General features: G+C 35.8%; 4 protein-coding genes and 2 pseudogenes across 17 annotated transcripts; 5 read left to right on the top strand and 1 right to left on the bottom strand.

Moving 5' to 3' along the window:
- Positions 1-8602: 8602 nt before the first annotated feature.
- On the top strand, positions 8603-17600 carry LOC109004015 (probable polyamine transporter At1g31830). 13 transcript variants are annotated; one of them, XM_035687402.1, is made up of 4 exons: positions 13835-14199; positions 14674-14791; positions 14864-15264; positions 15769-17600. In XM_035687402.1, exons 3-4 carry the CDS (start codon positions 15262-15264, stop codon positions 17224-17226), a joined length of 1461 nt encoding a protein of 486 aa, XP_035543295.1. In that variant the 5' UTR covers positions 13835-14199; positions 14674-14791; positions 14864-15261; the 3' UTR covers positions 17227-17600. The 13 variants fall into 13 exon arrangements, with proteins under 13 accessions (XP_018837936.1, XP_035543295.1, XP_018837939.1 ...); XM_018982394.2 differs by having other exon boundaries at positions 14611-14791; positions 14864-15223; XM_018982396.2 differs by having other exon boundaries at positions 14611-14791.
- A 1116-nt stretch (positions 17601-18716) lies between these two features.
- LOC109003950 lies at positions 18717-20399 on the top strand (annotated as a pseudogene).
- A 3927-nt stretch (positions 20400-24326) lies between these two features.
- LOC109003956 lies at positions 24327-27378 on the top strand. The gene is made up of 5 exons (XM_018982300.2): positions 24327-24701; positions 25780-25875; positions 25960-26008; positions 26446-26574; positions 27094-27378. Exons 1-4 carry the CDS (start codon positions 24360-24362, stop codon positions 26532-26534), a joined length of 576 nt encoding a protein of 191 aa, XP_018837845.1. The 5' UTR covers positions 24327-24359; the 3' UTR covers positions 26535-26574; positions 27094-27378.
- A 2548-nt stretch (positions 27379-29926) lies between these two features.
- LOC109004016 (ATP-dependent Clp protease proteolytic subunit 4, chloroplastic) lies at positions 29927-35160 on the top strand. Its single transcript, XM_018982400.2, has 2 exons — positions 29927-30512; positions 34509-35160. The coding sequence occupies exons 1-2, from the start codon at positions 30064-30066 to the stop codon at positions 34990-34992; spliced, it is 933 nt and encodes a 310-aa protein (XP_018837945.1). The 5' UTR covers positions 29927-30063; the 3' UTR covers positions 34993-35160.
- Positions 35161-41259: 6099 nt separating this feature from the next.
- LOC118347694 lies at positions 41260-54982 on the top strand (annotated as a pseudogene).
- Positions 54983-55446: 464 nt separating this feature from the next.
- On the bottom strand, positions 55447-69732 carry LOC109019932. Of its 2 annotated transcripts, none has more exons than XM_035687543.1 (5): positions 69293-69715; positions 67225-67352; positions 64886-65011; positions 64144-64271; positions 55447-55680 (listed from the first exon to the last, which is right to left on the bottom strand). In XM_035687543.1, the coding sequence occupies exons 1-5, from the start codon at positions 69495-69497 to the stop codon at positions 55566-55568; spliced, it is 702 nt and encodes a 233-aa protein (XP_035543436.1). In that variant the 5' UTR covers positions 69498-69715; the 3' UTR covers positions 55447-55565. The 2 variants fall into 2 exon arrangements, with proteins under 2 accessions (XP_035543436.1, XP_018857868.2); XM_019002323.2 differs by lacking the exon at positions 55447-55680 and adding an exon at positions 55829-56331 and having other exon boundaries at positions 69293-69732.
- Between the last annotated feature and the right edge of the window lie 2357 nt (positions 69733-72089).

Here is a 72089-nt window from a genome sequence, read left to right as displayed (position 1 = left end):
GGCTTGGTCCATGATTTCCTCCAACAAATCTGAAAAATGAGAAGCCGGTGAACTGAACCACTTCCATTGGGAAGTGAAGAAGCCTAAACATGTTTTTGCCTAGTAGAACTCGACTCGTTGGATGGCCCAATCTCACCATGAACAGGGCTACATGGTACATTTCGAGTGAGGTTTCTTACCCTTCTAGCTCAAAGGAGTCGAAGACCCTCTATTTTGCCCTCAAGATAGTGAAGGAGCACCCAAAAACTGGCAACCAAAATCTTGAGCATGATTAGGCGAAGCCACAAACCTATCAATATTGGCATGGTTGGAAGGACGTCAAACCAAGTGACACTCTCATTTTGTTCCACCCAAGCATAAACCAATCGTAAACGAGCCTCTTCCTGATTGGAAAGAATGATGGCAAAATCACAATCCTCCGTAACAAGACCTTGCACCGCACAAACATGGAATTCACGACGGGTAACCTCGCCAAAAGGGAATTCCCAACCACTTCTAGAAACAAAAAAGAATTTCCATGCCATTCCTTGGCATGAGAATAAAGGCGCTCTAAACGTGCCACTTTATAGCCGATATGAGATCGGAAGTTGCATAAACTTCCATCTATACACCTAACACCATGGGTATCGAGGAATTCCCTTGTTGTAAGGTCTGTATATTCCTCACCAAACCTATCTCCATGCAGCACAACGCGCCATCAAGATCCTTCAGGCGTTGAGAACAAGCTGCGGAGGAGTAAGTCCCAAAAAGCAAGTACATCGCGCACGAGGCAACAGAACAGAAGGTGAAACCCCATCAAGAACATAAGAGAGTATAGTGCCACTCGGGCTACAAAACCTTCATAATCGATTGCCCCACAACGAGATTCTAGCAACTCCAAGGTCACAGACTTAGGAATCCCGTACCGATTCCTCACAAAGTCTAAGTCATCTTAAGACGTTGTAGCTAACCACTAGTTCCCTTCAAAGTTGGGGGAACGGTGTGAGTCAGTTTCCCTAAGGGAAGTAGGAGAATTGCGAGGTCGAGAGGACCTAGCGCCACAAGCACCAGGTGGGAAATTTTGCGTGAAGCCATCGAGAAAGACGAGTCAGAGAATAAAGAAAGGGGAATCGAAAGCAAGAAGATAGAGGTTGGAAGAAGCACGATGACAGAGAACGAGTTAGTGTTAGAAAAGGAATGAAAAAGTGAAGGTGGCGATATGAAAAGGCAAATCAACTAGGGAACACAATGTCGTTTGAATATCCCCCAATAAAACAAAGAAACATGTTGCGTTCAACAAAAAGATAAAGAGGATGTAGATAGATCCTTCAGCCACTTGAAGAACACGAAGATGGGATGATACACGCCCTTGACATGGGGACGTGTGTCTAGTGACAACTACAAGTAAGTAAAAGACCCGGGTAATGAAGCGGTGGGAAGAAAAAGAAAAGTCCCATCACATTCTTGTGATGAAACTTCTTTGGGTAACTGGAAGGGCAAAAGTCATTCCTCGCTAGTGGGCCAACCCACACCTTAAAAGCACAGGGCGCAACAAAGCCCACTTGTCAGCACCAACACTGAAGAGCGCCCAAATATGCACATTAACAACAAACCTGACCAAGTGGCAAGCCCATGGATAAGGTCACATCCCAAATCTCCCCAAAATGACATAAAGGCCCTGATTTTCCTCTAGATAACCACCCCATATCAGATAATAGACAGTTCAAATAATAACGACCTCGGGCCTAACTTAAACCAAAGGATTGGGTTGTTACCCAAACCCTATCACTCTAGCCCATGCTCTATACATATTGAAGGGAACTCGCATTCAAGGTAAGAAAACCAAGTCCTTTAGTTCACAGAGAAACAATGTATACAATCTGACTGACTTAGGCATCAGAGGTGTTTTATACCCTTCAAGCCTTCTTTGATTCTTCTGATATAAGTTAGCTGTGGGAATTCGCCGGGGTGCAAAACACGTCCATAACAAACATAATTGCCAATGGTTGAAGCAAGATTTTTTGGGATAGCAGCTGCCTAAAACATTCAAGTAGCATGTACTGAGCAAAAGGAGAGCTACAAAACTGCAGGCTACTATATTTGTCACATCAAAAATTTGAAGAATCAATATACAATAGCACAGAACTGTTGAAAACACAGTTTCTCACTTAAAATTGCTATATTTTTGTATATATTTATAACGAGGAATTTAATACAGGATGTATAAACAGATGCAATGATCCAAAACGATTGAGAAATTCCAAAAAAGAGCCAAGATTTAACCAGCAACACATTTCAATCATTATAGCATCAGTCTCTATATCCAAGAAGCAATAACCACTTAAATGCACACTGACATAAAGAAATCATCTCACCTTTAGTTCTCCAAGATGAAATCCTTCGACAGCTTTAACTTTCCTATTATATTTTAACGTTTAAAGTTTGTCCGTGATCAATAGTTCATAGAAGCAATGTTTTGAATACCGTACCGGAAGCCATACAGGTCAAGGCACTGGAACAAAATATTTCGATACCGGTACCATTTCGTGTAAGATTTCGGAATAGTCGATATATGAATAAATTATATATAAAAATATATATATATATTATATTCCAAAATAATAGTCTATATATGAATAAATTATATATAAATACATATATATTATAAATAACCTAGTCTGAATTGGGGGTCAAAAAATAAGCTTGTAGTTTAAAAAACTGAAAAAGAAAAAATTGAAGGCCGAAATATCGGCCGGTACAAAACGTATATGGTACCTGTACTGGCCCAACAGCCGGTATGGCAAATATCGGCCGTACCGGCCGGTACGGTATGAGATCCAAAACAGTGCATAGAAGTCCAGCTATAGGCCTAGGAAAAATCTTCACAGCCTTCTTCTGTCGAGCTGGAGATTCAAATATTCCTCATGTCAGGAAAAAAAACAATGAAAGTACAATCCCCAAGAACAAAACAAATAATTACAGTCCAAAAAACAACAACAAGGGAAATCATCAAGCATGTAATGATTAGGCATGGAAATCCCCACTGGCACGGACATGTTATGCTTCAACATGGCCTGTCTCCAATTGGCAGGAAGCAAAAAACTCGTGCAAAATCATCAGGCATGAGGTGAGCATGATTATTTTGATGTAAAGGTCACTACACTCATTTCAGCAAAGAACACCTAAATGTTCTGTTTCCAACATTCACTAAACGAAAATGCTATAATTACAAATTCCTTAATCATGCATTTAAGATTTTAATGGAAAAATAGGCTTTCTTGGCGTACCCAGCTGCTCAAGATTTGTGGAGTGTATGTGATAGGAGACCTCAAAATTGCATGACTAAAAATGATGCTTTCTTTCATATTTGTGGCTGGGACCATCTAGTGGAGACAGAACAGGGTGGTGCATGGAGTAGATTTCATCCATCCTAACCAGGTGTTTTGAGCAGCTTCTTTGTATCTTCAACTAGCTGTCCAAATCTACACAAGCTAGTTTCTAGTCCATGATGTTAGTCATGTACACAGGGAAGCAAGCAATGCTGCTCAATTACTGGCAAAAAACGGGCCAAGTAATTTTATTATATTAGTAAGCATGTGTTTGAATTTAGATAAAAAAAAAAAAAAAGGCCCCTGTAACTTTAAATGTATTTAAATTTTATCAATAATGTGTTTGGAAGCATAGAAATGCAGGGAAAGAAAAAGGGCAAAAAACTTTTATATCTTGGATTTTTCAATGACCCGCCAACAAAACAAATCATATTCTCTTTTCATTTCCTCAGCTTTCTTAGTAACCAAACAACGCATAAGTTTAAGCAATGAATACCCAAGAAGAGAAGTCACATAATATGGCTTATATATAAGATCAACACAAAGGAGGCCCTAGGGTTTTGAAGGTCTGGCTATGGCACATAGATCCTATATTGGGTTTTGACAGTTCAAGTTTATTAGAATATGTGATCAAAATATCAAGTTTGTCACCAACACATGCACATCACAACAGACGCAAGTTCTGGAATAAGCACAATAGAGGAAAAGTTTGTTATTCTCTGTTGTACCATGTAACTGATTAATATTCCTTGAATCCTTTTGTAATGGTCTATAAATAGACCAATATTCTGAAATGAAAAGCAAGGAAAAATTTTCTTTATTCCCATCTTCTATCATGGTATCCAGAGCCCACGACTAACAGTCCCTCAGATCCATGGCCAACTCTCTTCCTTCTTCCCCTTCCCCTTCTCCTTCCATTACCTCTTCCTTTTCTCACATTGTTTCCACAAAACTCACCACAAAAAAATATCTTCTCTGGAAGGTCCAAACCTCAGCTTACCTAAGAGGTCAAGATCTCTTCGGCTATGTTGATGGCTCTTTGTCACCTCCGCACGTATTTCTCGCTGAAAACAAACCCAACCCAGACTATGCAACATTGAGGCGTACTAATAAGCTTGTTTTGAGTGTCCTTTTTCTTCCTTGTCTGAATCTATTCTTAGCCATGTTCTTTCTTCTACCACAGCCAGAGGTCTATGGAACACTCTTGCCTCAATGTTCTCATCTCATTCACAAGCTAAGGAATTTTAGGTTCGTTTTCAATTAACAAACCTCTCTCGTTGTGACCAAAACATTTATGATTACTTTGGCAAAGTCAGATTACTGGCTGATTCCCTTGCTGTAATGGGAACTGCTTTTTCTGATAAAGAGCTAGTAACCTATCTGTTGAATGGTCTAGGACCATCCCATGAGTCCTTTGTGACTTCCGTAACCACAAGAGCTGAACCTCTAACTTCCCAGGAATTATACCAACTTCTTCTCATCCATGAAAACCGTATGTCTCATAATGCTAAAACCATAACCTCTTCTCTTGAGTTATCTGCCAATTTCAGCTCAGAAAATAATTTTAGAGGCCATCCTCCTCAACAAGGTGCAACACAAGGACGTGGCAGAGGAAGGTACCCTTCCAATGGTCGTGAAGGTCGCAATGGTTCATATACCAACTCCTCACAGCAGTTTAATCAACATCGCCCTAACTGCCAAGTCTGCAACAAGTCAGGCCATGTGCTTTTCAGTGCCAACACCGCTTCAATCCAGGTGGAGATACCATTTGCATTTGGGATGGCACAGGTCTTCCAATCCACAACTTCAGTGATTCTTCTTTACCTACTTAATCTTCGTCATTCATTCTTAAAAATCTGCTTCATGCTCCATCTATCACAAAAAATCTCATCTCTATTCTTCGTTTTTGCATCGATAATCAATGCTTTTTCTAGTTTCACTCAACTCATTTCACTGTGAAGGACTCGCAGACGAAGCAAATCCTCCTCACAGGACCAACACGTGATGGTCTCTATGTTTTTCCTCACATTAGCTCCACATCAACTTCTGCTCACCGCAGCGAGAAAGCTTCCCTCTCTCAATGGCATCGCAGGATGGGTCACCCATCTCTTACACTTGTTTCCCGCATCTTGCACAACCAGTATTTGTCAAAACTCCCGAATGAAGACCCTTTCAAATGTCATGAATGTCCTTTAGCTAAATGTCACCAATTACCCTTTAACACTAGTCAGGCTGTTTACACCAAGCCTTTAGAATTAGTCTATTCAGATGTTTAGGGCCCAGCTCCCTATGTATCACGTTTGGGCTATAAATATTACATCTCCTTTGTTGATCATTTTACCTGTTTTACATGAATATTTCCCATTAAACTTAAATATGATGTTATTCATGTATTTTCCAACTTTTTGCCATTTATTGAAAGAATGTTCAACACTAAACTTATCTCCATCCAAACTGATGGAGGTGGTGAATTTAAACCCATCACCTCCATGTGTCAAAAACTTGGAATTAACCATCGTCTCTCCTGCCCCACATACACATCAACAAAATGGGCTTGTCGAAAGAAAGCACTGTCACATATTAGAGACTGAGCTTGCTCTCTTGGCCCAAGCTTCCCTCCTTTTCACATACTGGGCTGATGCTTTTGAAACTGCAGTCTACCTTATTAATCGGCTTCCATAAAAAACAATCAACAGTAAATCACCATTTTCCATGATTTACAACATTGAATCAGATTACAAATTCCTCAAAATTTTCGGTTGTCAATGTTGGCCCAACCTCAGACCATACCTTTCCAATAAATTCAAGTTTAGGTCCACTCCATGCCCTTTTCTGGGCTACAGCAACTCACACAAAGGATATAAATGTTTGGATCTCACCACACACAGACTTTATATCTCACATGATGTGCTCTTTGATGAAAATTTTTTCCCCTTGCTAACTCACGGCCCAACACCACTTCCATTTCCTCTCCAAATCAGACTTCCCTACCATTATTTCCACCTTCAATTTTAGGCCCAATTCCTACATCTCCACCAACACATTCTTCCTCATCTCCTTCGTCTACCTCACGTTCTTCCTCATTCGTCTACCTCACGTTCTTCCTCATTATCCACTTCGGCGTCTTCCTCAAATCCCAGCACATCAACTTCATCTCCTCCCATTCTTGTTCCTCCAAGAGCTCCAATCATCACCCATGCTCAAACCAACTCCTCCAGACCCAAAATTTTCAAAGATGGCACTGTGCCATATCCAACTCGTCAATGTTTCTCCATTGTTACTGTTACTGTTCCTGATGATCCCTTAAGCTACTCTATTGTAGCAAAATTCTCAGATTGGCGTGCAGCTATGGCCAAAGAGTATGAAGCTCTCTTGCAAAACAATACTGGGAAATTAGTTCCTCCAGTACCCTCCTCCAACATACTTAGGTGTCGATGGGTGTTCCGCACAAAATCAAACGCCGATGAATCCTTTGAAAGGAGAAAGGCAAGACTAGTTGCCAAAGGCTTTCATCAACAACTTGGCATCGACTACCATGAAACATTCAGCCCCGTTGTTAAGCCATCCACGATCCGTCTCATTTTGTCAATTGCTATCTCTCGAGAATGGCCCTTACGACAATTAGACATTGAGAATGCATTCTTGCATGGAATACTTACTAATGATGTTTTCATGCAGCAACCACAAGGTTTTGTGTGTTCAACTTATCCTACACATGTTTGCCAACTCAACAAAGCCATCTACGGTTTAAAGCAAGCACCATGGGCGTGGTTTGCTCAACTCAGCTCATGGCTCACTGAGTATGGTTTTCTTGCCTCTAAAGCCGATCCATCATTGTGTATACTTAGTCATGGTGATAAAAAAATTTACTTGCTTGTCTATGTCGATGGCATAGTAATCACGGCCTCTAAGTCCTCTGTTGTTGACAGCTTAATCCATGCCATAGGTACTGTCTTCCCAGTTCGAGACCTTGGAAAATTGTCTTTTTTTTCTGGGTTTGGAAATTGATTATACACCTGATGGTATATTGTTGTCACAAAGAAAGTATATCAAGAATTTACTCACACGTAGCAACATGATGCAAGCCAAGTTTATATCTTCTCCAATGGCCTCCTCACTGAAATTGTCCAAATTTGACAGCCCTGATTTTGATGACCCCACATTATACAGAAGTCTAGTTGGAGGTCTTCAATGCCTCTCCTTAACTAGACCAGATATATCCTATGCTGTGAAAACAAGATTTGTCAATTCATGCACTCACCAAAACTCACCCACTGGAGTGCACTAAAACGCATACTCAGATATCTTAAGGGTACAATAAATCATGGTCTGTTCTTTGCCTCCAAATCCAACTTCACTCTTCAAGCTTATTCTGATGCGGATTGGGGTGTTTGTCCGGATGATAGACGGTCCACAGGAGGCTTCTGTATTTTTCTTGGTAGGCACCTCATTTCTTGGAGCTCCAAGAAGCAGAAAACAGTGGCGAGGTCCTCTACTGAAGCTGAATACAAGTCTTTAGCATCCTCAGTAGCTGAACTCCTATGGCTTCAAACACTACTCAGAGAACTTGGTTTGCATTTGAATAATGCTCCCACATTCTGGTGTGACAATCTTGGAGCAACTTATCTTTGTGTTAATCCAGTGTATCACTCCAAACTAAACACATGGATATAGACTATCACTTCGTCAGGGATCGAGTTGCAGCCAACACACTCAAAATCTCATTTTGCAGCTCCAAGGATCAACTTGGAGATGTTCTTACAAAACCTTTAGTTGCTGAGAAATTCAATCATTTCAAGACAAATCTCAATGTAATTGACACCCCCCTTGGACTCGAGGGGGTGTATTAGAATATGTGATCAAAATATCAAGTCTGTCACCAACATATGCACATCACAGTAGAGGAAAAGTTCGTTATTCTCTGCTGTACCATGTAACTGATTAATATTCTTTGATTCCTTTTATAATGGTCTATAAATAGACCAACATTCTCTAATGAAAAGCAAGGAAGAATTTTCTTTATTCCCATCTTCTAACAAAGTTTATACAGCACCTTGATGTAAATGATTTGACATACATATATGTGCATGTATGCTATGTATAGAGTATAGTGTTTATCATCTTTCTATCTATACATACATATTTGCAATACACGCAAGCAATCATAACTTTAATTGACGAGGCGACAAAATTCTTTCTTTAATTGGTTCCCTTCAGTTTTATATATGATCTCTTTCACTCGTTTTCTCAATCGCAGCAGTCGGACGTTACCCCCCCCCCCCCCCCCTCTCTCTCTGTCTGATCTCTACGTACTTGTGTTATTGTTTAACAGAAAAAGGAGTGGGTAACCCAAACTAAGGCCATGCCAGCACCCGTGGCAGCTGTCGATGCCGGAGGAGTCTCAGTAGATCAACAAGCCGCCGGTGGTGCCGTCACAGTTGAGGCAGATCCGTCTCCGTCGCACACCAGTTCCAATGAGCCGGCTGCGAATGGCTCCGAGGACGATGGGCGGGTTAGTATCATTAATCCATCTCTCTCCCACACTCCTCTCAGTCTTGTTGCCTTGATTTCATATAAATATACATGTACATACATGAGTGTGTGGAAGGTTACACGTTCATCCTTTCTTTCTTTGTTTTCAGTTTTCAATCCTAATGGGTTTTGTTTATTCTTCCGAGTGCCGGTGAGTAGATAGATGAACACTGTCGGTTGAGGGTTAGGTTGGGATTCGAACGATTAATGCTTATACTCTACACAAGTGATCGTGCAGAAAATTCAACCAAGTTTCACGGTAAACTGGAATCCGTTGTGTGGTAACTTAAGTTTGACTTTGACGGGGGGATTTTGTACTCTAGAGATGGACATAAAAACAAATTAAAAAAATAAAAAAATAGATTCAGCGGAAATTTTAAGAAGATGAGATGAGGGGGTTTGCTCGGATTGGTTGAGAGATTCATTCGAGAAAAATTTAGTTTAGTCTAATTTTATATTAAACCTACCGTCAAAACACTCAATTTTTAAATTATTAAATTTATCTCAACTCAAAATATTATTACACGTAAAATTCATAACTTTTTCAATTCTACACTTCTTTACTAACCTATAATTTTTTTTAACTTTCCATAAATACGTATAAATTTATCTTAACATTCAAACACATTTAACTCATCTCAACTCATCTCAACTCATCATTACAACTTTTTCAAATCCCAATACAAAATATAATAAACAATTCAACTTTTTCAAATCCCAAAATAATAATAATATTAAAAAATAATATTCTAATAATATTTTATCATCTCAACTCAACTCAACTCAACTCACTTCAACATCCAAACACAATCTTAAACTTATCTTAGGTGGATCTCACAGAGTTCATTCCATCATCTTAACCCTACTATTCATAAAAAGTTCAATTCATCTCAACTCAACATCCAAACACAGCCTTAATGAAAGTTGAAAGTTGAATAAATATTATTAGAATATTATTTTTTAATATTATTATTATCTTGTGATTTGAAAAAAATGATTTTTTTATTATTATTATTGTCTCTCACTCCAGCACTGACTCAATGTTGGGAAAAAAATGAAATGAGAATTTAAAAAATTTGTATTAATGAGACGAGATGAGATGAAATATTTTCACTATCCAAACGTGACAGAGTGAAAAAGAAATAAATACATAAAAATTAATTCTACAGAATTTATAAATTCTTAAATGAATTTTTTAAAAGTATTAAATATGACTCGCTTTATGTATATTTTTTGAAGTCTTGACATTTGAACTCCACATACTTTTTAGAAGCTATATCATGCAACCTATTCACAATTTCATTATTCAAATATATATTAACTGATATATCAATTTTTATGTCAATTTATAAATATAGTTTTTTAAATAAAAAAGATAAAATGTATTTTACAATTATAAATTATTCAAATGAACTATTAGAATGGTGTTAAATAATTAAAAAATAATAATTTATATGTTATTTTCTTATTTTCAATTTTATCATCTTTAAAAAAGTTTCCAAGTGATTGATATAAAACAAAAAACAAAAAATAACCAAAATAACAAATTGAAGAATAATATTGCCTTAAGAAATTAATAAATACCAAATTTTCACATGCCTATAACGATAAGTGGGTGTGTTGAACGAGGTTGGAGGCTAGTTATTATTCTTTCTTCTTCTTATTATAATAATTATTATTTATTATAATTTATGAAGTATTATTATATCTATAAAATAATTACATAAAAATAATCTTACAAATTGATGTATTTTTATCTGATCTATTAGATCTATTTTATAATAAAAATAATTTTATAATATAACAAATCACATCATGTCACATCAGTTTATAAAATTATTTTTGTGTAATTATTTTATAATTAAAATATTTTTCTTATTTATTTAGAACGTGATTCTGTCTTCTTCTTATTAATATGTATTTATTTTCCCGGGATAAGAGAATGGGCAAAGTCTACCGACTGCATTCATCCACTATTTTTGTTGGATCACAACCACGTGCACGTGCTTATCTTGTTGACAACTATGTTCTTCACTTTTGTCGTGTCATTTCTTTATTATATATATATATGTATATATATATATATATATATATATATATAATATATTTAAAAAAAAAGGATTTTAGTGCCAAACACAGATCAATAATAATTTCTTTATTTAGGTTGTCTCTCTCTTCTTGGATGAAATTGAATATATTCTTCTCTGAGTTGTGGCTACTTTTGCCCATTAGGACAAGGAATAATGGATATTGAGTCATGTGGGTAGATCATAACTTTTATTTTTAAAAAAGTGGTTAAATTTAGAGTCCATATATAATTTTTTTAAATAAATTCTAACTTTTTATTCAAAATGAGTACACGAGACTTGCATATATTAAAATTGTATCTAGTTATTCATAACGTAGAATATCTTTAACATTACTATAAAAAAAACAAAGAAAATGGATTTTTCTCTTTCGATAGTTTTCATGAATTATCTCTTTCCTTTATGCTGCGAAGAAAAGAAACACATGTAAATTTTATAATTCATGAATTAAGATTAATCGCAGATTTTTCCATTATTCAAATAAGGCTTTGAATTCGATGCTATTTATGTGTGTGTGACCCAAATTAACTCCAAATTAAGACCCTTGTGAAAGTGTTGGCAGGCAAATCATTCTGCAACACTTTTGATGTATGATATTTGTAGTTTTAAGGTGTACAAATATTATGTGCTTATATTAAAAAAAATAGATAAATATGAAATTCACTTAAAATTTTTTTAATTGTTGGATCCTATAATTTTTTAAAGAGAGTATACGGGGCTTGTACACCCTATAATTTTATCTAGCATTACTCAACACTTTTATACCAAGTATTATTTTTTCCACATTTTCAAGATAAAAATATTATGGTTTAATCAAATATATGAGAGATCTATAGAAATAAAAGCTCTTTACCTTGATAACCAAGTAATTTATTTTTCTTTTAATAATTTGATAATTGAGTGTTAAAACAAAAAATTGGGTATGTTTGGATATCATGAATGATTGAGAATTGTGAGAATTTTCTTGAAAATAGGTTTTGAAAAATAAGAGGGAAAAAATTAAATAAAATATGTTTTAAAACAAATATTGTAGTGAATTTTGTGAAAGTGAATAAATATAATTTAAAAGTTGTTTAAATATTATTTTTTAATATTATTTTTGTTTGAAGTTTATGAAGATTGTATTGAAATTGGTAAAAATTATATTGAATTTTGTTCTTGAGTAATAATTAGGTAATAATTAAGTGAAAAGTTTAAAATTTGAAATAAAAAAATATTTTTATTTGAGTGATTTCTAGGAGTTATAGAAATTTTGAAGAGAAATTATATTTGTAGTTATTGAATGCGCAAGTGCTGCGCACTCTTTTGAAAAAAAAAAGGTAAGATGAGATCCATATGAAAAAATTAATTTTTTAATAATGGATTCACTATTTTTCTAAAAGAGTACACGGTGGTTGCACAATTCATGGCTGTATTTAGCATAGCTTTAAAAATCTTGAAAATTGTAGTGTTACCTAAACATGCCTAAATTTTATGAGATTATAGGCTCGTTTGGTTCCTTGACTGCACTTAGTTTAGCTGAGTTTGGTTTAGATTTAGACATTTTTTAATATCCAACACTTAACTCTCAAATCAGTAAACTCATCTCAACTCAAAAATTCTTTACATGTGAGACATACAATATTTTTCAATTCAACACCTCTTTACATGTGAGACCTACAATCTTTTTTAATTTCTCATTAATATATCTAAACTCATTTAACATCCAAACATATCTAAACTCCTCTTAGATAGGTCTTACAAAATTCATTTTACCATCTTAACTCACTATTATTTATAGAGAATTCAATTCAGTTCAACATCTAAATACAGCCTAAACGACCATGAACAAAATCAACAAAAAATTAAATAACAAGCTTCTAGAGGATTGAAATATTTTATTTCATGGTATAAGAAACAAAATGCAATAAAAAGTAGGGGTGTCAAATCGTGTTAACGGGTCGTGTCAAGGTATGTACATTATACTTAATGGGTCAACACGAACACGACCCGTTAAGGATTTCGTGTCAAAATTTTAAACTCGAACACAACACGGTAAGATAACGGGTTGACACGATACGACCCGTTATGACTTGTTAATGAATAAGAAATAAATTGACACGATGCGACACGACACGACCCGTTCCGTTTCAACCCGTTTATATTAATAGGTTGAACTGACACGATACGACACGACACGACCTGTTTGACTTAATTAATTTTATATAAATATTTAAATATAAATAATATCTATAAAAAATATGAAACTAACTACAAGTCTAAAATTACAATCCAAACAAATATGACCCACACAATTGGTAATAATATTCGTTATTAAAATTATGTCTTAAATATAATAAACAAAACATACAATGTAAATATATTAATGTTACAATCTCAAATATATTAAAAAATTAAAAACACAGATCTAAACAAATTTAAAACTTGAAAAAGGAAGTGGAGCGTCTTTGCCCTTTAGGTCTAAGGGTATAAAGGTAAATTTAATTTTCTTAACGGGTCATAACATGTTGACCTGTTAGTGACCCGTTAAGCAATCGTGTCTTAACGGATCAACTCGTTTTGACCCGAACTCGTTAAGGCTAAATCTTAACCCGCTTTTATCGTGTCGTGTTCGTATTGGGTTAACGGGTCGTATCACATATTATCACCCCTAATAAAAAGTCCCTAGAACAAAAATCATCAACTAAAAAATAAAAATAAAAATAAAAATAAAAGAGTTATAAAGTCTACCTTATTTAAATAGTTTAATCGGTAAGATGTGACGGTGAAACTCTGTCGATAAAGAAGCCTTTCCTTTATTTTCAGAGGAGAATTTGGCAGCAACATTGGATGGTTTTGCTTTATTTACTGTTTAGGAAAGAGAATACCTTATTATTAATAACTCACAAATAGCAGTCCTCCAATAGTTGATTGCCATGTAGGCTTCCCAACTTAATTTCAGTGTGACCGTACATCTGCCGATTCAAAATTCATCCCCTCACAATCAACCCCACCAAATCCTCCCCCCCGCCTCTCGCAACCAACGCAAACCCTTCTCCCCCCTCTTGCAATTGACGGCAGACCCTCACGCCGGCATTTTCCGGCCCTTGCGAGTTGGGAATAGGTGGAGATCGACGAAGGTGCAACTGGGTTTGACGACGACGGATCCCGCGAGAGGCACACCAGCGCTGGAGACAACGACGGCGAGAAAATGGAGATGAGCTGAGCATTGCTAATCTTAGAAAACGGCAGTGATATGCTTCCCTTTAACAATAGACAAAATGCAGTCGGAGGTGTTATTGCATATCTGAGCTTTTTTTTTTGGTATGAAAATAATTATATGTGTGTTACGATGGTGCTGGGTGCTATCGGTGGTGGTGTTAGGAGGTGCTTGGTTGTTTCATGGTGCAACCATTTTTTTTTTTATGGCAAGGGGTGGTGGCGCACGGTGGGGCTTTGGGGGTGGGTTAATGGAGGTTCTCTCTATGTATGTGTGTGTTTGCCGTGGCTTCCAAATTTGCATTTTCCTTATTGGTTAATTCTTTTATGCTGCATCCGATCTGTCTTCAAACCGATTCACAAGCCTTTTGAATATGCATATTTTTGTTTTGTTTTGTTTTCTTGTTTCTAAAGTTGAGTTTTTTGTGCATTTTGTTTAGTAATTTTTTTCTCAGTGTTGTGGGTTCTCGGAATTCTAATTGTAGGGAAAATCATTTCTGATTGTAGCTGAGCAAAAGATATGAGCCATAGATGTTTGTTGTGTTTAGGAGAATTTGGAACACAAAAGAATTTGGCAATGAGTTTGCTCTTGGTCGGCGGTGCAAAGAAACGGAAGAGATGAAAGGGAGGGGCAGCAGGGAGATGAGTTTCGAAAGGGAGGGGCTGGTAGTGGCCTAGCTCTTTTCTATTGTGTGTGATTTATCTATTCTTACTTTTATGTGATTTTTAACGTGGCAGCTCATCAAAGGAGGGCTGACACTCTTCAAAAAACAGCCCGATCGCTTAGAAGCGGGACTGTTTAGGAAATGGTTTCCTTCGCTTAAAAGTCTTTTTTGCACTAAACTGGTACGAGAAAGTAGAAACAGCCACGTCCAAGAAAGAACAAGTTTCAATTGCCACGCACCCCAAAAAAAAGTAGAAATAACAAACCAAATGTAAGTGCGACTGTCGTGGCTCGAGCAGTCTCAAAATCTGTGTTGTTGCCCACCTGTTGCTCCCGCACCTCTCTCTCTCTCTCTCTCTCTCGCTGAGTGGAAGCTGAGGTGTAGAAACACGATCGGAGCTTTGGCTTCAAGTTCCGATTCTGCAATGGCGGAGGTTATCTATTCGACCCTATAAGGAATTGCATTTCTTTCATGGTTTGTACGATATCTCATCTCTTCTATTGTCTCGCATCAAAATCTTCCCCTAAATTTAGCCTCTAATTGCTTAAAAATACCTACCCTATTGTTAAATGTTAGTCCTTTTGAGAACCCTTTCTCTTCCATTCACTATTCGGTGTTTTGGTTATATAATTGTATCTCCTTTGCTCTATTTTTTTTTTAATTTCAAATTTGCGAGTGACCCATCTCTTTTCTGATGCCTTCTTGTGTTTTATGTATGTGTCGTTAATTACTATGTACGATTCATTTACGGTGGTTATATTTACATCCTGAAGCCCATTTGCTATGTTGTTGCGATGCTCGTATATGTATTTACTTTGACAATTACTTCATAGCCTTGTGCTTAAATTTCTCTACTTTATTTTTCACTTGTGTAATTATGCCTAGTTTTTGCTTTATTTTCTCTCTTTTTTGTTTCCAAGTTTGTATTATTGAGGGAAAACCCAGTTTTTATCTAATGAGAATGTGAATGGAATGCAGAAGTTGAGGAACACAGCAAATAGGCAAGCTTCTGCTGCAATGGGAGGGTTTAGTGATGATGAATACGTGTCAGTTGGGGAAGTACCTCTTCCTAGGGCAGATAACTTCAAGAGAGTTTCAATGCTGCCCCTTGTCTTCATCATATTCTATGAGGTTTCTGGGGGACCGTTTGGGGTCGAGGATGCTGTTGGTGCTGCCGGTCCTCTTCTTGCCCTTCTCGGGTTCTTGGTCTTTCCGTTCATATGGAGTATTCCTGAAGCATTACTAACTGCGGAGATGGGTACCATGTTTCCTGAGAATGGTGGTTATGTGGTTTGGGTTTCAGCTGCATTGGGTCCTTACTGGGGGTTTCAGCAAGGTTGGATGAAATGGCTAAGTGGAGTTATTGATAATGCTCTGTACCCGGTTCTATTCCTTGACTATTTGAAGTCCGCAATCCCAGCTTTAGAAGGTGGTTTACCGAGAGTCCTAGCTGTGATAGCTTTGACCGTTGTTCTCACTTACATGAACTATAGGGGTCTAACCATTGTGGGATGGGTTGCTGTTCTTTTAGGGATTTTCTCACTTCTTCCTTTCGTAGTCATGGGACTTGTGGCAATTCCAAAGTTGGAGCCTTCCAGATGGTTTGAGGTAAATCTACAAGATGTGGATTGGAATTTGTATTTGAACACTCTGTTTTGGAACCTAAATTATTGGGACTCAATAAGCACGCTTGCTGGCGAGGTGGACAACCCAAAAAGAACTCTTCCAAAGGCTCTGTTTTATGCTTTGATATTGGTAGTTCTTGGGTATTTCTTCCCTCTTTTAACTGGTACCGGGGCTGTTTCAGTCAACCGTGGGCTGTGGACTGATGGGTATTTCTCGGATATTGCAAAAATTATTGGGGGAGTTTGGTTGAGATGGTGGGTCCAAGGAGCTGCAGCAATGTCAAATATGGGGATGTTTGTAGCTGAGATGAGTAGTGACTCTTTCCAACTTCTAGGAATGGCAGAACGGGGGATGCTGCCTGAATTCTTTGGCAAGAGGTCTCGACATGGAACTCCTCTTATAGGGATTATATTCTCAGCTTCTGGTGTGCTTTTGCTATCCTGGCTGAGCTTCCAAGAGATTGTAGCTGCAGAGAATTTCTTGTACTGCTTTGGAATGATTTTGGAGTTCATAGCATTTGTATGGTTACGGATAAAACACCCCAACGCATCTCGACCTTACAAGATACCCGTGGGAACAGTTGGAGCCATTCTTATGTGCATTCCTCCAACCATATTGATTTGTGCTGTATTGGCACTTTCTACACTCAAAGTATTTCTTATAAGTATGGTTGCTGTGGTGATTGGCCTTGTGATGCAGCCCTGTCTCAGGTATGTGGAGAAGAAGAGATGGATCAAGTTCTCCATTAGTTCTGACCTCCAAGATCTTCATGCTAATAATCAGAACAACAATGTTTCCTTACTAGATTAACGCACTCCGATTTAAATATATGCCAGACAATTTTCCACTCTGATGGTTCTGAACTGTCTGGAAGACAAGAAGTTCTTAAACCCCAATGCTCAAGTTGGCTACAAGAATGCAAATGCTGCTTTCTACCAAATTTACTCATTTGCCTAGTTTCTGTTCTTAGCTATATGTAGTTACTAGCTTTTGATCATCATCTTTGTTTTTTAGACTGGTTATAGATGGGATCATTCAAAGCTCAGACATTGGTGAATGTGTAAGGACAATGTAAATTTGGTTTCGGTAAATTTCTATGTTGTGCCTTCTCTAATTAGTTCATGACTTTCATTACTGAGATACTCATGTAATGTAATGAATGAGGGACTGTGGTTCTGGCAATATCCGAGGCAAGCTATTCCATGCTAGAGGAGCATCCTTATTTTCTAGTCTATATGTTTGTAATTGGCTTCAAGTTAAACTTTTAGTTAAATTCATATAACATTTGACCTTCTTCATGGAAATGCCCGCAACTATCATTTCTCTTGTTGAATTAGCTTTCAAACATGCCACAGGCTACAAATGTGGCGTCCCATCACCATTTTTCTCACATAGCATGTGAAAAGGATCACTAGATACGGCATGTAAAATAATTACTACATGATTAATTAATTTTAATCCTTTTTAGGTTTGATTTTCACTCTTTTTTTCACTCCCCAAAAAAAAAAAGAAAACAAAGAACAATGAACAGTTAAAAAATAACAATAATAATAACAAAAAATATATTATCTATATAAGACACAACAAAAATTAAAATTCAAAGACAGAAAAGCAAAAGAAATAAAACCAAAAATTTAAAATAATAAGAACTAATGACTAGTTTAAAATATTAAAGATTCACTTATCAAAATACATTATAAGATTTCAGTTCATGCTATTTTTTTAGCATTTTTTGGTAAACTTTTTACACTCTTTTATGATAAAAGTTTTATCTTATTTTACATTTTTGTCAAATTTTCTACCTTAAATGTATGTTCTTTTAGATAATATTTTTTTCCATCATTTTTACCAACACTTTTGAGTAAATTTATAATTTTTTAAATTCAATTAAATCCAATTTCACAACCTTCTTTTATGGAGAGCCTTTAATGATAACCTTAGTTGCCACTCTTGACCTGAGCCTTTTGAAGTTTTGAGCCATCCTCAGGTCAAGAGTGGCATTGCCAAGCCAAGGTGTGTTAGTCAAATAAATTCAGTCTATTTATTTGTTGAAGTACCTATTCAGGGTGGTTTGCCAGATGGCCATCAAGAAGGGGAGGTTTGAATACAAAAAGGTTTTTAACTCATCTCATCTCATAAAAGTCTCCGTAGTGGTTTTCATGGACGGACTTGTTTCCATAGCATTGCAAAAACCTCCTGAGATCTCTCAAAACAAAATTTATAGCATGGAAGTGCTGGCTTCAATTGTTGGTGAAGCAGTGGTAGCAATATGAAGGCCTCTCTTTGGCTCTGCCTATTCTATGATCAAGAGGATAGTCAAATTTCGATCATACCTTGATGTCTTGGAAAAGAAGAAGAAATCCCTCATGGATCTCAGAGAAAATGTCAAAACTGAAATGGAATCAGCTGAGAGAGAAGGACAAGTGCTAAGCACTCAAGTCATTGAGTGGCTTAATGAGGTAGAAAAGCTTCATCTTGAAGTTAATCAGTTTCAAGAAGTAAAGCTTTCTCGGCATTCCGTAAATTGTAGGGAACGGTATAGGATAAGCAGGGAAGTGGCAGGACAGCATAAACGGATAGAATGGCTCCTAAAAGCTGGAAGTTCCCATATTGGTGCTGTGGTTGTCAACCATTCAGTTCCCAGAGCAGTGGAGCATATTCCTGGACCTTCAATTCAAGATGAAACAACGGCATCAAAAACATTAGCAAAAACTGTGACTCTATTGTCTAACCCTGGAGTCCGAAGGATTGGTATTTGGGGAATGGGAGGAATAGGCAAGACCACTCTGGTGAGAAATTTGAACAATAAGCTCAAGGGAACTTCAATGCAGCCTTTTGGCATCGTCATATGGACAACTGTTTCCAAGAATTTGGACAAAAAAAAGGTCCAGACACAAATAGCCGAGAGATTGAATTTGGAGGCAGGAAAGGGAGAGAGCATAGAGAGATTGGCTGGTCGAATTTATCAAAGAGTCGAGATTGAGGACAATTTTCTACTCATTCTAGATGATGTTTGGGAGAAATTGACTTGGACAATTGGGAATCCGCTGCTTGAAGTTCATACGGGTTGTAAGATCATGCTGACTTCTCGATGTCGGGATGTTTGTAGGGACATGATGATAGATGAAGAAGTTAAAGTGGATGTTTTAAATGATGATGAAGGTTTGCAATTGTTTATTTGAAATGCAGGCAAAGTTGTTAGTTTAGAAAACATTAGGCCATTTGCAGAAGCAATTGCTAGAGAATGTTGTGGGTTGCCTTTGGCCATCATCACCATGGGAACTGCTATGAGAGGAAAGACAATGGTCAAGCTGTGGAAGCATGCTTTAAATGAGTTGCAAAAGTCAGTGCCTTGTACAGGAGGCGTTGAAGACAGGCTCATTAAGCCTTTGAAAGTGGAGTTACGACTCATTAGAAGGTAAAAACATAAAACCTTGTTTCCTGAGGACTTCTCAATTGAAATAAGCGAACTAGTAAGGTGCTGGCTGGCAGAAGGTTTGATAGATGAACATGAAAACAATGGGTATTCAGTCCATAGAGGAATTGTTTTGATTGAATATGCATAATGTTGTTCGTGATGTTGCTATATGGATTGCATCATCGTCTGAGGATGGGCATAAATCCCTTGTTGGTTCAGGGATTGGCTTGAGGGAGATTTCTGCAGTTGAGCTATCAAATTCTCTCAGAAGAGTTTCTTTTATGAATAACAAGATAACAAGACTACCTTATTGTGTTATAGAATGTATAGAGGCTTCAACTTTGCTACTACAAGGTAATCTTCCCCTTGATCGAATTCCTGCAAGGGTTTGAACTTTGAAGCACTCAGGGTCCTGAATATAAGTGGAAGCCGCATCCAGTCATTGCCTCTTTCTCTACTTCAGCTTGGTGACCTCCGTGCTCTTCTTTTAAGGGATTGCTTCTATCTTGAAGAATTACCCCCACTGGAAGGGCTTAGTAGACTTCCAAGTGCTTGATCTCATTGCCACTCGTATCAGAGAATTGCCTAGAGGTATGGAAAATTTATGCAACTTAAGGCAACTAAACTTATCCCGCACACACTATCTAGAAACCATTCAAGCTGGAATTATATCCAAGCTGTTTTGTTTAGAGATTCTGGATATGACATTGAGTGGTTACCATTTGAGTGTACTTCTATATTGATAATTCTATATTAATTAATTTATATTAATAAATTAATTAATATAATACTATATCAAATCCCGGTAGGTAAGAAGATAAAATTTTAAATTATGTATTTTATTTTCGTGAAATACCTGTTATTTTTTATTCTACCGCTACAAGATCAACAATTCTATGAGCTTGGACTTCAGTTGCTGACATAAAAACATCTCTTTCCATGTCTTCAGATACAACCCATAAAGGTTTGTCTGTTCTTTGTACATAAACCCTTGTGATGGTTTTGCGTAACTTCAACAGTTCTTCTGCTTCCTATATAAATTCTTCCGTTTGTGTATCATAAAAAGAACTAGCAGGTTGATGGATCATTACCCTGATTATATAACATAAAAAATAGTTCTTCTATTTTGAAGATAAATCAAAGAGAACAAATCAAATAAAGAATAATAAATACTACGAGAAACAAGATAGAATTGAACAACTGTACAGACATTTTTATCTTTTGCACATTGCATACGGCTCTACAATGGAATTCACTTTTCCCTCCCATCAAAGAAACAGAAAATATAGGATCTATGATACTAGACCCAGATCGGTAAATAATTCAATAATCATCATTCCCTTTATTTTGGAGTAGTTAAAAAATACTATGAAGTCTCCGTTGCTTTAAATTTATATAGATATTTATTTAGTCTTTTATTCAACAATCCCAAAGTTTTTTTTTTTTTAAATATTCTTTCATAACATAATTAGTCTTCTGGGAGGAAAACAAAAAAAGTTTGTGACGCTGCAATAGGCTTCCGATAGATCATATAAAATCGGAAATGCCCCTTATCTCATACTACTCTTTCGATATATAATCGAATGGTTTTTTTTTTTTTTTCATATCGAATTCAAAATGCCATGCTATTATTACTTAATAACTTAGTCTTGTTTGGTTATTAAACTCATATGAGTTTAACTCAATTCAGTTTAATTTTAAGTTAAGTTTAATATTTAAACATCCAAATTTTAAATTCTTAAACTTATCTCAACTCAAAACTTCTTTACATATGAAACCTACAATCATTTTCAATTCAATAATTTTTTACACGTAAGATTCATAACTTTTTTCAATTTATCATAAATACATTAAAACTCATCTTAATATCCAAATACATTTAAAACTCATCTTAAGTAGATCTTACATAACTCATTCTACTGTCTCAACTTATTACTATTTATAAAAAATTTAACTCAGGTCAACTCAGGTCAACATCCAAACGCAATCTAAATTTACAACAAACGGATCCTTATCATTGTGAAATTTCAATAAATAAGGTGTGATTTTGATCAAGGGTATACTTCCAAAAATATTTTGGGATGCTATCCATTGCACAATTGTATACGTGCATCGATTCTGAGAACAATGTATTTTTACCACCTCCCAGCTGTCAAATTTCTCCAGCATTAATATTGTGTCTCTGATAATATTTTCTGCAACCCATTCATGATTTCCTTGAAGCTCTTTTAAGACTGAGATAGTTCTCTGGAAGTCTCCCTCAATTATGATATTCTTTTAAGTTCTTGGATTGGGCTTCTAGTTCTCCTATATATGCAGCCATGACTTGTCCTTGGTATGAATTACAGCTCCCTGAGTGCTCAATTTGTCCACTCTGTGATCTGCATATAGAAGCAGAGGTCTACCATTCGAGCTGACTGCAACATTAAATGTAATAGAATATTTTCCTAGAAGAGGTGGAGACCATCTGGTTTTCTGTTCAGTTCTTTCCATTCCCAAGCATTACAATGATCCCTATATTACTATATTTCTTTGTTTAATCCTTCATCTAGCTTTATTTCTTTTACGAAATCTTCATTTCTTGTCAATCATAATGCGCCTTAAATTATTTTTAATAGTTGTGAGCCATTTTCATTGAGTTCTTAACTTCTTTATTAGTTTAATCGTTGTTTTTGGTATATGGAGAGAATTATTTGAAAATCCCAAACCCATTTTCTACCTTTTGTTTTTAGTCGAGTTTATAAAAAAAAAAAAAGATTTTCAGTCGAGTTTATAAGTAACAAAAACAAATCACTTCAAAAAGGAAAATTTATTTTTTTGCACAAATAAACTAGCACCGTTTTTATAATTTGCATTTTAAAATAATCAAAGCGGTCAATCTACATCATAAATTATTTAGTTTTGAAAATTTAGATCCAAGTTAAGATTTATGAAAGTATAATATAATAATTGAGTAATTCTATTCATAATTTATTTTAATATTATCCTCTCATCATTATATGATGCGGTATTAAATAATTGAAAACTATTTATTATATTTCATTTATAAATTTATCATTTAATGTCGCGTCAAGAAATGTTTAGTGGATGATGATAAATAGATTTTTTTTCATAATAGTTTAAAGTATTTTTTTAAAAAAATGATTTGTATGGTCTCTTTGTAAAAAATTGGATTCCACATTAAAAAGTATATAAAAAAATTATTTATTTTAATTGAATCTACCTTTTTACAAAAATATAAAAATAAAGAATGTACCGAAAACTTATTTATTTAGAAATTGCATATGATATTATAATTTCTTTTAAAACTTTCTTTTTGTTCCATTATTATTCAACTTGAATTAGATTCCGTACACAAGTCAATGAAAATCAATTAACCAATTATTTCCTCTTTCTCGAGAAATGTTGGTTGGTGCCCTCAATCCCCCTTTTAAAAAAAGAAATATTATTAGAAGCAGTCATTCTTTAGAGAAGTCATTTTTACACATGTTATGTGGCATCATTTAAATTACATATCTTTTAAATTTGAAATTAGAGAGAGATGAGAGAGAGTGGAGATGAAAGAAAGAACGAGATGAAATGAGAGAGACTGAGATGAGACAGAGCAGAGATGAGAGAGAGACCAAAATGAGAGAGAGAGCAAAGATGAGAGAGAGACCGAGATGAAAGAGAGAGCGGAAATGAGAAAGAGATCGAGATGAGAGAGAGACTGATATGATAGAGAGAGAGCAGAGATGAGAGAGAGATGATGAGAGAGACGACGAAAGAGAGACGATGAGAGAGAGAGATCGAGATGAGAGAAAGAGAACCGAGTTGAGAGAGAGAGAGACGATGATGGATGAGAGAGAGAGTCGAGGAGAGAGAAAGAGTTATGAGAGAGACGATGATGAGAGAGAAAGACACTGATGAGAGAGAGAGTTGATGAGAGAGAGTTGACGAGAGAGACAATGGAGAGAGAGATGAGAAGCCGTCAGCATTTTGCACAAAAAAAAAAACAAAAGGATGAGAAGTAACCACGTAATGTGTGCAATGTGTACACAGCTACAGTGGCTGCTCTCTAGCACTATTCTTAAAAAAAAAAAGTCTTCGCATTCACCACTGTGAAGCATTAGCCAGTTTGCACACCTTATGTGGTACCCATCACATGTTATTTCCATCACACGATCTTTTCACTCATTTAAAATTTCAGATGAAATTTTATTTGAGATGATGAGAGAGACAAGATGAGAGAGAGAGTTGATGAAAGAGATAATTGTCGATAAGAGAGATAAAAGAGAGAGCTGATGAGAGAGCGGATGAGAGAGATGATTGTGAGTTTGGAATAATAAAAATAAAGAAAGAAAAAGATAAGGGATTGCCAGGTGTGCAAAATTGGAAATACAAATTGCACAGCTGATCCCTATCGAAACTCTTAAAAAAATAAAAATAAACCATAATTTCGTCCAAAATTGGAAATACAAATACCCGCCACTACACATTCCGTGATACAAAAAACGCTGCTCCAACAATTTTAAGCACAGAAAATATGAGAAAGAGAGAGACGAAGAAGAAAGAGGGTCGCAAGTCCTCGGTGACGGAGCTTCTGGAAACGCCTTTGCCAATGCCGACTTCTTCTTCTCCTCCTCCTCCAAACGAGTCTCCGAAATCGGCTTTCTTCATGACCAAGAAGAAGAATACGGCCTCGGCCTCGAAGTTCGACGAGGACACGTTGCTGCCTACTCCTCTGAAAGCCTTAAGCAGCATCTCCGATCTCAAGGACCTCGCCTCTTCACGCCTCGACCATCTCAAGCGCCACATCGACCACTCACACTCCGAGATCCTCAAGGACCTCGACGCTTCCCAGTCTCGCCTCCACAAGCGCTTCAAGGTCTCTCTCTCTCTCTCGCCCAGTGTTAAAAGATTGTTCTGAAACCTGAAATAATTTTCTCTACTTTTCTTTCTTTCGTTTTATGAGCTTCCAAACGGATTAATCTAAAAATTCATATATCTAAAGGAATAGCAGGATATCCGATGATTCCTGATTTTAAGACATTGAATTAGCTCACCGATGAGTGCTTCGACAAAAATCTCGCTAGCTCTCCAACGTAATTATGGTTTTACTAAGTTTGAATTCTTGGATTTTGGAATTTTCAATTTGATCTTATGCTTTTACTATTTCTCAAGCTTACACTAGTTCTTGCGTAAATAATCTTACGAAGCTACCACACAAAATACAATATATAATTTAATTTTTTTAAATCTTAAAATAAAAATTATATTATAATAATTTTTTATTTAAATTTCATCTCATCTCGTCTCTCTAACGAGACCGATCTTTTCTCTTAAAAACTGTTTTACAGCTTCTCACACACGGTAACCTATAACCAAAGAGTTGAGTTGTGTGGCTTGAGAGTTTAAGGGAATGTTTACAATACCGAAGTTAGTAATAATAACAAAGGATCTCTCTCTCCAAAGAATCATATAGGATTCATAATCATACCTGTATGAGATAAATAGAGCTCAAGATGTTTATTGTGGATACGTAATAACTATCTCACTTGTTATTTGAAATTCAAGCATTCGAGATAGGGCTTAGGTTATCTTTAGATGAATCAATAGCCCTTTCATCCCGAAGTTCTAGGGCGGTCAGATTAAGCTTTTAAGACAATGTATGATTTTACTTGTTATCAAAATAGTTTCTAAATTCGAACTCTACAATTTATTTATTTAATTAAATATTTCCCGCTTTTAGACAATTAGTGATTTTACACTTTAGCCCCTTCGTTGCTCTAAATATTTGTAACTTTGTTAAATTTTCATCTTGTCTGTTTTAGTTACCTGGTTTAGACGAGGAGCTCCTTTGCACAATACTTGATCAACTTCTGAAAGCTGCTACCTGCACAAAAACCATGTTAGCAAAGCCTTTCCCGCTAATTATTTCTCTGTTTCTCATTCTAATTCCATAGATTCAGACTCAAGCATGCCAACAAGTGATGGATGAAGCAGAGAAGGAATATAAGAAGATGTTTGAACGGATCAGTGAAAGCCGGGAAGCAATGAAGGTATTTCCTCAATCACAAACACTAGCTGATTTTTTCTTATGCCTTTCAGTTGTTCAACAAGTGTGACTAATGATCCCTTTTCAGGCTTCATATGCAGAGTTCATGGCAGATGCACAGGCCAGTGCAACTCGTGGTATGTTGTTATGACTCTGTTTTTAAGAAAACGTTGGAACTTTGCTCATTGCATATGCCTTAATGACTAGTGGATTTTGAGTACATGATGCTTTGCAACTAATAGGGACCTTAATCCAGAATTGCATAATAGCTCATGACACATTTACAAATCCCAAATCTCCAGGCTGGATCTATTCCCCTATGTATGACGGTTTGCACATTTGCAGGAGGTCATGTTTGCGCATGCATGTGTCAGCTGTAAATAAAATCTAAATGGGTTTTTGTATGCATCATCCAGCTCCATCAGCACATGTTGATGGGTGATGAAATAATAAATATCAAGCATGGTGATCTTGTATATACTAACAAGGGTTACCCACTAATTTTGTGTCAGCAGCTAATAAACCTTAATCTCATCCCTTTTGGATATCTTTTGTTTACATTTAAACTTTTCAGCGTGCAAAACATCCATTACCGAGCTTTCACAATCCTGTGAGAAATCAATGGATGCTCTCCGGAGCCGTTTTGGGATTCCGTCCACTTAGACATCGCTTGTCCATGCCACTCAGTAACAAGAGTTCTTAGGTGAGTGTTTTATGCTCGACTTCTTTCATTATTGGTGTCTTCTTGTCTTTGGTACCGGGCATGCAGTAAATTTTTATCCATGACTCAGTGCTTGAATTAGTAGCTCTCCTCCGTAGGTTTTCTATTTAAAAATGTATCAACAAATTTTTTTTTATGGTCTTCCAAATTAAGTTGCATCCATTTTAAGTAAGACTACAGCATTTATAAACTGGAGAAGATTGAAAATCGACAAGAAAAAAAACAAAATACATTTTGAAAATACTTATTGGCCAAACTTTTGTGTAAAGGAGAGAGAATAATTCTCAGCAAAAACCCCTGATTTCACTAACATGGCTCTGGATTCAGTAAGTAGCTAGACTTCTTATTGCGACAAGGACATCTTGCTCTTACTTTGTCCGGGAGTTGAATTTCTGATTGGTTGATATAATTTAACAAAAAGTGGCATAAAATTAAATAACTTCTCTAACCTGTTGGCAAATCAAATTTTGATTAATTCTTCTTATGAATTGTGTCATCTAGGTGTCCATAGTTGAAAAGAAAAACAGTATGGATTCTGGAGGATCGATTACGAGTAGCAGATCAGGTGTGATAAGTAAACTACTACTGTTGCATGAACACTTGATGTTCCACTTCATAGTGACAAATGTATTTCTTTCTTCCTATCAAAATGATAAGCAATGGGCAGCATTGAATACATATTGAATACCTTAAAATGTGGCCAGTACAGAAAATGAGGCCATTCCTGCATAAATGACAAATTACTGACAGTTATAGATCAATGGTGCCATTGTTGAGATTTCACTACCTGAAATGCTCTTATGGCTCTTGAACAAAAGATAAAAGTTGCTTACAAGTAAAATGATTGTCTAGAATCTCTTGAAAAAATCCGCATAGCATATTCAATAATTAGCATTGAGTAGGAATTTGCTATTAGGATCGCATTACAGACGGGTAAGACAATTTTATACTAGCAATGTCAAATGCAGTTGAGCATTAGTAAACCTGTTACACTTTAGCCAAAATTTGACTAGAAAACTCTATTTTTCAATTGAGCTAGACACTTTTCAACATCACTAAATAACAAACTCTGTAAATCTATATTTATTCCATTTAGGCCTGTTCATTCAAGCTGGATAAAAACCTGGCTGGCAATTCGGGTTCCGGCCCGGTTTTGAAACACGTTCCGGTTCAGGTATACTAAGTTTCCCGAGTTGGAATCTGGATGAACAATCATATTTCCATATAAATATTTATTTTCATTCTTTCTTTACAATTTTTATTTTTATGGTAGTTGGAAAATCAATTTAAGCTAATCATTTAAAAAACGGATGCACATAAAAAATATGATAATTTTTAACAAATATATTTTTAATTCAACACAACTACTTATAAATGTACTCGGCTTTAATTTGAATTGGGTTGAATAGAATGAAATGCATATATACTTGAGAAGTTAACAGCATAACATATAGTACTTGGCAGATATACACCAACTAAATGTAATATGATAATTTTTCCATTGATTTGTTGTTCTCTAATAACAACAGAACATATAGTACTTAGAGAGCTCCAGTTCTACCTAGGAGAGCTTAGAAAGACACGAAAGAAATCAAATAAGCAAAAAAAATTGAATGGCTAACGTATTTGGCTCAACAGATTTGACCCCGGAAATAGCTCTAGATATTTTTACTGTTCATTTAACTAGTTTTTGCCGAGCTCACTTCGAATGCTCAATATACAAGTTTTGCATATTCTATTTAAAAAAAATATTAGATTTATTATTAAAAAAATAGTTTTCACGTGTAAATCTTATATTTATCTATTTTTTTAAAAAATATATATATACGAATTTGCACACATTACAACTTCTCATTGTATAATTAATGCACTCGTGATCTTCTGGGAAAGTAAACATAAATAAAGCTAGCTCCTGCCGAAGAGTACGGCATATTTTGACTACTAAGCTGTTACAAGCATAAAATTATTGGGTATTTGAAAATTAAAAAATCTACTCAATCTCTTACTATTCACACAACCTCCACACTCCACATTATTTTTAATTTTTATTATTATTTTTTTTATTAAATATTTATTATATGAATAATGAATAAAAAATTTGAAATAATTTAAAAAGAATAAACTCAACAAAAATATTAAAAAAAATATTAAAAATTTAAAAAATTTAAAAAAATGTGAAGTGTGGAGTGTGGTGGAGGTTGTGTAGCAAAACTCTTTGAAAATATCAAGGTCAAGGCCCTTTTTATATTTAGTTTTATTTTTTATATTTTATATTCTAAGGTTTTTTTTTAAACTCATTTTAAATTTAATTTTCAATTAATTTGCCAATATTTTTAATAGTTAATTAGCGAGAGAAATGAATTGCTCCGAATTGAAGTAATAAAAAAAATAGTTAATTATATTTTGATTCCTTAAACTTTCACTCAATTCACAATGTGCCTTTAAAATTACTAATTATATCAAAGTAGACCCTCAAATTTTCAAAACCTTTCAATCCCGCCCTTTATGTCTATCAGCAGCGTTAAATCTAACGAAAATTTATTATACGTGTTGTTCATGTGCATAACATTCACTATAAAGATGTAATTTTCATTTGATTCATTATCATTCACCATATAAAATATAAAATAATATATTATATCAGTTAATAATAAATCACAAATCATTAAATATTTTTTTTATTAATTTATATATTGTTAATGAATATCAAATAATTTTATTGTGTACATAGATTATTCAAACTTACTTGCAACTTAGGTATAAAATAATTTTATATATGGTTAATGATTAATGATTTATTATTAATTGATAACCTATATTATTTTATATTTTATATGCTCAATAATAATAAATTAAATAAAAATCACATCTTTGTACTAAATTTTCATTAAATTTAACATTGTTGATAGACAAAAAAAATGAATTGAAAAGTTTTGAAAGTTTAAGAGTTCACTTTGATGTAATTAGTAATTTCAGAGACACATCATTAATTGAGTAAAAGTTTAAAAAGATAAAGTATAATTAACTCTAAAAAAAATTAAAACTAGAATACAAAAGATCAATATTTTTGGAAGGCAACATATAAAAATTATTTTAATATTTCAATCCTAAAAGAAATGAGTATAACTATCCATTTTTCTTTTTTAAGATTATAACTACACAATTTTTTAAGAGAGTTTTGTTACAGTTGTTTTTATATATTTTTTTCATATTCTATTAATATATTGATTAAAATAATTATTTTATATTAAAAAATAATATTTATTTATATTAATAGTGTGCATAAAAAATATGTTAAAATATTATAAATAAAATTTTTATTTTTTAATAAGACACGTCGACTCATTTTCTCCAGCGAGAGGTCATCGGCAATTCTAGTCGACGTCGCTTGTTGCTCACCCAAGTCCAAACTCCTTCCTTTCTTGAATTGCTTGGCGTTTCAACTCTCTTCCCTAGGAATTGGACCACGCCATGGATTTGCTTTCAGTCTCGTCCTCTTCTTCATCCTCTTCTCTATGCCCTCACTTCTTCTCTCGCTCCAAATCCCCCCACCATCTCTCTTCATTCAAGATCCAAATACCCTCCACCCCCGCTTGCCATCCCAGAACCTCCGTTCACAACTCTCTCCACACCTTCTCTCCCAAACCCCTCAAATCCCTAGCCTTCGAATCTCAGCAACGAGAAAGAAGCTGTGTTACTTTCGAACTCTCCGCTGGGCCTCCGCAGACCCCGGGGACCGCCATAAGAGGCTCCGAAGCCGACGCCATGGGGCTTTTGCTCAAGGAGAGGATTGTGTTCTTGGGGAGCAGCATCGATGACTTCGTGGCTGACACCATTATCAGTCAGTTGCTGCTCTTGGATGCTCAGGACCACACCAAGGATATCCGTCTTTTTATCAATTCCCCTGGCGGAGCTTTGAGGTAAAGATTATTTTCTTTCATTTTCCTTTTGAGTGGCAGAGAAAAGATAGTGGAAAGGAAACAAGTCATAGTTAAAGTCAATGATGATGAGGTAGACTATTTCCTAGAGACTTGTACGAGCTAAGGATGCTCTTGTTCTTTTTAGAACATGAACACCCCCAAGTTTCCAGGAAAAACACTGTGGCATGACCGCGTAAGCTTAGTAATCCGGAGTTGTAGTATCTCTTGGTGCGGGAAATATACGAGTTGCCTATGTAGTATACCCAAACAATTGGTTATGTTGGAATTACATATTTGAACTGTCAAACTCTCTTTGCTGGTTTATGAACTAAATATTCCTTTAGCATGTGGAGGCATCAATTGTATCATTGCTGACAGGGGTGTTGGGTTTTTGGAGGGCATATAGTTGATCGAGTTGTATTAACCCTGCACTTATCATATGTTCTTTCTACGGAAAATGTCTGTAACTCATTTGTCAACTATGTATGCATGAAAAGTGCAAAACAAATGGGAAAAATATTCATGGAAGACAATAAGATGAAAAAATGGATATTAAGGATTAGTCTTGTGAAAATATCAATATATCTGCCAAGCACACACCCCCCCCCCCCCCCAAAAAAAAAAAAAAAAGAGAGAAAAGTAACTTTGGCCTTTGGCTTTGCTCCAATAGCTCTTTATTAATTGGAGTAGCTACCTCACATCCAGATTGAACTTTATCCTTCCACCTCAATGAATTTTGATCTAAGTAAAACTAATTTTAGCCACCTCATCCCTAATAGAAGTGGACCAATCAAATTAAAAGAATCAATTCTTCTAACATTTCTTATTTGGAAGCTGGGAGAAACGTAAACCAGACACCATAAAGCTAAAATGCAAAAAAAGGAACACACTTTTACACACTAATTTGACCAAGAGGAAGCATTCTTCTGCATGTAGTATTTATTTTACTTCGAGAAAACATGAAACAATCAGCAACATTTTTTCTTGATGATACAAAATGAACGGGAAATTTCAATAGTATTGTAGGTTTATTTAGAAGCCTCATAAAGCTGGCCTCAATAGGAAGGATATTGTCTACTATGTCTAGTTCACGCACAAAAAAAAGCACCACTCTACATGCCATTTTGTTACACGGGCTTGGATTCTAAAACTTCAATAATATAATGTAATACCCAAGTTTTAGTATGAGAGAGTGGTGAAGGATAAGTTATTATCCTTTATAATAAGACACCACAATGCTTGGAAATGAGAAGTTCTTGTATAATGATTTCAAGAAGTTTCAATTGTAATCTTAACTAGTTCTTTGGATTAAGTATAAAAAAACTAGTTGCCCAAACGTGGATTGAGTCTTCCTTGGTTGTTACAAGTGGTGTCAGAGCCAATCTCAGCCAGAAAATGGGAGACTTGAGAGTCCTGCCACATATGATTAATTACTTGACAAGAACAACAGGGGTTTAAAGGGAGGAGATTATAATGACTCAAGGAAGGTCCAAGCCACATCCAAACCTACTTCAAAATGACTTGTCAAAGTTACAATTGGAGCCCTTTAGAATCATTATAAAGGGCTTAAACTTTTCCTTGCCAAACAATATAGGATTCAATTCACCACCTTCCTATACAAATAATCCGGGGTAATTATAATCTCCCCCTTTAAATTTCCAATGTTCTCGTTGGGCCAAGTCCATCATAGGTGGCATCAAGTCCCACACTTCTTGTTGGGATTGGTTCTGATGCCATTTGCAATGACCTGAAAGTCCCAATATAACGCCTCAATGGAAGACCCCAACATCATTGCCTATACTCCAAAAAAACTAGTCAATGATACAATTAGAGTCCCATTAAAACCTTATAAAGAGCAATAACTTCTCATTCCCAAACAATGTGGGATCTCATACACCATCTACTCTTATTTTTATTATTTGGGATATCACAATCTATCCCTCTTAAATTCTCGACGTCCTCCTCGGGCCAGTCCGTCGTAAGTGGCACGACTCAAGTCTCACATTTCTGGTTGGGATAAGCTTTGATACCACTTGTAACGCCCTAGTGGAAGGCCCTAATCATATGGCCTATACTCCAAAAGAACTAGTCAATGATACAATTGGAGCCCCATTGAGAGCAAGAACTTCTCCTTCCCAAACAATGTAGGATCTCATACCCCACCTACTCTTATCCTTATAATATGGGGTATCACACCCAAGCTACATTTAAGCCCATATCTTAAAAGAACTAGTCTAGGTTACAATTAGAGCCTCTTGGAAATTATTATAAAGAGCTTGAATTTCTTCCTCCCAAGCAATATGGGATCTCATTCACCACTTTCTCATACACAAACACATAGTCTAGGGTATTACAGAGTTTGTAATACCTTAGGGTGGTGTGAAATCCTATATTGCTTGGAAAGTAGAAGTTCTTGTCCTTTACAAGGATTTCAAGGAGTTCCAACTGTAACCTTAACTAATTTTCTCTGGCTTGCGTTAAATCTAAATATTTTTCAATAGAGTGATTGATCGCATCTATTACCATCGTCATGACATGTTGCTATAGTTAGATGCAATGGGAATTGGATTTGGGAAAACCATGTATAAAGTGGCCTCTTTTTCTGGTAACTTTCTAGAGCTATCCGTTAGAATGCAGCCTAGTGGTTAAAGGTTAGGCTTAGTATGAAATGTAGACTCAGACATCCTAATTTGATTCCACATCAAACAAGATGATATTTGTGGTTTTGAAAGGCTGAATAGTCAAAGTGTATTAGAGCCCAATGATAGTTTTTTTTTTTGGCAATTTGGTATGTAACCTTTTGAACCTTCTTCTTTTTATTATAATGCTTTGATATGTTATTTCTTCGCAATCTCTTTAATTTTTAGAAACTTGCAGCCTCTCGCCTCCAAACCAGATCTGACCGACTTTGATTTTCAGCATTGACTTTTTCAGAGAAACCAATGCAAAAAAGTGTGTTCTACATATATTCCTTTCCTTCAATGATCGCAAACCGTCCTTCACCTACCTATCACCTTATCAGGCAGCCCTTATATTCTTTCTCTTATCTGCCATGGCCAAGGAAAATCAGACGCATTGCTGAACATAAAGGCAACCTCAATTTGAAAATTATTGAGGCCCAGTGCTTGCCCAATAGGTCTTTGGCCCAAATCACCTCCATTGATGCTTTGCAGCATTCGTCATGTGCTACACATCACTGCCAACTCTCATAATCCTGTCTGGAACAAGCACCTCAAGATTCCCCTGGCCCACTGGGTCTCCCAAGTCCCTTGTGGAGTTCTACATGGAGGACAAGGACTTCGTATGTGCCAATATTGTTGGTGTCACCTTGGTCTCGGCTGAATCACATCATAGTTGACACTTTTGGTTCCCATTGATCGGCTGGTATTGGAAGCCACCATCTGCATCGAGATGAGGTTCACAAAATGAGAGGATGATATGCTGTACTAGTACCGCATGTTGCCCATCCAAACCATTTTGGCATTTGAAATGGTTACTTGCCACCTGTATGAAAAGCACGGGCGCATCCCTCAGCAATAGTGTCCACAGTGAGGTCACATACTTCCTCTCCTCCCCCTCCCAACCGATCCTCCCCACCAACACCTCTCACCATTCATGATGTGGAAGGGGGTGTAAATTGGACAGAAAGTGTGAAGAGTGGTGTTAATTCTTATATATTGTAAGCACCTGCAGTGGCACAGTGGTGATACATGATGTCTGGAATTGGCTTGTGTTATATTCTATTCTCTTTTCTTTTTTCCCCCATTGGAATTCGAAAATACCATGTTAATGCTTTGCTAATTGGTGCACTGAAGTCAAAACATTCATTTAATGTCACCAAACACTCAATCAATCATTAACCTAGAAAAGTATGATTTCCGTACTGGAATTGCAACTCTGGTGCCATCTTGTTTGTTAGATTAATTGGATTCTTGGGTCCCCCTACTTTGCTTTTTTCTACTGGCTCATTTCTTTGTCTGTTGTTATTTGTATCAGTGCGACGATGGCCATCTATGATGTCGTAAAGCTTGTGAGGGCTGATGTTTCCACAGTTGCACTTGGCATTGCTGCATCCACGGCTTCCATAATCCTTGGTGGTGGCACTAAAGGCAAGCGTCTGGCTATGCCCAATACACGGATTATGATTCATCAACCTCTTGGAGGTGCTAGTGGCCAAGCAATTGATGTGGAAATTCAAGCAAAAGAAGTCATGCATAATAAGAATAATGTCACAAGAATTATTTCAGAATCCACTGGTCGCTCATTCGAACAAGTCCAAAAAGATATTGATAGGGATCGATACATGTCCCCTATAGAAGCTGTTGAATATGGAATAATCGATGGAGTTATCGATAGGGATAGCATTATTCCTCTAATGCCTGTGCCAGAAAGGGTGAAACCGAGAATGAATTATGAGGAAATTAGTAAAGATCCAATGAAGTTCTTGACACCTGATGTTCCAGACGATGAGATATACTAACTTTGGGTTTATGTTACAATTATAATACTTTGACAGCTGTTCTTTTTAATTGCTATTTGTCTAGAACTTCATGTAAGTTGGTGTTCTTTACAGTTAGATTCTGCCACTATACTGAGGGAATCTTGTCGATTTTCAAACTATTTTGAGTGATTTGCTTTAGTTTTTAACCATATAAGAAAGCCTCATAAACAACTCGAGGTTTTTTGGTTTGGGGACTTCGCCCCCATGCGACTTGCTTCGGTAACCGCTACTTTTTTGGGTAAATTTTACTGGATGAGATTGCAACAGTAGGTGTGAATTTACAAGAGAGAAATAGGGTGGTAGGGTCCCCTTGTTCGAGTAGATGATCCGGGGCAGGTCGGCCCCTACAATAGAGCAGGATTATCCAACAAACACAGTTCATAGCACCCATTAGAAGGAGGATTTGGATTCGGGTCTTTTCGTTGCTAATTTGAATAATGATATATCCACAATTCTTTTTTAACTTATTTACAACTGGCCCATATGATAATGTCATTTTATTAAACAAATATATAATTTTTTAAAATGTTGAGTTTCCCTAAATTTCAAAATTACACAAAATCGCTTTCTATTTGATATAGAGTTATAAAAAGAGTTTTGAAAAAAATTGTTTATGAGGTTAAATCTTGTAATTGAAGCTTTGTATAAAGAAAGAAAGGCATAGAGAAGTAACATCTTTGTGTGAGGCTAAGTACAAGAGTTATGGTTCTCTTTTCCTTTGGTGGATGTTGCCAAGGTTGTGTGAATCAATGTTTTGAATACCGTACCGGTTAAGACACTGGAATGAAATATTTCGGTACTGATACTGATACCGTTTTGTATACCGTTTTGGGATAGTCGATGTATGAATAAATTATATATAGATATATATATAAATTATATTCTAAAATAATAGTTTATATATAAATAAATTATATATAAATACATATATATATGTAAATTATAAATAGTCTAGTCTGAATTGAGAGTAAAAAAATAAGTTTGTAGTTTGAAAAAATAAAAAAAAAAATTAAAAGCCGAAATTGAGGTCAGTACGGTCTATATTTAGACCGGTATGAAACGTATATAGTACATATACCAGCCTAGCAGCCGATATGACAAATATCGGTCGTACTAACCGGTACGGTATGAGATTAAAAATAATGGTGTGAATACCTTTTTTAGCCTATTTTTTAAAGTATTGTTTATGCTTTTGGTTGCATGCATGCAAGGTGTACAGACTACAGATACTATATATATAAACTCAACCAAGTACCCAAAATCAAGAATAGCTATTTTGGTTAATTTCCAACATATTTTTCTCTCATAATTTTCTTCCACACATTTGTAGGGCTAATCTTTTTTGAAGGAGTGATACTAGTTACAGTCCTAGCTAGTAGCTAGGGTGTGCAATTCATACGCATTTCTTTTAAAAAAAATAGAATTTACTATTAAAAAAATAAATTTTTAATGTAAGTCATATTTACCTACTTTTCAAAGGGAGTGCCTGGAATTTATATATTATAATACTGCAAAAATCATTTATCTTTGATATAGATTGTGCGTGGGTCAAGGATATCATCATGTAGAGATCTAACTTGTTATTAAACTATGTTTGATTACCTAATGGCTTAGCTATAGGGTCAATGCATGCATTCCTTATGTGAATATTGTGCCACTAATTATATAATAATTTGTTGACAAATGATCATATAATCTCCTTGAAATACATATATATGAGGTATCTAAGTGGTGTAACCGTTAAAAATCCATACTTTAAGTAGCTGCATCTGTTGTTCTACTTTTTTTTAACACTAAGAATGTCATTTTTGTTCATTTTTCATTGAGAAATAATTTAGCCACAAAAAGATCTTATAAAAATAAATTTATAAATTAACGTGACTTGATGTGATACGTAAAATTGAAAAACTACTTTTATTGTAAAATAAATATAACGTATCATATAAAATCATATCAATTTATAAATTTTTTTTTTTTTTAAATTTATTTATAGCTGTAACGCTTCTTTTTTTCGTTTATGTAGAACAAGGGGTATGGTGACTTGATTCCAGAACATTGATCTTAAAAGAGAGATGGGTGGATGCGTGTGATCTGTTTGGTGTATACGGAATAAGTCAATCGAGCCCATCTAAGGATCTAGGTCGAGTAATCATTTGAGTTCGGCTACTTATAAGTTAGTGTTTAAACATACTAGTAGTTATTGTGAGATCTATGTAATTTCTTAATTAAGTCAATGAACGAACTTACAAATACATTTTTTTTCGATATTTGTGGGAATGAGAGACTGATTAGACACACCTGAAAAACTAATCAAGACCAATAATGTCGATAATCTTGTTACTAGGAAAAAAAACATGTGTAGTATTAATAATTGAATTAATTGAAAAATTAATATATGGGTTTTTACATGATATCTCACTTTCCAATTTTCATAAAATTGATATTTAAACTTTAAGAAATTTGCAATTAGGTACTTTTGTTAATTTTTCTGTTAGAAAAATAACAGCATAATTATCACATGACATCACACGTCACGTGTCAACCAATAAAAAATTGATACATGGCATCCCGTTAATTTTCTAACGAAAGATCGATGGGTAACTGTTTGTTAGTTTCTTAAAGTTTAAATATTAATTTAGCAAAACTTAAAAGAGTAATGATACTCACATAGGGGTGTAAGGAGTTTGGTCCGGATCAGGAAAACTGATTGGACCAAATGGTTCAGTCCGGTCTGATCCAGACAGAAATTGAGACCCGTTGGTCTCGATCCATCCGAAGTAAGATTTTCGATTTTTGGTCTAATCCTAGGGTGGGGTTTTTCCACTTCGGACCAGACTAGACCAACCAAATATACATATACATATTTTAAAATATTTTTTTTATATATTATTTTATATAATAATTGTATAAATAATTATATAATTTTCATCTAACTTATCACCATTAACAATATAAAATGTTAAATATGTAATTACAAATATTCTGTCAATTACTAATGTATGATATCAATTAATTAACCAATCACCAATTTACTATTAACTAATTACTAACTTCTACATCTATGATCTAATTAAAGTTATTAGAAAATTTTTTTGTTAAATACCTAAGTTGCAAGTGAGTATAAAACATGTATGGTCAATGACAATTATTTATTAATAATATACAAAATGTAAAAAGTTTAATATAGTTCATTATGCATTAACTATCATAATAAATTTACATACTCTAAATTAGCAACAAATTAGTAATTAACATTATAAATATTGGGACAACATGGATAATATGAATATGTTGTATTTGGGGCTTATTTTTTATCCTCAGTATAAGATGCGATATCTTGACTTTTCATTGGAATCAATATATGTCCATGATCCAACAAAAGCGGTTGATTTGAGTTGAAAGGTAGAAAATGCTTTCACCCACATGTATGATGCATACGTTGAAAATGAAGAAGGAAGTAGTTCTGGTCAATAACAGCAGTGCACAAGTCCTCCATGTGAAGATGTACATCCTACAGTTGGTAGCTTGAGGATAGGAAGGCACAAAGATTGGCTCTATTTAAGCAATGGTTACAATCGGAAAACTCTTTGTAAAGCAAATCAGAGATTGATAGTTACCTAACTGAAAGTTATGAGGAACAAGATGCGAGTTTTATATTCTAAATTGGTGAAAGGTTAATTCAGTTAAATATCACGTACTTTCAAAAGTTGCATGCGATGTTCTTGCAATAACGGTATCTACAGTGGCCTCTAAATTTACATTTAGCATGACGGGTCATATACTTGATCCTTTTCGAACTAGTTTATCTTCGATGATGTAGAGGGCCTCATTTGTGCATAAAATTGACTTCGCTCTTCTTCTAATCCAATTAGCCTTAGGGCTTTAATGAATGAGGTGGAGGTTTTGAGAAGCAGCTGGATATGGGTATGTAACAAATTTATTTCTTTTTATATATTTTAATGATTTATTGATTTATATTTTATGTTAATTTATATAATTTGTTTTGTTTTATCTTTTATGTATAGAATTTGTTGGGGAGGTTAAAAATTCTATGCAGACGTTGAATATAATGTCTACATCCAATGTAGATGAATGAGCAGAGAATAATATACTACTATACTAGCTATTTTCGTTAGCATAAAACAAAATTTTAAACTAAGACATTTCTTATTTGTTTGCTATGTTTTTGCAGTAAAGACTAAAGTTGTTGAAACTTCGAGTTTTGGACTTGGAGACTGTTGTGGCACTTATTATTATTGTTGTTGTTGTTGTTGTTGTTGTTGTTAAGTCATTTGTAACATCACTTTATAAGTAGGTGAGTTATGGCCAGATGCAAGGATTGTAAATTGTAATAATTTTTATGTCTCATTTACTTTACATTTTTTGGTTTTTTAATTTTTTTTCTTTTATTTGGAGTTTGGATTATTAGAGATTTTTTAAAATTTCTTTTTCTTTATTTTCTGTTAAATTTTATTAGTATGATTGATAACCTTTTTTGGATGGATATGGATAATTTTTATTTTTTTATTTTTTCTATATTTTTCTTTTATGAGTTTGGATATTATTGACATATTGCATATTTTTCAAGTCTTTTTTCCTATTTGTTGTATGTTAATAATAATTTAGGTTGAAAATGAGATAAAAAGTCAAGACTTAAGCCAAAATGAGTCGAATGTGAAAAAACTAGCACATTTGATAATGGTCAGATTGATTAGACCGGACCGAGAGTCAATGGTCTAATTTGGTCCGTATGTGAATTATGTCCGGTTAAGGTGGGAAAATCCTGGCCCAAAGGGGTTCGGTCTGGTCCCAAAAATCCTCTAGGGACCAATCGGACCGGATCGAATTCACCCCTACACACAAAACATCTCACAATACATATTTTAAAATGAGAGTATTTTTGTAAAGTGATGTTATGTTATTTTTATAAGATATTTTATAAAAATACCCTTATTTTAAAACATGATTGTGTAATATATTGTGAGAAGTGACATGTGTTTATCATTTTTCTTCCTCTTAATCTTAATTTGACAAAATATGTACATTAAAAAAAAGTCGTGTATTTATCATTTTGTCAAATATTTTAGGCTTTGATTGTGCCGCTATAACTCCAATGCATGATTTCCTGTCTCGTTTGTTTTCACAATTCCTTTCAACTCATATCATCTCATATCATCTAATCATTATAACTTTTTTAAATTCTAACACAAAATAAAATAAATAATTTAAAATTTTTAAATTCTAAAATAAAAATAATATTAAAAATATATTTTAATAATATTTTATTCAACTTTTAATTTTAATCTCTGACTCATCTCAAAACAAACGTTTATATATGTAGTGCATGATATTCGTAAACGATAAGCCCCTAGACCATGAAAGGTTGAAAGCGCTGTCTCAACAGCTACAATTTTTAAATACCAAAAACTGGTCCTTTTCATGGGGCGCTTGCTTGCCGACCAACTACTCCACCTCAGGTAAAGCCTCAATTTCTTTACATTTGTTTTATTATATGTTCTTCCGTCATGAATCGAACCTTTCCGCATGATCTTAATTGATCAATTCCCATTATTTTTTTCAGCCGCGTAAGATTTGATTTACCGCAGAGTTATCATTAGATTTATATTTTGGATTATCTAGGCCAACGTTTATATAGGAGGCTAAAGCAATACAATAACTTGAATACAATTTTAAATTTTTAATAAATTGTATATATCTATATACAATATATTTATTTGTATATATATATAAATATAAAAAAAATATTTTTTTTATATATGTGGAGTAGAGCGGGGGGCGGAGCGGGGCAGGACAGGGCCCGCTGTGGTCATCCCACCTCCGCTAGGCCTTCTCCATGCGGGGCAGGTTGGACAGGGCCCCACTGCCCACCCCTAATGGGCGGCGAGAAGGGAAAGGGTTCTTGAGAGAGAAGGGAAATTGGGAAAGTGTTTTGTTTCGATGACTCGTGAGGTCAAGAGACTTGAGAGAGAAGCCCAGAAGGGAAAGATGAAAGAGGAAAGCATCAATCATTTTTTTTTAAATGACCCAGTTATCCGTAACCGGGTCACAAAACTGGATCCAGATTCATCTCACCTGCCTAGGTGTAATCCAGGTAGATAACCATCCGGATTTTCGAGTTCCAGACCTGACCAGAAAAAAACCGGTGCAGTTGCACACCCTTAGTTACGTATAGCTCTAATAGGGTTTATCATTGTCATGACATTATAGCCAACAATATCTTTGATCATGTGCAAAGTACGTAGTCATTTAAACGAAATACCAAAAACTTTTCAAGAAGCATCTCATGTCCAAGTTAAGGATTCAGTGATTTTAGAAGCAGTTGAAGAATCCATAGATCTTGACTTGGAAGGTTTTGTAAACCCCACGAAACTAATCCATCCCAGAGTCTCTCAAGAACCTTCTCGGAGTGAATCTTCTACTACTGCACCAGTAGTTTCAGTTGGGTTTGATGCATGTGATGGTCCTAGTAATACAAGTCAGACTCTAAGCACTTGTGAGAGCTAAAGGAAACAAGTTGGAAATGGCAGGAGTTCAGAAAATGGAACTAGGTATATAGTCCACATGATGATGAATATGCATAAGTTGATTTAAACAATTTCTAGCCATCCTATCATCATCATTATCCTTTAGCATCCTAGACTCTTTGTTCTGAAATCTTTTTATTCATACTGGTAGGTATTTTTTTCCCTTAATTATGATGGAATTTATTAGCTTGGTCATTTATAAATGCCATCATTGCTGTCATTTGTCAAAATTGTGAAAGGGGAGGTGGGGGATTGGGTAATTTCACTGTTTTTACCATGTGACTTCCTGGCACTTGTTCCACAGTAAATGAGAATTTTGTGTAGGTCCAAATCAGATTATGCTATGCTTGTAGTTAGGGAATATTGATGCACTTTTGACATCATTTTTTAGAGTTTTATGAAGAAAAAATTTCTTTTCTAGGGTGCACTCGGATATCCCATAAAGTTGAACCAGTCAATTTGAAGGAAATAGTACATGCTGAATTATTCAGCCATTATCAATGGTGAAGCTCAATATGAATGTGGAGAATTTCAGTAAAACATAGTTGAGATTTAATATCGTGCAAAATTCAATTACACCAACACATAATATTCATTTCTTTTCTCTTGTTGCCATGGAAGAACTATACTTTCAGATGCTTCAGGTATGTGTTTTGGTGTAAATGCGGAAATCAGAGAAAAGGAGAATTGACACTTTGAAAGAAGATCGAAAGGCATGTACTTATTCATGTAAAAGTGTGTGAAGTATTTGCTTAAAAATGTGGGGAAATTTCTAACCAGGTTTTAGTTTTCTTTGTTCTTTTTTTCTGGGCATATTATGTAGAGGGGAGTCTTGTCCGATATGGATCTACGATATCAGCGGTTTCAGGTGATCTACTATGTTTGAAAATAGGTCTTCAAATTTTATGATTCACTCAGCAATCCAAAACATCGGTGGACCTGTATCTATACGTAAAATGATTAAATGAAATGCAGTTCTATGGTCGAAAATGGAGTAGAGGATGAGGTCGTGGGTCTACTGGGCGCATGGCGTAGCTTACCATTGGAAAAAGAAAAAGAAAAAGAAAGACAAAAGGAAAGTATTGGTGGGTTGTGAATTTGATCTGTTTCTTGTTGAAATTTAAACCCACGAGTTTCTGTCGGAAATAAAAACTATTTTTTGTTTGGTTCCCTTTATACCTAAAAACCAAAATTAGGATAGCCGTCAAGGAGATGGATTTAGCTCAGACAATGCCTTACTAACGTGATTGCAACATTTCATCTTTGCATGTTTGTTTTACTCGTGTGTCATAGCACATCTAAATTTCTTTTTCCTTTTCAACTGCAACACTTACAACAGAATTGCTAATGCGTATACTTGAGGGAAAACTTCAGAAACCCAGCGCGACATATTTTGACAAGTTGTCTGCAAAATCTAATTGAGATGTTTGCCAGAGAAATAAAGTGTGCATGTGTGCCACGCACGTTTGACTCTCATTATTTGCATTTGTGAGAACTTTGTCTTTTCATCACTATGCTTATTTTGACACTTCCACTATACGGAGATTTTCCATTTCACAAATGTGGTCGTGTAACAATTATGCAATCATATCATCTCTAACAAACAGAAGTTGTGCAGTGGACCAGGAAGAAGATTCTACGACAAAGCGTAGGGTGGAGGGCCTCATTTGTTTTTACAATTCCTCTCATCTCATCTCATTATTATAATTTTTTCAAATTCTCGCATAAAATAAAATAAATAATTCAATTTTTTCAAATCTCAAAACAAAAATAATATTAAAATATATATTTTAACAATATTTTATTCAACTTTTAATTTTAATCTCAACTCATCTCATTTGTGAAAACAAACTAGACGTATTTTATCCCAAATACTGTGTATCTCATGTAAGAAGCATATATACTTGAAATTAACAAGACACAAGTAAAAGCGCACAGGTACACATTAAGGAAGTGCAACCTTTATTCATTCCACTGTATGTCTAGAGCATTAGCTTGATTTCATTTACTTCTGGTGAGTTAAATTTGTAAAGAAAGAAAGTATTGCATATTAGCTACATATAATTAATGGCAATTCTGGGGTCTTGAATGTCCCTTTCAGATTTCTATTGTAAAGCACTGATTTTATACTTGTCATTATAGGCTTATTTGTGACCCTATCATTCTCTGTGGGCAATTTTTCACGTTTTGTCACCCATAGGCACTAGAACATAATAGGTCAAAGACACATGGTGAAATTGTTTTACATGCCATGCTACATGGCCCATTGATTTTTTAAATTTGATTATTATGTTCCTGCATAAATGGAGCCAAAAGATGTGGTTAAAAAAGTAACTAGAAAATAAAAACCATAAAGCTAAGGCTGTTGGGCTATCTAATGGTTAAAACAATATCAGTTGTCACACTACGTAGCAGTGCATTTCTGTTATGATTTTGCTTGGTCTTTTCGTAAGTTGTTTACTTTTGAATCAAACTGTTTTTCATGACTATCAAACAATTATCACATGTATTCACTACTTGCAGTTACAATCTATAATTTAGTGGGTGGGTACTCCAGATATGTCAAGCATTACGCAAGTGTGAGCAAAATTCCACATCGCTTATGTACTAGGTGTGGAACCAGACAATATATGTCATTTAGAGGTTCTAAGTGTGACTAGAAATTGAGTTTCACATTGATGTGACTAGCGCATTCCTGGATCATAAATGTCGTTTGAGTCTAGTAACGTTACAGGTGCACAACACACACCCCAATAGTGACTAGGTTTTTGGGATATCGTGCTGATGTTGCTAGTTCTTCCTTTGATTGACTGAATATATTAAAACTGTGTGGCATATGGGTATTATGGTACAAAGAGGTCCTTATGAGGGTGTCATGAATTTGAGTGAGGATGGTTGTCATATCCGAATTATGTGGATTGCGAAAGGAGTTGCATGTCCCATGTTGGATGTGTGGTGTAACCGTGCTATAGAAGTGAATTTGGAAGGTTTAACTATGGCTTGTCCTTTCAGAAATCCTGCAGAGGTGGCTAATCCAATAATGGAGTTGTGAGATCGTGTCATCTTTTCTCAAAACTTTCTACTTTAGTTCAAGAGACATTCAATTAAGGGTAGACTAATAATTGAGCATTGAAATAATAAGTTTCAAAACGGAAAACTTGTAGATTGAAAGTGAATCTTGTAAAATTAGAAATGGTTCCGGTAGGCGCCATGAAAAATATTTGGAGTCTGGTAAGCATTTTGGGTTTTAAGGTTGCTTCCTTACCCATGAAATACCTTGGCCTTCCTTTGGGAGCTGCTTATAAGTTGAAGGCTATTTGGGATGCGTGTTAGAGAAGATTGAGAGAAAGTTGACAGGTTGGAAAATGGTCTACTTGTCAAAAGGGGCAGAATTAACTTAAGCCTCGTTTGATTACGAAGTTCAGATGAGATGAGATGAGATGAGATGGGATGTTTTGTTGAAAGCTGAATAAAATATTGTTATAATATTATTTTTTAATATTATTTTTGTTTTAGAATTTGAAAAAATTGAATTGTTTATTATATTTGATATGAGAGTTTGAAAAAATTGTAATGATTAGATGAGATGAGATAGCTTGATTTTGTGTAACCAAACCAGCCATTAACCTAAAGCATACTCTCTAACCACCCAACATATTTTCTATCCATATTTCCCTTACTTGCATGGGTAGCAGATTGTATTATAAGATCTTCTATGCTTTCCCATAGGGAGGAATTGGGGATGAAGTCATGTTCAATCTTGTTAAATGGGACAAGGTTTTCTCCACAATCTTGTGGAGAATTGGGGGTTCGTAAGTTGTGATGGTATTACCAAGAGGAGAAGCCTTTGTGGAGGGTTGTTGTTGACTCCAAGTGTGGGAGCGGTAGGGGTGATAGTGTTCTATTGAAGTTAAGGATGCGCATGGAGTGGGGTTGTAAAAAAATATTAGAAATGGATGGAGGTGTTTTACAAATTTTAGATTTAAGGTAGCTGAGGGCTCTTGTGTTTTTTTGGCTTGATGCTTGGTGTGGCAATAGGGTCCTCAAGATTGCATTTCCCATCCCCACCCTCTTTCAGATTGCACGTGATAAGGAGGCTTCAATGGCAAATATGATCGACAGCATATTGTTTGTTCTCTTAGAGCGGCTCAGGATTGGCAATTAGGAGCCATTACAGAATTTTTCTGCTTGTTGTATGCTACGAAAATTGATAATGTTGTGGTGGATTGGATGATATGGATTCTTGGACTAGGAAAACCGCAACCCTTTTCCTTGGAAGTGTATTTGGTGGTGTAAGGTACCCCCAAGGTAGCTTTCTTTGGCTGGACTGCCTCCCATTGGAAACTCCTTACCATTGATATTGTGAGAAAACGTGGGCTTATTGTCATTGATAGGTGTTATATGTGAAATGGGAAATCGTGGATCAATTACTATTACATTTTGAGGTGGCCAGTATATTATGGGATGACATCTTCAACATGACCGAATTAGCATGGGTAATGCCCAAAAGGGTGGTAGATCTTCTTGCATGTTGGAGAGGCCTTCTTGGTAAACCCCAAATTGCCGCTTTGTAGAAAACGATCCCCCTATCTCTTATCTGGCGTCGTTGGATGGTTGGTGCTTTGAAGATCAGGAATGTTCCTTGAACGAGCTAAAGAGATCCTTCTTTAACACGTTATTTTTTTGGGCTACTGTCATTGATTTCAATGGGGCTAGTTTTCATGATTTCCTTGTATCCATTCCTAACTTGTGCTAGGTGTTCTCGTGTACTTGCGCTACACCTACTTTTGTCTATCAATAAAGTTCTATTTTACCTATAAAAAAAACTTACATATCTCTTTATGATCACTACTCGATTGCTGTCACTATTCTCTAATTTCAAGCATGCGAGAAGATTTGATTGAATTCAAAGAAAGACCTTGTGTTGGCAACATGAGAAGATAGAATTGTCTGTTTTTGCTACAGCTAGAAAATGCTGGTTCATTATGAATTTCTCATTGATGTAGAATGGCGGAGGCAAATGAAAGGAATTTGACACCAGCAATTCCATCAGACATGCAATCTGTCTTGAAGCAATGTGAAAACCTTGATAAGGAAGTGCGGTCACTCAAACTTAAACCAGTCTTTCATGAATAGGTAACAAGAAGAAAACAACATTAATTCCTAGCACTCGGGATATCGTATACTCGTAATCTAATGTTCAAGACTGTACTGCTTCGTTATTCATTGTGAACTTCTTTGGTGATTTTGATCAACATGCCAAGTATCTTACAACTACAGTGCTTCAATTGTTACTTTCAGCATCTCTTAAGACCAAGTAGATTACCCTTTTGAATGAGAAACTTGTACAGTCATTGTTGCCTACAGAAGGCATGTTTTGGTAAAGATATAGAGTCTAAAATCTTGAATTCTTATTTCAATTATACTAAATGAAGTCAAACAGACACAATCTAGAGTTAAGTAAATTCTTCTTACCCATTCAAAATGACAAAATTGCTGCTGTCATAGGTACATGAGTGTGAAACATTTAAATTTTATTCACTATGCATATCTATAATCCATTGATGTAGATGATGAAAGAATCAAAGTAACCAGAGATTCTGTTCTGGCGTATTACATATTTCAAAATGGAACTAGGTATATAGTCCACATGATGATGAATATGCATAAGTTGATTAAAACAGTTTCTAGCCATCCTATCATCATCATTATCCTTCAGCATCCTAGACTCTTTGTTCTAAAATCTTTTTATTCATATTGGTAGGTATTTTTTCCCTTAATTATGATGGAATTTATTAGCTCGGTCATTTATAAATGCCATAATTGCTGTCATTTGTCAAAATTGTGAAAGGGGAGGTGGGGGATTGGGTAATTTCACTGTTTTTGCCATGTGACTTCCTGGCACTTGTTTCACGGTAAATGAGAATTTTGTGTAGGTCCAAATCAGATTATGAACACATTATGCTATGCTTATAGTTAGGGAATGCTGATGCACTTTTGACATTATTTTTGAGAGTTTTATGAAGAAAACATTTATTTTCTAGGGTGCACTCGGATATCCCATAAGGTTGAACCAGTCAATTTGAAGGAAAGAGTACATGCTGAATTATTCAACCATTATCAATGGTGAAGCTCAATATGAATGTGGAGAATTTCAGTAAAACATAGTTGAGATTTAATATCGTGCAAAATTCAATTACACCAACACATAATATTATTTTCTTTTCTCTTGTCGCCATGGAAGAACTATACTTTCAGATGCTTCAGGTATGTGTTCTGGTGTAAATGCAGAAATCAGAGAAAAGGATAATTGACACTTTGAAAGAAGTTCGAAAGGCATGTACTTATTCATGTAATAGTGTGTGAAGTATTTGCTTAAAAATGTGGAGAAATTTCTAATCAGGTTTTAGTTTTCTTTGTTCTTTTTTTCTGGGCATATTATTTAGAGGGGGAGTCTTGTTCGATATGGATCTGCGACATCAGCAGTTTCAGGTGATCTACTATGTTTGAAATCAGGTCTTCCAATTTTATGATTCGCTCAGCAAATGTAATGAGGACATGAAAGTTTAATTCTTCAAAGCCTATTTAAGTTCATCCAAAACATCAGTAACCTGTATCTATACGTAAAATGATTAAATGAAATGTAGTTCTATGGTGGAAAATGGAGTAGAGGATGAGATCGTGGGTCTACCGGGCGCATGGCATAGCTTACCATTGGAAAAAAGAAAAAGAAAAATAAGACAGAAGGAAAGTATTGGAGGGTTGTGAATTTGATCTGTTTCTTGTTGAAATTTAAACCCATGAGTTTCTGCCGGAAATAAAAAAATATTTTTTGTCTGGTTCCCTTTATGCCTAAAAACCAAAATTAGGATAGCCATCAGGGAGATGGATTTAGCTCAGACAATGCCTCACTAACGTGATTGCAACGTTTCGTCTTTGCATGTTTGTTTTACTCATGTGTCATAGCATATCTAAATTTCATTTTCCTTTTCAACTGAAACACTTGCAATAGAATTGCTAATGTGTATACTTGAGGGAAAACTTCAGACACCTTACACGGCATATTTTGACAAGTTGTCTGCAAAATCTAATTGAGATGTTTGAGAAATAAAGCATGCATGTGTGCCACGCACCTTTGACTCTCATTATTTGCATTTGTGGGAACTTTGTCTTTTCATCACTATGCTTATTTTGACACTTCCACTATACGGAGATTTTCCATTTCACAGATGTGGTCGTGTAACAATTATGCAATCATATCATCTCTAACAAACAGAAGTTGTGCAGTGGACCAGGAAAAAGATTCTACAACAAAGCGTAGGGTGGAGGGTCTGGTTTGTTTTCACAATTCCTCTTATCTCATCTTATCATTATATTTTTCTCAAATTCTCACATAAAATAAAATAAATAATTCAATTTTTTCAAATTCAAAAACAAAAATAATATTAAAAAAATATATTCTAACAATATTTTATTTAACTTTTAACTTTAATCTCAACTCATCTCATTTGTGAAAACAAACTAGACGAGTTTTATCCCAAATATTGTGTATCTCATGTAAGAAGCATACTTGAAATTAACAAGACACAAGTAAAAGTGCACACGTACACATTAAGGAAGTGCAGCCTTTATTCATTCCACTGTATGTCTGGGAGCATTAGCTTGATTTCATTTACTTCTGGTGAGTTAAATTTGTTATGAAAGAAAGTATTACATATTAGCTACATATAATTAATGGCAATTCTGGGGTCTTGAATGTCCCTTTCAGGTTTCTATTATAAAACACTGATTTTATACTTGTCATTATAGGCTTATTTGTGACCCTACCATTCTCTCTGGGCAATTTTTCACGCTTTGTCACCCATAGGCACTAGAACATAATAGGTCAAAGACACATGGTGAATCAAACTATTTTTCATGACTATCAAACAATTATCACCTGTATTCACTACTTGCAGTTACAATCTATAATTTAGTGGGTGGGTACTCCAGATTGTCAAGCATTACGCAAGTGTGAGCAAAATTTCAAATCGCTTATGTACTAGGTGGAACCAAACAATATATGTCATTTGGAGGTTCTAACTAGAAATTTTGAGTTTCACATTGATGTGACTAGCGCATTCCTGGATCATAAATGTCGTTTGAGTCTAGTAACGTTACAGGTGCACAACACACGCCCCAATAGTGACTAGGTTTTTGGGATATCGTGCTGATGTTGCTAGTTCTTCCTTTGATTGACTGAAAATATCAAAACTATGTGGCATCTGGGTATTATGGTACAAAGAGGTCCTGGTGAGGGTGTCATGAATTTGAGTGAGGTTGGTTGTCATATCCGAATTATGTGGATTGCGAAAGGAGTTGCATGTCCCATGTTGGATGTGTGGTGTAATTGTGCTATAGAAGTGACTTTGGAAGGTTTAACTATGACTTGTCCTTTTAGAAATCCTGCAGAGGTGGGTAATCCAATAATGGAGTCATCTTTTCTCAAAACTTTCTACTTTAGTTCAAGAGACATTCAATTAAGGGTAGACTAATAATTGAGCATTGAAATAATAAGTTTCAAAACGGAAAACTTGTAGATTGAAAGCGAATCTTGTAAAGTCAGAAATGGTTCCGATAGGCGCCATGAGAAATATTTGGAGTCTGGTAAGCATTTTGGGTTGTAAGGTTGCTTCCTTACCCATGAAATACCTTGGCCTTCCTTTTGGGGGTTATTTGGAATGCGTGTTAGAGAAGATTGAGAGAAGGTTGACAGGTTGGAAAATGGTCTACTTGTCTAAAGGGGGCATAATTAACTTAAGCCTCGTTTAGTTACACAGTACAGATAAGATGAGATTGGATGTTTTGTTAAAAGTTGAATAAAATATTGTTATAATATTATTTTTTAATATTATTTTTGTTTTGTAATTTGAAAAAGTTGAATTGTTTATTATATTTGGTATGAGAGTTTGGAAAAGTTGTAATGATTATATGAAATGAGATAGTTTGATTTTGTGTAACCAAACCAGCCATTAACCTAAAGCATACTTTCTAACCTCCCAACATATTTTCTATCCATATTTCCCTTACTTGCATGGGTAGTAGATTGTATTATAAGATCTTCTATGCTTTCCTATAGGAAGGAATTGGGGATGAAGTCAAGTTCCATATTGTTAAATGGGACAAGGTTTTCTCCACAATCTTGTGGAGAATTGGGAGTTCATAAGTTGTGGCGGTATCACCAGGAGGAGGAGGCTTTGTGGAGGGTTGTTGTTGACTCCAAGTGTGGGAGCGGTAGGGGTGATAGTGTTCTATTGAAGTTAAGGATGCGCATGGAGTGGGATTGTGAAAAAATATTAGAAATGGATGTGGGTGTTTTACAGATATTTTAGATTTAAGGTAGCTGAGGGCTCTAGTGTTTTTTTAGCATGATGCTTGGTGTGGCAATAGGGCCCTCAAGATCGCATTCCCCTCCCTCTTTCGGATTGCACGTGATAAGGAGGCTTCAATGGCAAATATGATCGACAACAAACTGTTTGTTCTCTTAGAACGGCTCAGGATTGGCAATTAGGAGCCATTACTTTTCTGCTTGTTGTATGCTACGAACATTGATAATGTTGTGGTGGATTGGATGATATGGATTCTTGTACGAACATTGATATGGATTCTTGGACAAGGAAAACCGCAACCCTTTTCCTTGGAAGTGTAAGGTACCCCCAATGTAGCTTTCTTTGGCTGGATTGCCTCCCATTGGAAACACCTTATCATTGATATTGTGAGAAAACGTGGGCTTATTGTCATTGATAGGCATTATATGTGAAATGGGGAAATCGTGGATCAATTACTATTACATTTTGAGGTGGCCAGTATATTATGGGATGACATCTTCAACATGACCGGATTAGCATGGGTAATGCTGGGTGGTGGATCTTCATGCATGTTGGAGAGGCCTTCTTGGTAAACCCCAAATTGTTGCTTTGTAGAAAATGATCCCCCCATGTCTTATATGGCGTCTTTGGATGGTTGGTGCTTTGAGGATCAGGAATGTTCCTTGAACGAGCTCAAGAGATCTTCTTTAACATTTTATTTTGTTGGGCTACTGTCATTGATTTCAATGGGGCTAATTTTCATGATTTCCTTGTATCCATTACTAGTTCCTAACTTGTGCTAGGTGTTCTCTTGTGTACTTGCACTACACCTACTTTTGTCTATCAATAAAGTTCTATTTTACCTATAAAAAAACTTGCGTATCTCTTTATGATCACTACTCGATTGATGTCACTATTCTCTAATTTCAAGCATGCGAGAAGATTTGATTGAATTCAAAGAAAAACCTTGTGTTGGCAACATGAGAAGATAGAATTGCCTGTTTTTGCTACAGCTAGAAAATGCTGGTTCATTTTGAATTTCTCATTGATGTAGAATGGCGGAGGCAAAGGAAAGGAATTTGACACCAGCAATTCCATCAGACATGCAATCTGTCTTGAAGCAATGTGAAAACCTTGAGAAGGAAGTGCGGTCACTCAAACTTAAACCAGTCTTTCATGAATAGGTAACAAGAAAAAAAAACAACATTATTTCCTTGCACTTGGGATATCGTATACTCGTAATCTAATGTTCAAGACTGTACTGCTTCTTTATTCATTGTGAACTTCTTTGGTGATTTTAATCAACATGCTTAGTATCTTACAACTACAGTGCTTGAATTGTTCCTTTCAGCATCTCCTAAGACCAAGTAGATTACCCTTTTGAATGAGAAACTTGTACAGTCATTGTTGCCTACAGAAGGCATGTTTTGGCAAAGATATAAAGTCTAAAATCTTGAATTCTTATTTCAATACTAAATGAAGTCAAACAGACACAATCTAGAGTTAAGTAAACTCTTCTTACCCATTCAAAATGACGTCGCCAGAATTGCTGCTGTCATAGGTACATGAGTGTGAAACATTTAAATTTTATTCACTATGCATATCTATAATGCATTGATCTAGATGATGAAAGAATCAAAGCAACCAGAGATTCTGTTCTGGAATCCAGATTATATGTTTATTCATGGATTTGGCAGCATAACTGAAAAAGATAATAAATAGCTTCTATGGTAATAAGCATTTATATCTGCAAACCATACAAGTTATATCATCCACCCATAGGAAAGTCTAGATATGAATGTAGTTATTATGACTTCCATTGTTTTACTTTCCATGCTTGGTGCAAGAAAAGATTATAAAAAAACTCATCTTTGCTGAAACAAACACACTCAGTTAGTCAGTTGTACCTCCATTTAATGATTTAATCCACAACGAACAGTTGAAGAGCCCCAAATATACATGACTTTCTTGTATCTTTATCTTCTTCTAGATAGGCATCTTTATAGTTTACTTAGTGAGGAATTATTACTTATCAGAAAAAGAAAAAAGAGGTACAAATATGTAATCAGGGCGACCTGACTAGGACAGAAGATTGAACTTCATCCATCCAGTTACTGCAAAAGTTTACGGTAGAGCTATTTTCATTATCTATGCTTAGGACTGGTCTTTTTTTTTCTTTTTTTTTTTTAGAAGGCAGATAATGCAGTGAGAGTCATTATGAATGGAGTAATGCTACATATAGTCGTGGAGTGCGCAAGCGCTGTACAGTCGCTTTGAAAAAGAGTAGAATCCACTATTAAAAAATTAATTTCCTTTCACGTGGATTTCGTATTTATTCATTTTTTTTAAAGTGACTGCACAGCATTTGGACACTCTTGCGAATATATCATGGTATATGAAAACTTCAGTTAGGGGAGTGTGTCAGCTGGCTGCTAAATTTGATTCTCTGTTACTTATCAAAAACTTTGAATCTCTGTTCTTACATGATGTACATAGGGATGTCAGCTGGTCCCTCCTCGCCTGGCAGATCGGTGGAATATCTTTTAATGAGCTTCTTGGTGCAACTAAGTTGCTACATGATAGATACAAAAAAAAAAAAAGAGGGGGAAACCAAAAACAAATAAAAAAGTAAAATAAAAAGGACTTTGCAGAACGATCTATAAAATAAGATGTGCACTTCTTTAGATAGGATTTAATGATGTATACATCCTCATTGAAATCACTCTTGACTTTGGAACGTTACAATGCTAAAACTTCAACTCGGAACGACTTTTGGGTATTCTTTTAACGAGGGTGGACCAGAACTATGAAAGGCCTCTTCATGAGATAGACTAAAATCCTATTTCATCACATCACGCCATCTAAGAAATCAAATTATCCTTTGCTAACGGTCAGTGGCACATTGGGTTTAAGTAGGGATGAAGTTTCAAAGAGACAATTAGAATAGGTTTCCAATTTCCTGATGTCAAACTTACAAATTCAGGAGCTAAAAGTATTGTTTTTTAGGGTATTAATTGACTGATGATTCTTGGTCACTTGGCTTGGATGCCAGAACTAGATGCACTATATAAGATCAGGAAGCCCTGCCTGGATGAAATGCATGTGATGCCGTTTCTCTCTCCAGTGACCTGCATGTTGCTTCAAGGCCTTGAGGAGGAAACCACGCTATAAAACCACTTTAATTAGATGAAAGCATTAACATTGGAAGTACGTAGTGCTTTGGTATTTTGTAGCTTCTTATTGTCCTTTGTGCATATATTATAAGCTTTCTATATCTTATGGAAGCTCGAAAGTTATAATCATACTTCAACACCACACCTAACAGATTGTTTTGTTAATCAATAATTGGAAATGCAATGTCAAAGTAAATGTGATGCATCCGCAAGGCGGCCTAGTTTGGGTACTGGGTATTCTCAGGTATTCTGATAATACCTCACTACTATTCATTATTTTATTATTACTTTTCACCTACTTTTCACTACTATTCAATATTCTATCATTACTTTTTCACTACCATTCATAAAATATCTCCAAATACCTCACGACCCAAAATGGTTGTTTGGTGGTCATTGCAGAAATCCTTCCACACAGGTTATCAAACATTTTGCAGGTCTCTAGTTTTTAACCTGGTTTTTTACCATAAATTTTCAGGAAGGACTCGGAGCAAACTAAGCAGATAGAAGAGCTTCAGGAGATGAATGAGGAATTGGTCGATGAAAAAGAGCGCCTAATGGAAGAAATAGAGAGGATCGTGTCAGAAAGTGAATAAGATATACTAAATCAATCTGCTACTGACGGATCCTCGTAAAAATTGGGTACAATATTGTGTGAAGCAGCAAAAATTTTGGCAGCAGCCTTTTGTGAAGATTCAAATTAGGTTCAAGGAATCCAACCCGATTATAAATAAGATAGACAATACCAAGCCACATGTCGGTATACCAGTAAAGAACGAACTTACTAAATGTAATGTATGAATGTGATTCTGGGTGTTCTACTTTGAGTTTGTGGGCTAAGATCTTTGTAAGGAATGATAATAAAGCTGTTTCTGTCTTAGTTTCCTGCTTTCTAGAGTGTAGTAGGTATTTCCTTAGCTGTTTACTCAGGCTGTGCCTATTCTAATTATAAATTTATAATAATAGAGAGAGAGAGAGAGAGAGAGAGAGAATGTGATTCTGGGTGTTTTACCTGGAAAACACCCACCGCGATTTTGATCCTATTTTGTAACTTCAGCAGCATGCACCAGGGTACACCAAGCTTTGATGGCATTATAGTATCAAATAGAGCAAGACACTGCCAAGCATCAAGCTCTTGACAGTTTATGTCGTCAGGTGATTGTATACTGTAGCATATTCTAGTAAAGATAGCTAAATCTCTAAAATACTCAGCATGTCTGATGTGCAAAGAGAAGATTTTGAAGCACTATCTTGGACACCTTTAACAGATTCGTGCCACCAAAAGCACACAATCACACACATTTAAAAAGAAAAAAAGAAAAAATTGTTATGTCTGAGACTGCCTTTTGTTGGGTCTTTTGTCACAAAATCATCCTAATTCCAATACAATTATCTGAAATGAATTTCTAGAACTACGGATTACATAAAGTTTAATAGGGTAGGGAAGATTATATACTCGTATTAGCAGAAAAAGGTTACAGAAGTTATTAAAAGGATAATACATACCACTGACAAGCATTAAGCCCCATTAACAAGTATAGACCCCCAATATGGAAACAAGTTGCTTTATACGAATGCATCTTACTCGGGTTGTCAATGTCCCTAAAACCAATTGAACCTCTTCAGTAACACGCATCAGAATGTGGAAGTTTTCGAAGCATTATTGATCTTACAAAATAGCCGGGGGGAAAAAAAGTGACTAAAGGAACACATACTTGAACCTAAAATCTATCAAACCACATCTCGCCCATTCGATACAATACTAAACTTTCCGATGATGGCTTTCTTATTTTATAAGAAACCTATACATTAAGTTGTTGCTGTGCTACATATCAAGAGTCAAATAAATTGTATAACACTCAATTGTACAACATTGCACAAGGGATGATATATTAGTTGCTGCAAGTCCAGTATTGTAGAGGGGGAACAAAAAGTACCGCCTAAGACTTCAGAACTGTGAAAATTTCTGGAAGCCCGAGCTTTTCCCCATACTGGATGGCAAGCCAACCAACAAAACAGAAGTATACAACAAGAAAAGAAGCACGCTTCAAGCGCGCTGTATTGGCAACCTGAAGGAGAGCCCTTGGTGCACGGATGAGAGGCAACCATAATTTCATTTGATGTATAAGCCTAAGAAAGCTTATGGAGATCAAGGAAGACAAAAAACCAGTAACAACTCCAGCTACCATTTCCAACCTCAAATACTTCTCTCTTCCCATGCTGGAAATCCATGACTGTAATATCTTTGTGTATCTGACATTTTAAAGCACCACAAATGATAAAATAAGTGTGGAAGAAGCCCTGAAGACCCATACACACAAACCATGCATACATGATCCTTTTCTCCTACCTAAGGGTATTACAAACATATTTATTTACATGAAATATCACGGAGTGATTGTATGGCAACCCTCTTTAACCAGATTTTTCTTTCAAGTCCATTTCTTTTTTATCAGAATCTAAACCTACAGCTATAACTACTTTTTGAATTTTCATGTGGGGGGAAGTGGGAATGGGGGCCCAATCTAGATGACCTTGTAACATCTGAAGAATCTCACCAAACAGTCTTGTGTCTCCTAGAATGGCTGGCCTTCAGTACATCAGTTCAAAATGAGACAAACCGTATTGGAGAGCTTCTGCAGTCACTTTTTTTTTTATAAGTAACTTCTGCAGTCACTTCGATGAAATTAGAAGTTAAATAGGGCAAAATTCTATCGATCCCAATTTATTTGGAATTATTTTAATTGAGATGGAGTTGAAACAGGACAAATTATCAAGTAAGATAATCTGATTGAAGAAAAATATAATATAGGTGTATAAGTAAGTTGTGTTTTCTCTCTCCTAAATATTTTCTCTCCGTACACATGCTTTTTTTCGTTTTGTTTGCCTGGAACATTTTCTTCAGCGCCAATGTTTCGTTGAATACTTTCTGAAGTTGTGATGATTGTGATGGGTCGTTCTATAGAAGTGTTGATTGAGTCCAAATGCTTTATCTTGTCAAAACTTGGTGGTGGTGGTTTAAGAGTTACTGAAAGAAGATGGAATACAGAGCATACAGTGAAGTTGGGATATTCTGCTACTCAGTGGCTTGGGAAGGTGTTAGAGGAGAGTCTAGGCAGGGGGAAGAAGGAGGTGTATTCGGCAACACGAGATGGTTTTAGTAGTATTACTGCTCAACGATGTGCAAATAGGAGAGGGAGATATCTTGAAATTTCAGAATATAATCAGGGGGGGAGGAGGAATGTTTTATGCATTCCAGAAGGAGAAAATGGTTGGAGTTGGAGGAAGATGAGGGAGGTGTTATTAGAACAGGAGAAAGAGGGCACTAAAGTGGCTGGTTTGCATGGTGGAGGTCAGCCAGGCAATGGAAGAGGGGCTCCGAGGCACCATGCACGGTCGTATAAGGAGGTCCTCTCCTCGTCGATACCGAAAGTTGGAAGGGTGAGTGTGGGTTGTGATGGTACGTCAAACCAACTCCATGGCAGGGGCTCTATGGCGTGCCAGGAAACGCGGGAGGTGCGTAGAAAGTTGCTGGAAATGCAAGGGCAATTGCGTTCCTTGCAAAGAGACATGGCTGCGATAGTGGCTTTTGTCGGTCTGTTTAAGGAATCTGATCATGCGGTTGATTTTAAAGCTAAAATGCAAGACATGGGTAGTGGGCCAAGTAAGAAAGGGGTTCAACAGAAAATGAAAAGGGGTAAGGGCTGGGTTTGGAAAAAGGTGGGTGGGCCATCTCGGCCCATGGGGCAGAATTCGTGTGAGGCTGGGCCGTCCCAGCCCAGGGCCCAAAGACAAGGACCCGGGTCGTCTCAGCCCGAGGTCTTCAAACCCGTTTCGCCCAAGGGTCCCGAGACGTGCCCTAGCCCGATAATCCCATCTGAGCTGCAAAGTCTCGGATTCGTGCCGGATAGCGTGCCGACAGGGAGTGGTCAGAAGGTGAGCACGTAGACGACGCCGACGGAGGCTGTGGAGGTCGCCGACGAGGTGCCGCCGATACTCTGTGCGCAACTCGTGGGTTTCGAAGCGCATCGTTCTCAGCCAAAGGAGACTCAACTCCATGCGCAACTCGTGGATTTCGAAGCACAGTGTTCTCTGCCAAAGGAGATCCAGAACTTACCGATGAGTAGTGATGGGGTGTTTTTGGCTCTGACGATAGTGTCTCCGAAACCTTTGGAGGAGTTTGAGCTGGCTGAGGTAGAGGAGGATTCGGATGATATGATGCATTCTGTGGAAGACGAACTCTTCATCACTGAGGCTTGCGGGTTGGAGGATTTTTCAATGGGGAGTGAGTTCCAGAATTTCCAGAACAATAAAATGGGGAATCTCATCCCATTAAACTACTACTTTCCAGATCAAGCTTCAGATTGGGTAATTTATAAAACAAAAGAAATTCAACATGTTGTGGGAATTGATTGTGATGGGTATGAAGAGCAGTTCATAGCGTTGCTAACTGCTATAGAAGCTGGACATCACCAAAAAAAGAAGGGAGACTCAAAGAAAAGTCGGGAATTAAAAAGATTAATGTGGTCGATGAACTCAGAGGGTAGCTATAGCAGGAATAGGGCAAAAGGGAAGGGGCTGATTGTTCTCCAATGAAACCCAAGATTATATCTTGGAATGTCTGAGGTCTAAACGAGATAACGAAGCGTCTTCGTATTCGGAATCTACTCCGGGAATGGAAAGCGGACATTGTATGTTTGCAAGAGACAAAACTGAAGATGATCAGTAGGAAGACTATTCGGAGTTTATAGAGTAGTATTTATGTAGACTGGGTATACTTGGCATCTTCAGGGGCATCGGGAGGAGTTGTGGTGATGTGGGATAGACGGGTGGTGGAGAAAGTGGAGGATTATATAGGGAGGTTTATGGTCGCATGTTCTTTTAAAAGTGTGTTAGATGGTTTTGTGTGGGCATTTGCAGGCGTATATGGGCCTAACTTAGATGCCGAAAGAAGTTTATTGTGGAATGAGCTTGCAGGGGTACATAGCTGGTGGGAGCTCCCTTGATGTATTGGGGGGGATTTCAATATGGTTCGTTTCCAGAGTGAAAGCTTTGGAAGTAAAAGACTAAGGCCAGCAAGTTTGGAGTTCTCAGAGTGTATCTTTGACTTGAACTTGATAGACCTTTCGCTTGTGGGGGGTCCAGCCACTTGGTCCAATAATCAGACTTGGTCCCATTTGAATTGTTTCTTAATTTCCCCTGAGTGGGAAAGTCATTTTCCGGATGTATGGCAAAAGCGTTTGGGACGCCTAGCCTCAGATCATTGGCCTATTTTGCTGGATTGTGGAGGTCTTCATAGTGGTAGAAGTTATTTTAAGTTCGAGAACATGTGGTTGAAGTCATAAGATTTTGTGGAAAGAGTTAAACAATGGTGGATTTCGTATCACTTCGAAGGAACACCCAGTTTCATTTTTGCGAATAAACTAAAAGTCTTAAAAAGAGACTTAAATGAGTGGAATGTACAGTCTTTTGACAATGTAGAAGAGAACAAAAACATTAAGTGGATGGAGATTCAGGATTTAGAAAGACTACAAGTAGGGAGGCCGCTTACTGAGGAAGAACAAGCACAGAAATCTTTGCTGGTCGCAGATCTTGAGAGGATAATACTGCAGGAAGAAATATCATGGCGCCAAAAATTAAGAGCTCTTTGGTTAAAGGAAGGGGATCGGAGCACGAGATTCTTTCATAGAATTGCAAACTCTCATATAAGAAATAATAACATTGAAATGCTGAAAATTGAGGGGGTCGAGTGCAGAGAAGAAGAGGCTATTCAAGACCACGTGATCGAGTTCTTTGAAAAGCTTTTCTCCGAGCAGGTGGAGTGGAGGCCTACTGTGGATGGACTGATTTTTGACACTATTGAGCCAGGGACGGTGTTAGAATGGAGAGGGCTTTTGAAGAGGAAGAGGTCTATGATGTAGTAAGAAAGATGGCAAAAGATAAGGCTCCCGGTCCAGATGGTTTTTCTATGGGATTTTTCCAAGAATGTTGGGTGGTGATTTAAGAAGATCTATTGAAGGTATTCCAGGAGTTCTTCATGGTAGGAAAATTTGAAAAAAGTCTCAACACCACTTTTCTTGCATTAATCCCTAAGAAAGTAGGGGCCTCTGAGATCTCATATTTTAGGCCCATAAGTTTAGTGAATGGTGTGTACAAGATCATTGCAAAAGTGCTTGCCAATCGACTAAGTGGGGTATTGGGGAAGATCGTCACTAAGCCTCAAAATACTTTTGTTAAGGGTAGACAGATCCTTGATGCGGCTTTAATTGCCAATGAATGCCTGGACAATAGACTGAAGGCTGGCAACCCAGGGATTATGTGTAAGCTAGATATGGAAAAGGCGTATGATCATGTTAATTGGGATTTTCTTCTATATTTACTAGGTAGGTGTGGCTTTGGAGAAAGGTGGAGGTCTTGGATCAGTTGGTGTATTTCCACGGTACGTTTCTCTGTGTTGATCAATGGCAGTCCAAAGGGTTTCTTTCCGAGCTTTCGTGGTTTGAGACAAGGGGATCCGTTATCTCCTTTACTTTTCGTAATTGTCATGGAGGCTCTAAGCAAAATGACCTCGACTTTAGTGACTAATGGGTTTGTTAGTGGTTTCCAGATCGGTTTGCCGAATAGGGATATTACTACTATTTCTCATTTGCTGTTTGCAGACGATACGCTTATTTTGTGCAAGCCTGAGCAAGGCCAGTTGAGGGCTATGAAGGCATTGTTGCTATGTTTTGAAGCAGTGTCTGGTTTAAAAGTGAATTATGTTAAATCCGAGTTGATGCCAATAGGAGAAGTTCAGAATATAAAGGAGTTGGCTAGCATACTGGGTTGTAAGATAGCGTCTCTTCCTATGACTTATTTGGGATTACCACTGGGTATAGCACCGAGGACACGCTCGATTTGGGATCCTGTAATTGAAAAAGTAGAAAGGAGATTGGCAGGGTGGAAGAGAATGTACTTGTCGAAAGGGGGCCAGATTTCATTAATCAAAAGTACACTTTCTAACCTACCCACCTACTTTTATCGTTATTTCCTTTACCGGCAAGTGTGTCGGGTCGACTTGAGAAGCTTATATGGGATTTTCTGTTGGGGGGCTAGGAGATGAATTTAAATTCCATTTAGTCAAGTGGGAGATGGTATGCCGTCCTATCTCTAATGGTGGTTTGGGGATTAGAAACTTGAGATTATTCAATAGGGCGTTACTTGGCAAATGGTTGTGGAGATATACAAAGGAACCAGATGCTTTATGGAAGATTGTAATCAAGAACAAATATGGTGATTTAGGAGAGGGTTGGTGTACTAGAGAAGTTAGAGAGGCCTATGGAATGGGGCTATGGAAACATATTAGAAGAGGATGGGGGGTTTTCCAATGACACACTAGATTGCAATTGGGGACAGGTTCCAGGATCAGATTTTGGAAGGATACTTGGTGTAGCAACAGTGTGCTTACAAGATCTATTTCCTACTCTTTTCTTGATTGCAAGTGCCAAAGAGGCCACAGTGGCGGAAGTTATGGAAGTCTCAGGTAGGAGCATCTACTGGAACATCAACTTCAACCGAGCGGCACAGGATTGGGAGATGGGGAGTTTGGTAGATTTCTATCGTCTCTTGTACTCTTGTCACACTATTATCCAACATGAAGATGATTTGTGGTGGAGTCCGGAAAGGAAAGGAGTTTTCACTGTTCGTTCCTTCTATAAGGTTCTCACAACAATTCCTGAGATACAGTTTCCATGGAAAAAGCTATGGCGTCATACGGCTCCTCCCAAAAACTTCTTTCTTTGTGTGGACAGCGTGTTTGGGCAAGATTCTCACCACAGATAATCTGAGAAAAAGGAGGATAATCATTGCCGATTGGTGTTGTATGTGTAAAAGTAGGGGTGAGTCGGTGAATCATTTACTTCTACACTGCGAGGTAGCCAAGAATCTTTGGGATGAGGTGTTTAAAATAATGGATTTAGCATGGGTTATGCCGGAAACTGTTTTGGATGTATTGGCTTGCTGGACTTCAATTAGAGGTATTAGACAGATTAAAGCGGTCTGGAAGATGATCCCTATCTGTATTATGTGGTATTTATGGCAAGAGCGCAATGGGAGGACTTTTGAAGACACAGAGAGATCCTTGGCAGAGCTAAAACTGTTATTTTTTAGGACTCTTTGTACTTGGGCCATTGTTGTGGATTTTAATTGCATGGACTTCATGACTTCTTAGTTTCTAATGTCCCTACATAATTGGGGCTTTTCTATATTTGTAATTGACATTTGGTGATTCAATAAATTTTATTTTACTTATCAAAAAAAAAAAGAAAAATATAATATATATAGTAGTCTGGAAGTTTAACACCAAAAAAAAATCATCACCAAGGAAAAAAAATTGTGGGGCTAGTTACGATATTTCCAACCAAATAGGAGATGCTCAAAGCATAATGTAAAAATTGAGTGCATTAACTTTTAGGAGAAACTTAAAATTTCAGTCTTTGATTGAACATAATAATATAAAATAAATTATCATTTTTACAAACGAGATATGTATAAGGAAGATTTAGCATGCTCAAAGCAGAAAAAAGTTCAATTCTCAACCTTTATAGAGCTCAAGACAAAAGACAAACAAAACAGTCCAAATAAATGGTAAGAAGAAAAGGGGAAGATATTTGGATGATGATTGCTAGAGATTGCTAGAGGAACTTATAGCTTTATTTTATACCACTTTACATACTTGGTCCTATGCTGTTGATTTCAATGTCATGGCCCTTCATGATTTTCTTGTTTCCCTTGCACCCTCCTAGTCAGGGTTGTTTTTGTATATACTGAGCTAGGCCTATTCTTGGAGTAATATACCTTATTTACGTATCAAAAAAAGATATTTGGATGATGATCCCAAATCGGAAATGTGTATCTACCCCATTATGCTCACATAAATTATATCTTCCAAATCTGTCATGTCCTTCGTTTTTTAAATTGCTAAAAGAAATGCGTATCTACCTCACTATCGCAATAAAAAGTTGTTGTAGAAATGAATATCTGACTTTTTAAGCATCACTTGTAGAGATATATCTCTAACACACCATGCATCATACTCAAAGTCCACCCTCTATTTGACTGGAAATGAACTGCACACACTGTACATGCAAGATAGCACGATTTTCCCATATCATGTGTTCGTAAATAAACACACTTAATTTAGCCACGCCAAGTGAGTGGTTAAATATAACAAAACACTGCCATTTTATGCCTTTGACAAAGTTAGCAGCAACATTTAGAAAGAGAGAGAGAGAATTGAGGAAGATGCAATTTGAGAATTCAGAGCCCACCCAATTGATCATACTTACAGTCCACACTTTCCAGAAAGTTTCACTCTGCTAGGTAAATCTGAGGAATGTGTTGCTGTTGAAGGGCATGACAAGGAAGAGGAACAGATCTTTTATTGATGTATATAAAGATGACCACAACAAATACAGTGAGATGTTGCAGCCCTAGGAGTTGCCACTTGCCAGGCGATTTGGTTGTTGTGGAAGATTATTGTTTAAGAGGACTTTGAATGGAAGGGGGGCCTTTGCCAAAAAAATAAGGCTATCTGAAGAAAAAATGGATTCCTCATTTTTAATTTTACTCTCTCTATTGGTAATTAGTTTTCAGAACTTTGATATAGTGATTGTTTCTACTAAATTTCCATCTAAAAGCCAAGGAGATCCTCATCCTTACAAATTCAGAGTCTGTCCATCTCTAGTGTTGTTACAAACTCAGTCCAAAGATAAAACTACCATGTTTTCTAATATTAAACAACCAAAAAATTGTAATTACCCAAAAAAGAACAAGAAGCAAAAACATGCAAAATTTAGCTGTCTTCTGACATGGCAAAATCCTGCTTTTAAGATGGGCAGAGTCCATTCCAAATCAAAAGGAAAAGATCCAGATCCGTAAACTCGACGTTGCAAAGGTAGACTATGGCTCTAAATTCTATCAGATTAGAACACCTTAATTCAGATATAAAAGAAAACCCCATAACCTAGCCATGTATAGCACAAAAAGAATTATTGGAAAATAAAGTTGAAGACAGAGTCTACTTACAGGATGGAATATCGCCTAACCATCTCAATTGTAGATGGCTCTTTTGCTTGGCAATTAAAAAAACCATACTGATATAAGCTCACTTGGGATATCCCAGATGTGTACCAGCAGTCATAAGTTTTATTCACCTAAAAGAAAAGGTTACAATAATATACTAATTATAAGGGAAATTACATATTGCAAGGCTAAGTAAATTTTATGTATGCATCCTGTGTGTTGGGAGTTTCTTCCTATTTAATCATTAATAAAATCCCTATTTACTTACTGGAAAAAAAAGGAGATTATATTTTGCAGCCCCGAAGTCATTGTCTTGAAATTCGCACCCTACTACCAAAACTGTCAATATGCACCCTAAACCACTAAATTTTGGCAATTTTGCACCTCAGTCAAGATCTAATTGCTAAATCAATGCAAAATAAAACAAATGACAGTCATAACAGTAATATTTCAATCAAGGGTCCAAATTTAAAAAATTTGGTAGTTTGTTTAGGGTGCAAATTGGTTTTGGCAGTTTATGATGCAAATCAAGAAAGAGGTAGTAGTTCAGAGGTGAAAAATATAATTTTCCTAATTATGATATACTTCAGGAAAAATGAAATATAAAATTGGTTGAAACATAGATATTTAACATCTTACTAAATCTAGTAACTCATTTATATGAATTTTTCATTTTCACCAGAATGATAATAAGTTCAAGCCTGTACTACATCATGACTGAGACCAGAAGAATTGCAACTCCTACCTTGAATTTATCTTTGGTCAACCATGCAGCACCAAAATTAGGCCTACAATTAAGAGGAAGGGCTTCATTTGGAGCTTCTGCCGATGCCAATCGTGTCTGACCTAAAGAATGATCTTTGTATTCCACCTGAAAACGTTGCAAAGAAACCTTGATGTTAGACTAATGCAATTTACCTATGTTTACAAACACTCATTTAGACATACATGCCAATAATATGCGTCGCCAAGTGTAAGTGATTAAAAAAATTGAATGGCACACACACAGGAAACCCCCTGGGCCCCAAAAGTAAACCGGTGATGTTTAGTAGTTTAAATCCAAAAAGTCCGCATCACCAAGATACTTGAAAGCAAGTTGAAAACAGACTTGTTAAGACTAATATCAAATAGTAGCCACAGTGGGCCTAAGTTAAATCGGTAATTTCCAGCACTCTAGAAGCTAAGTGATTATTGTAGCAACAGCCAACTCAATGACGCAAACTGAGCACCGGCATTTACCTTTTCAGAATGCATCTTCACACAACCTTGACGTTGATATCACTTAGCATTAATTTCCAAAGTCCTCTTCAAGTAATTAAACATGCTGCATTACCTTGTATCTCTTTTTTTTTAATTGTATATAGATTTTGGAAAAGGAAAACAGTATAAATAGGTATATAAGAGTATCTCCTAGAATTGCAATATTTTTATAAGTTAAGATTTTTTAATAATCCAAAGGGTGTTTACCTAGTAGGACATATACATGAGATACACCTAACCAGAACGAGGAAAAAAAAAAAGAATCTTTGAGTTCCTCCATCCTCTTCTTGCTCACCTTAAAACTCTGGTTGTTCCTTTCTCTCTAAATACACTACAACAAGCAAGGCAGGACCATCTTCCACAATCCTTCGCTTTGAGAACAAGAAAACTTCCATTTCCAACACTCCAAAACATCAACCACCCAAAATGGCATAACCCAAATGACTTAAAGATAGAATTCCATAAAATACTAGCCACCTCACGATGCAATAAAAGATGATCAATCAACTATCCATTCCTCTACATATGCAGCACCAATCCATTACAACAATATTCCCTCTTCCTTAAATTATCCAAGGTGAGAACCTTCCCAAAGCAGTTGTCCAAACAAAGAAGGCCACTCCCAATAGAGTCTTGCTCCGGTTACGTGTTCTTCCAAGGAAATGGATTGCTATCATGGGAAGATAACACATTATAAAATAATCTCACATCAAACACCCCAAGCTTTGAAGGGGCCAAAGAAAGTTTATCCTCCCCACCCTGTCTCAGCCAAATGGCATATAAACAGTCTCAAAACGAAGAATATCCACCTCTCAATCTTGTGTCGCTTCGTAAAAATCCACATCCCTTGAGTTAACTAACTAAGAAAGTGTAAATTGTCTGTTACAGAAGCTTACTTAAAACAAGTGAAGCTGCATAATTTACAGAAAGTTTCCTTTAATATTTTATCTGCACACCACAAATTATGCCAAAATCTTATCCTCAATCCATCTCTGACCATAAATTACAAATTGAGCAAACTCCACCAATACCTAATATTCTTCCAAAGACCTACCCCATAACTATCATATTCAGCATCCACTACAATCCTCCAAAAACTCTCTCTCACATGCATAACACTAAAGACATATACTTAGAAGAGCTCAGTTAAACTACATTAGGTTACAATTCCCCAAACCACCCTTTGAGACTTGGGAGTAAACCCTTGCCCACACCAATTTACAAAAAAAGTGCCATTGTAACTTCTCCAACCGATTTGCTACACCAACGGGAGAGGAAATAGGAGCATAAAATATATAGGCCAGTTCAACAAGGAGCTCTTAATCAAGGTAATCCTAACACCCTTAGAAAAATTCAAACAATTCCATCCAGCCAAACAATATTCAATCTTCTCTAGTATGCTGTACCAAATAACATATTCCTTGAAAGATGCTTCCAGATGGAGACCTAGTAGGTCATGGGCATCCAATAATGATAGCCAACCTATGAAGCTCAACAGAACCAACAGGGAGCAATAATTTGAGAACCTCACGTGCATTACCATACATCATGGGTTTCAGTACACAAAACTACTGTAAATCCATTGAGGTAGAAACAACTTGAGAAACATCACTTGAGAAATGCATGTTGGATTTGCGAATTAGTAGCTACTGATACTCCACTAAAACGTCCAAGACAAAGCAAATACAAGAACTGTTCAAGAATGTTGTAACAAAAGGAAAAAAAAAAAAAATTTGCATCTATTGGTGCAACTACTTGGTAAAATAATACTTAAATGAAGGGATATTACTAAAAATGAACACGTTAAGGGTGAGTGACTATTACCTTGAATACTGAAGCCCAATAGTAATCATAACGGCATCGAAACTTCCTTTCGAGGGGGTAAAACACATGCTTGGCTTTATAATTGAACAGTCCAAGTTCACAGACCTTAGAGGACCTAAGATCCACACCTTCAAGCAGAATATATTTAAGTACAACACACATGATGCTTAAAATTTCAAAACTAACTAAAGTTTTAATCAAATAAAACTTACAAAGTATATTAGCATAAAAACTAATGCAACTCACAACAAAATAAGATAATGAAACAAGCACAAAAGATATCGCATGTGTTCAATCAAGCAGAGTTAATATTAGTTACGGCAAATTTTTTTTTTTTATAGGTAAAAGTAAATTTTATTGAAATAACGATAGTAACAGAGTACACCAGAAGTATACAAACAGCTCATGAAACCTACTTACATCTAGGTACTAGTGAGAGATACAAGCAGGTCATGAAAATTGTCTGTATTACAAATAACGGCAAATTTTATTGCATTAATGAAATTCTGATTTTTTTATATTATCTTTCACACTCTTGAAAAAGGCGAAAAAAAATCAAAGAGTAATGCCCATTGAATCGGATGAGGTGTTGAAAGTGTCAGAAGTTGTACATGTATGGTGTCACATATTCCATATCCCATCATAAGTCGTGAGTGCACAAGCGCCGTGCAATCACTTTGAAAAAAGTGAATAAATATGAGACCCATATGAAAAGAAACTAATTTTTTAATAGTAGACCTCACTTTTTTTCAAAGCGACTGCACAACACTTGCGCACTCCACGACTGTATGTAGCATTACTCTTAGTAAAATTAGTTGAACAGCATAAGCAATATGAGAAAATGGAGCAGGTCAAAAGGAAGAAATAATCAGATAGTCACAAACACAGGTAAAGAGATAAATAACAATAACAAGCAACATATAGCAGGCATTAATTTAATCTAAAACATTCAAATTCATGAGACAGTAAGTAATTAACACATCAATAGTCTAGCAAAACTTAGAGTGATATAAGATACCACCACAAATGACAAGAAGCCCTAAAATATTGTTAATTCGGCATAATATTTCCTGGATGATTGCAAATAGATGGCTTGCATAAACCTTCTCCTAAAACCAAACCCAACCCTCAGACTGCATAATTATACCTCCACCAAGAAAAGACAGCCCCGCACACTCCAACCAAAAAAGAGAAAGTTAAAAATAAAATGAAAAGAAGGAAAGGATTAGAGAGCAAGAAATACCATGGAGCTGAATGAGTATTGATGAAATATAGAGGTTCTGGAAAAGGGTTCAATAAGTCCATGACAGCCAATGTACGGCTATAATAGTAGTAGAGTCTTGTGTTAACAGCTATAAAGTTGTTTAGGACACATATAACTTAACTATTCTCTGTATCTCATTGTCTGACAAGTTTACTAATGTTTCTTGCCCAATTCCAGCTAGCATGAAATCTACTAAATCATAATATACATTGCAAAAGAAGGATTCTAGTATTACATTATTCTACATCCCCTTTGCATTGAATAATTATAATCAAAGTGTCACCATACCTCGTGTTCAAAAGAAACTCCACAATTATTTTTCAAGTATGTATAACAACACACTAACAATGATTATGGGAAAATTATATCTACAACTCGATGTGGAGGACACACTCTCTATACTATTGACATGATATGATTTAATTTCTAAGAGAAATTTAAAATTAAATTATCAAATTTTCTTGCAAGTCAAATCATGGCATCTCAACAACACGGAGTGTATCCTCCACGATGGCTTGCAACTAGCATTACTCATGATTATGTGTATATTTATATATTTATATATTTATATATATATATATATATATATATGGATGCCTTTGGTTCCCGGAAAACTAGGCCATTGAAATGGTACATGATTAGATATCATGAAATCATATCTATGTCAAATAAGGCACGACGAACTCAAAATTTTAAAAGAATCCCAAATCAAATTTTCTTTAGCTTAGAAGCACTCTTTAAGCAACCAAAGCAAATAGAAGGAAAAAAAAAAAATACATTTTGGGGGAAAAATAGAATACTCACTGCTGGAGACTATCTTGCACTGGGAGGGCACGGAAATTGGGCTGCTAACCGATGAATTCGCCACGAAAATCGTCGTAAATAAGAACAGGAACGAGAGGGCGAAGAAACTAATGAGAGGAAAGAGAATGACCAGAGAACATCGCAGTAATAAAAAGGGGAATCCCTTCTTCTCAGTGTCGGCGGAGGAAACCTCCAGGGAATCCATCCAAACCCCCAAGCAGGTAGGGTTTACTGTGGTTTTAAAGGATACACGATGGTTTTATTGGTTCAAAGCTCCGTCCACCGGGCCATATATCCGGTGATCGGAGTTTCTACGGTCAGGGGAGAAGCGAATCCAATGAACTTTGCAAGATTTTTTTTTTTTTTTCGTTTTTTGATTTTTTTGTCCTTTTTCTCCCACTTTAAATTTTAATCTATGGTTGGTCGCCGCGTGGGCAAAATAATAGGGAGGAGAAGATACTTTTCAGTATATAAACATTTCGGCGTAATGGTTGACTTCTTTTCCGTGGTTTAATTTTGGCTGTCTCAGATATTTAGAATATTTTAATATATTTAAAAGTATATATATAATATTTATATTTTTAGAATGTTTAAATTGATTTACTTTTTGAAAAAAGGTACACTGAATAGATGTTAGAATATGTGCTTGAATGCTGATGTTTCGTAGCCGGATTGGCATAACCTTCTATTTTTAAAATGGAGGTTTGATAAAAATTATTGAATAGCTGTTATTAAAAAGGAAAATATTATTTATATTTATAATTTATTTACATAAATATACATATTGATGTGTTAGTTATTAAAAATATAAAATATTGATGAAATAGAACTGCTACTTAATACGTGTAATATTTATGTGTAAAATTATATTTACGTGTAGCATTATTCCATTAAAAAATGAGTGATGCTATACCCACAAATAAAAATCATCGAAATTCTTCACCGTATTGTAAATTTTTTTTAAGCATTTTTTTAGTCCCTTAAATATTTTTAAAAAATTAAATAAAATAAAAACTCATTAAAAATAAATCTTTAAAAAAAAAACAATGGTTGAAAAAAAATTCAATGACTCCCCTCAGTGGGAGTAGAGTTTTCTTTAAAAAATATGGTCTCATTCCTTTACTTTACATTTTAAATTTGAATAATTATACTTAATATCTTTACACGTAATACATCACATCTGTTTTCATTTTTTTTTTTCATTTTTCATATAATAAGTATGTAATGTATGAATGATAAGTAGAACAATTCAATTAATTTAACAAAAATAAAATAAAATAAAAAATAATATTAAAATATATAAAATGTGTTTGTGTGAGATGATGAGTAGCATCCCCTTTTAAATTTTTAACACAAAGCAGCTATTTTTCCCCCATTGAGACCCACATGCTCATGACATAAAAAATAGATTGGAAAATGCTAAATGACTTTAAAAAAAATTACTTCTCTATATGTCAATTATTGATATGTTGAAAATCATGAAATTTTAAAAGAAAACTAACAAAATAAGTCTTGTAAGTAAAAATATAAGTACCTAAATAGAATACCCTAAATTACAGCTTATTTGTAAGTAGGCCTGTGCATATGGCTCGACAAACCGAGTTACCCGAGTGACCGGACCCAAACCGACATATGCCGGGTTATTAGATGTTCGGTTTGCCAACCCGATAAAATGACAGGTTCGAGAGCATTGGCATTGGTTTCATCAAAAGTCTAGTCAAATGTAAAATTTGATGAAATTTATCAAAATCCAGCTGCATTGGATTCATCAAAGGGATAGATTGGAAGTTGTGAACTACAATAAATCCATAGCATCATTCAAATTTGAAGGGTTACTATTCATCAAACAAATGTATTTTTATTGTATTTTAATCCCGCAACGGCCTTTGTTTCTCTCTCTCTCTCTCTCTCTCTCCTTTTTCCTTCCTGCATATATTCTCTCCATTTTCGTTCTCGCGAATCGCAGTGCCCTTTTCTCTCTTTCTCTCGTTTTCGCAAATCGCAGTGCCCATTTCTCTCTTTCTCTCATTTTCGCAAATCACAGTGCCCCCTTTCTCTTCACGATTTAGGTTCACCAAGCAGAGTGCCAAAGAAACAAAGCAAAGCCACATTCAGGTTCACACGAATTTCTTTCATTTACTGTTCATCTCCTTTCTTTTCACTTGCAACCCTAGTTTTTTATGAGCTTGATATTTAAGGTGCATTTGAAGAAATGGTTGTAGTTTGGGGTTAAAACTTACTTCCCCCGCCCTTTTCTTTTTTTCATGTTGCTGAGTACATCTTGCCAAATCTCTTCCAAGCCTAACAAGAAAAGTTGTATGATTATACCAAATTGTTGGAACCTTCACTGGTTGGTTCAGACTTTCCTAGATTTTTTTGGTCTAGAACTTTGATATTTTTTTGCATGAAGTCTATTTTCTTATATACATTTCCTTGAATATTTTATTAACTTTGGACATATTGGCGTTGATAGTCTATTTTTTTCGCTTATTTGATGATCTAAATATTTCTCAGGCACATTAGTGTAACGGATTGTCAAGTAACCACTTGGAAAAGGGTTTTTTTTTCCTTTTTGTATTGTATTGTTCGTATATTTCTAGATTTGCATCTCCAGTGTGTGATAATTTATCTGCAGACTGTAATGTATTGTACACAGAAGTAAGATTGATCCATGATAATGGTAACATCTCAAAAGGAGAAAAAAACCTTCACAATATGCCAAATAGAATATGCCTTCACAAGTACATATAGAAGCAACACTAAAGCCTTCACAATATGCATTACATTGATAGCTTGA

Source organism: Juglans regia, chromosome 2 (genome assembly GCF_001411555.2).
Source record: "Juglans regia cultivar Chandler chromosome 2, Walnut 2.0, whole genome shotgun sequence".
Lineage (NCBI taxonomy): Eukaryota > Viridiplantae > Streptophyta > Magnoliopsida > Fagales > Juglandaceae > Juglans > Juglans regia.
Note: the sequence above shows the minus strand (reverse complement) of the source record. Positions and strands in the feature narration are given on the sequence as shown.

Excerpts from the sequence above, each read along its gene's own strand:
- LOC109004015 (XM_018982391.2), top strand. The coding sequence starts at position 8,671 with ATGCCAGCACCCGTGGCAGCTGTCGATGCCGGAGGAGTCTCAGTAGAT. Across the intron at positions 8,821-15,768 it reads GCTCCGAGGACGATGGGCGG|AAGTTGAGGAACACAGCAAA; the intron begins GTTAGTATCATT and ends AATGGAATGCAG.
- LOC109003956 (XM_018982300.2), top strand. The coding sequence starts at position 24,360 with ATGAGAAAGAGAGAGACGAAGAAGAAAGAGGGTCGCAAGTCCTCGGTG. Across the intron at positions 24,702-25,779 it reads GCCTCCACAAGCGCTTCAAG|ATTCAGACTCAAGCATGCCA; the intron begins GTCTCTCTCTCT and ends CTAATTCCATAG. Across the intron at positions 25,876-25,959 it reads AAAGCCGGGAAGCAATGAAG|GCTTCATATGCAGAGTTCAT; the intron begins GTATTTCCTCAA and ends ATCCCTTTTCAG.
- LOC109004016 (XM_018982400.2), top strand. The coding sequence starts at position 30,064 with ATGGATTTGCTTTCAGTCTCGTCCTCTTCTTCATCCTCTTCTCTATGC. Across the intron at positions 30,513-34,508 it reads TCCCCTGGCGGAGCTTTGAG|TGCGACGATGGCCATCTATG; the intron begins GTAAAGATTATT and ends TATTTGTATCAG.
- LOC109019932 (XM_019002323.2), bottom strand. The coding sequence starts at position 69,497 with ATGGATTCCCTGGAGGTTTCCTCCGCCGACACTGAGAAGAAGGGATTC. Across the intron at positions 65,012-67,224 it reads ATTGGGCTTCAGTATTCAAG|GTGGAATACAAAGATCATTC; the intron begins GTAATAGTCACT and ends CAACGTTTTCAG. Across the intron at positions 64,272-64,885 it reads TGACCAAAGATAAATTCAAG|GTGAATAAAACTTATGACTG; the intron begins GTAGGAGTTGCA and ends CTTTTCTTTTAG.